The 70629-nt window shown below is 48.0% G+C and overlaps 1 protein-coding gene across 9 annotated transcripts; it reads left to right on the top strand.

The window, feature by feature from the left end:
• The first annotated feature begins 19202 nt into the window (after positions 1 to 19202).
• On the top strand, positions 19203 to 64045 carry TLE3 (TLE family member 3, transcriptional corepressor). Of its 9 annotated transcripts, none has more exons than XM_084641497.1 (21): positions 19203 to 19672; positions 20090 to 20190; positions 20831 to 20894; positions 22054 to 22098; positions 36882 to 36944; positions 37508 to 37582; positions 46858 to 47059; positions 47689 to 47778; positions 50034 to 50050; positions 52974 to 53093; positions 53396 to 53446; positions 54153 to 54305; positions 54756 to 54888; positions 55611 to 55780; positions 56774 to 56850; positions 57383 to 57632; positions 57855 to 58102; positions 58817 to 58964; positions 61837 to 61987; positions 62882 to 62958; positions 63436 to 64045. In XM_084641497.1, the coding sequence occupies exons 1-21, from the start codon at positions 19649 to 19651 to the stop codon at positions 63541 to 63543; spliced, it is 2367 nt and encodes a 788-aa protein (XP_084497623.1). In that variant the 5' UTR covers positions 19203 to 19648; the 3' UTR covers positions 63544 to 64045. The 9 variants fall into 9 exon arrangements, with proteins under 9 accessions (XP_084497623.1, XP_084497619.1, XP_084497618.1 ...); XM_084641493.1 differs by having other exon boundaries at positions 55611 to 55795; XM_084641492.1 differs by having other exon boundaries at positions 46855 to 47059; positions 55611 to 55795.
• The last annotated feature ends 6584 nt before the right edge of the window (positions 64046 to 70629 follow it).

Genomic DNA, 70629 nt, shown 5'->3' with positions numbered 1-70629 from the left:
TTTTTCACTGAAAGCAGTCTCTGGTCATGAAAAACGTCATTTTGTTGAGAACCCAGTTTTCTGAGGAAAAACATTCCCCAGGAATGGCTCTCGTATAAGGTTTGCTCGATGTAGCAAAGTGGGAACACTGCTCTCAGGCCTGGGCCTGGCTTGGGTTCTGTCTTGCCCCTCACCTGGGACAATGGGGCTGTATCTCTCCAGAGGGACATTCTCCCACCATGAGGGGATCACTGGGTGTCAGGCAGCTGCTGAAACTGTCTCCAACCATCCCCTTCTCAAATCCTCGGACCAGGGGGTGCTCCTGGGTGACAGATGGCATGACCAGAGCACTGCTGGTCCACCACTGGCCAGACGGTCCCAGGACTGGAGAGCGGCACATGGCTTCTTTGTAGGTTACACTCTGTTGTACCTGGCAGATGCTGGGCACATCTGAAAAGTGAGCCCAGTATCTCTTATTTCAGCCAGTTGGCCCTTCAGCTCTTCAGAGAGCTTTCTGGTAAATGTTAATGACCCCTCCAGTTCCCCTGTGTGGGAAGGTAGGTACTAGCCCCAAAACAAAGGCAGAGTATTGAAGTCAGTTGACCAGTGTCCCAGAGACGATGGACCTCAGGAGCTCCCTGCCCCGTTCTGTACTCAGCTCATGCCTCTCTTCCTCCTCCCTGTAAGAAGCCCCAGGGTTTGCTGTGGCAAGTGCAGTGAGAGGGGGAAAACTATCAGAAAATTAACATTTTTTTAAATTAGTTTTTTTTTTAAATAAGTTTGACTGTGTCCCTTCCACCTGTGCCCAAGCAATCCCTGCTTAATGCTGGAGGTGGGAAGAGAATGTATGTTAATGGTTTGTTTGCACATTGAATTCGTTAGTCCCCAAACTTTAGACTGGGCAAGGCAATTACAAATCCCCAACTAAACCCCTCTGTATAAATGTCAGCTGTCTGGTGGATGTCTGGCCTGACTAATTGGAGATCCTTTGCAGACATTGCTCAGGGTTGCTTTAGCATGGAGGAGAGAGAGAGTGGATCTCTTTGGCAAGTGAGGTTAGAGCCATTGGAAGAAGGTACAGCTGATCTGTAAACACAGATTGAGGCCCCATGCAGGTGGATCTCTGCCCTTAGGAATAGCTACGCTGATTTCAGTTCCACCATATGACCAGTTACAGGATTGAAGCCTTTAAATGTTTTTTCCTGCATAAGGAGGGAAGGATGAGAAACTAACCAGCAACTGACTGTTAGTTCATACTACCTCCTCTACCCTAAGGCCTTGTCTCTACTCTACGGTTTTGCCATCCAGACTTCTCGGAGAATTCCACTCCTTTGTTTAACCTTTCTGAGCAGAGTTTCCAATAATGCTAGCTGCCTGAGAGGGGCTTTCCTAATCCTTCGAGCCAACTTGGTGCCAGCTCATTCCGGGTGCAGAATCTTCAGAGGTTTACTTTTAAAGTCACTGATTCGTGGCACAGTAAAAAATAACGCTTGAATTATTGGAGCAGTCTGTGATTCCCCCCCAAACATTTAGCAATGCCCTCTAGTGTTCAGCATCAGCAGAGAGAGAATCCACGGTTGTCTGAGAAGAGAGAGAAGCCTTGGCTGTGGAAAAGCAACGACCTCGCTGCCAGAGATTTGAATAGTCATTGTTCCTATCAAAGGAGACTGCAAAATAGTTGTTACTGGACAAATACTTGTGGAGCTGCTCCCAATACCGAAATTACTGACACCAGTTCTGCAGTCATAAACCCAGACGACTGTGTGCTGCTCGCCTGTGTCAGTGGTAACTGTCTTCCTGTTTCAAAGCTCTCCAAATCACAAAGGTAAGGTGGTTTTGACATTTGATTAGCCACAGAGAACAACTTGTGCGTGCTTGACTAAGGGAGTGGGCAAGCTCAGAAGCAATCGTGGTGCTGAATACTTGAGCCTGTTGGAGATAGGGCCCTATCAGGGGAGAGTCGTGGTGGGCATGGCTCCAAAGGGACGATAAGTGGGCTGCTGGGAGAGATGAATATGAGGAAAGGAAGTGGTGAGTGAAGTCAACTGAAAACAGTTTCTTATGCTCTCCATGACTCATACATTTCATTAACACATGGGCTTGCAAATACTGTCTGGGGGCCGGAGGTGGGGAAACAATCCAGTATTCTTTAGCCTGAGCACCAACCTTCACAACAGCAGAGCACTGCCCCACGCAGCCTGAGCCACTCCGTTGTTACTCCCATGGATTCCCAATGCAGTGCTGGCGGGGGGCCATCACACTATGCCAGATGCCAGCGGGCGATATTCTGTGAAGTGGACGCATTAACCCAGATGGTGCAGCTGCTTTGCACTGAACCATCAGCACAGTCTGGGCTTAGTGCCAGCAACAGCCAGCTTCAGGGGAGTCTTTGGTGTAAGGCAATGTCAGGGCTCTCACGTAACTCCCCCTTGTGAGGCTGACACAGCGGGGAAAGACACATGGCCTGGATGCCCCTGCATGACGGTGAGGTCTGGCTGCAATATGGGTCCCTGGGGGCTGTTTGCAGCCGCCACACGTTAGAGCAGCCCTGCAGCTGCTCTAAGTTGGTTTAGTGGAACCAGCCCTGCACACAGCTATAGCTGAACTAGAGGAGTGTAAAGACAAGCTTTTGTATGCACTCTCCCCCCCCCCCCCCCCGAAACAATGCACCCTGTGTGATTTGACTGTAGCCAAGGCCCTGTCCCATCGTCTCCCAAGTCACAGAAATCCTTTCATCTTGGCCCGAAGGCCTGTGGGCAGAGAAGGGGAGCTCAATTCTCTCTCTGTGGGATACTTGTGTGTGAGATGTTACTGCTCCGGAATCCCAGATAACCATGGCTGAGCCTCCGCCCGCTTTCCAACAGAGCCAACCCCAAAGACAGGGACCAAGGGAAGAATCAGATCATCGGTGTTTCTTTGTGCTTCCCGCTCTAAAACCCCATTTGGCTGCTGGCTTTGCTACTCTGACGTAACTCCACCAGCATAAAACCTGCTGCACTACTGGTAGTGCTGTTGTTTCGAGTGCCACCTACCCCGTGAGCCACAAAGGTTTTCAGCAACCTGGGATCCCAGTTTCAAAACTTCTGTGTTCCTGTGCAACTAATGCAGATGCCACCTGACTTTAAAACCCGCCCGGGCGGGGAATCTCGCTCGTGTGCATGGGAGTGGTGGGGCGTCAGTGCTGGCCAGGGCCAGGAAGGCTTTGCTGGGGTGGGAGGTAGCGTTGCCAGGTTGCTAACTTAGGACCCGGTGGCCCAGGGCCTCTCCTGAACAGCCAGAGCATTTGACCACATGACAGGCCTTTCACGGGCAAGATTGAGGCCTCCACACCCTTTCCCTCTCTGCCTCGAGCCAGTCACTCGAACCTGGGTCCCATGAAGAGAAAAGCTAGTGCGGTCCCCACCCGCACTCTGCAGTCTCAACCCCCATGCTGTCAAGGGTGGATCTGAAACGGATCTGAAAGCATCTCTGAATTCAGGCAGCAAAGCAGCCACCCCAGTTCATCTTTACAGAGAGCGAGAGACTGATACGGAAAGTCCCTGGTGCAACATAACCAAACACCAGCCCAGACAGTCATGAACTCTGGCTCCCCCCCACCCAACCTGAAGCCTGCTGTGTCAGGCTGGTCAGGATACTGGAGGGTTGTTTTCTTTTCTCTTGCTATCGCTGCTATCAAGTAGGAGTGAACAGCTCTTGTTTATACAATGACTATCTGGCCAAAGGCTGATTTAATACCTCCCACTTCTTTTAAGTGCAAACAGACTCTAATGTGTGTATTAGGCTACTTGAATGGCTGTTCTGGTGAAATAGTAGGTTTCCAAATAATTTACTCCCAGTTAATACTTGGGCTGGGGAATCTATATAATGTACCTAAACAGCTCTACAAATCCACAGTCTGTGCACCCTGAAGAGGAGGGACCAGCATGCTAACAGATTGTTTATTATCTTTTATCAGAATGATAAACTCACCAAGTCAGCAGTACACCATGATCCCTCCCATTAGACATGCCTCAGGCTAATGCACTGGTTTCTCTATACACCCCACTCATTATTACTTCTATTCCACAATGCCCAACCAAGAACCTGGTCCCATTACACTGGGTCACAGACAGACCTATAGTTATAATATCTAGCTCCTGTATTGTGCTTTTCATCAATACCACCTCACAAAATCCCCATTTCACAGATGGGGAAACTGAGGCACAGGCCTTGTCTACACTGCCACTTACAGCACTGAAACTTTCTTTGCTCGGCTGGTTGCTATTCCGCTCGCAGAGGTGGCTTTCTTACAGTGCTGGGAGAGCTCTCTCCCAGTGCTGGAGCCGCGACTACCCAGCTACATTAAAGCGCTGCTGCGTAGACATACCCACAGAAGGGGAAGTGACTTGCCCAAGGTCACCCAGCAGAACAGGGACAGAACCAAGAATAGAACCAGGTCTCCTAAGTCCCAGTCTAGTTTTCTATCCACTGGGCCACGCTCTCTGTTTCCTAGTAGACAAGCCTTACCCTAAAGAGCTTAAAATGGAGACAGCCAACTGGTAGAGGAAAAGGATTGTAATATAAAAGCACGGTGAATAGCGTATGACCCGAGGTTGCAATATACCTATATAATAGATATATAGCTTATGTGATGCAAATAAAATATTTTGGACATTGACGCATAAGACCAAGGAAGGTCAGCAGAAGAGCACGATCCACTAAAGTCTTCCTCTGGTGTCCCACGTGACGTACATTATTACGCACAGCTGAACAACCCTGCAATAATGCCCTGGCACGGGTAAAAACGGTGCCGGGGTGGAGAGATGCAGGTCCATCGTGTATTCGCTGCTGCCTGGTGGTGTGATTCAGTCAAAGCGTATCTTTGCGTTAAGCTTCTAAAGCCTTTTTTATTTAAAGCAGAGATTGAGGTCAATGCAGAAAAATGTTCCTGCATTAAATTGCAGAACCTTACAGGGTTCCTAGTCCCCTCGGTAAGCTTTTTCTCATGTAGGGCATGATCTGGCCCTAAATAAAGTATCTCTAATTGCCAATAAAATGCAGGCAGAAGTGACAGATTTTCACTTAACACATGTTTTAAAAGGTATAATTTCTTTGCAAGGTACTTAGTTGAATTTTATATGTAAGAATTTTTCTTTCTGTTCAATCTAAAAAGACAAAACTGGGGGGGGGCAGGGGAATCCTTAGTAGAAGAGTGTAAACTCTCCTATCACTAACTTGTATGCAATTTGATGGACGATTATGGCTTCTTCAAGGTCACTTTGACCTATTATATGACTAGGAGGCTAGCATTAAAAAAAAGCAAAATCTGCTCTATGATTCATATATGATAAAGCTGGTGCCCAGTAAATATGTGTATTGAAAAGCCTGGTAATACAGGTATTATGTGTGTGCTGAACACACCTCTTAATCCTTCCATGCCTCAATCATTGTATTTAAGACATCCTATGCGTATGAAACAGCCTCCCAAACTGGAGTGTCAGAGGAAGTGGCTATGGCGTGGTTAATCAGCCCTGAGCTATTCTCAGAGTTGAAGAGGAATTTGCCATGCAATGTTTGTGGCTGACATCGCCACAGAAGGCCCCAGTAACCCAGTCCTTTCACAAGCAAACTCCCACTGACTTCACCTTGTCTGATGTGCTGGCGTAAAGACTGCCAGGGCCCAGCCCAATGTGTCTCTCTATCAGCAAGATCCCAGCCACAACTGACTGACCTTCATGAGTGGATGTGCAACAAACCCTGCCTGAAGGGACCACTCGAGGGACCGAGGAAATAGTGGGTGCTTAGTAAAGGTGGAACAGAAGGCCCCTTTCTTTGGCAGCATCAAATGGTCATAAAACAGGTATGAATGTGATTTATTCCAGCTTTCAGGCCCCTTGGTGGTGCCGCAGTGATGTAAAGGGGCCTTAGTATAAATAAGAATCAGACCCTAGAACTTACATTCCCTCTGCGCCTGCCCTTCCCCCTCTGGTACTTCCCTAGGGGGTGAATTTTTTTTTAAAGGCAAGGAAACCGACTGTCCCCTGAAATACTAGGAGAGGGGTGATTTCGCCTCTCTTTTTAAGAGAACTTGCTCATTCCATGGTCTCCATTTTGCATGCGTGTCCATGCTAATCCCTCATCCTCTCTCTGGGTGCAGCTCTGAGTTCCACTAGGATTTTGGAAAGGAGCCAGCTCTCCTGGCTCACACGAGATTGGTTATTTGTTGCAGTGCATCCCTTTAGAGCTCTGAACCTACTGGAAGCAGCAGCTCGAGCAAGGAAAACACTGTGTTGCAGCCTGGTCACCTTTTAAATGGGAGCTTTACACTCCTCTTTAGCAAAAGCCATTGCAGGGAGGGGAGGATTCTGCTGCCCTTGCTCAGGTGGCAATCAAGAGGACAACAGCCAGAAGCACGTACTACCCAATGGGAATGAAGGTGGTGGAACCTGAGGGTCAGAATGTGAACCCTTGACTCCCATGGGTGAGCAGTTATCACATGATTAGCCCCAATGGCTTCAGCGGGAGTACTCTTATGAGCAACATTAGGATCTGGGGTGGATGCTCGCTCTGCTGATGTCAACAGGAGCTTTGCCTTTGACTTCAAGCCCAGGATTTACCCCTTGTCAAAAAGTTCACGAGGAATGTGTCTCCTCTTGCAACCAACTCTGATGACTACTGGGGGGAGCAGAGGGGTGTTTTGATTTGTTATAACACAATAGGGACAGCATCTCACTTTCTTCCTGAATGCAGTTTCTTGCTGTGTACAGTCTAATGCCATTTCCTTAAGTGTGTGGGAATTAATTCAATTTCTGCCAGAAACAAAGGAAATCTAGCTCTGTGGGCCATCAAAATTGGGAGCACCAGGGTGTTTGTAGCGCCGGCTCCTGCCAGTTTTCTTTTCTTCTTTTCTCTCCCGTTGTTTGAGGAGGTTGCAGAAGGTTCTCTCAGTTTAAGGAGTTTAGTTTTTCAGCTCAAGGGAAGTCCAGCATCTTGAAGCATAAACATGGTTGGGCTCAGGATGGCTTTAAGCCTAGCTCCTCAGAGCCCTTTGTACCCACTGCTCTTTTGAAAGCCCACCGTAGTAGCTTATTTTGCTTGAATTTAAGTCCACCAAGATACTCCTCCCTGATAAAGTCTGGACCTTACCCACCAAAGCATCCAATCTGCCAGGGAGCATGCATGCTCCTGGGTGGAGAACGGCGTCCTTTTTTACCCTGGTGCTGCAGCCAAACTGAAAACGACGGGGCACATGACTCCAGGCTCAGAGAGGCGGGTAAAGCCAACAGGTGTGTGCACAACATTGCTAACTGACTGAAAAAATAAAGCTTGGGATCCGTGCCCTGAGAGTGGTGGAAAGGCCTGGGAATAGCAAGCACAGTGACACTGCAGAGGGCCCTCTCTGTCTCCATGGATCTTAACCTTGTTGCTGAGCCTCCACACACAGGTTCCTCACAAGGACAGCAGCTTACCTCATGTCCTGTGTACACATCGTGGGCCTTCCAGTGGATACTTCTCCCATTAAAGCCTTGCTCTTGCCAGACAACCCTGTAGGCTTACATTGGCTTGCCATGCAATGCCCCCCGAGAAGATTCAAACCCTCCACACGTCCCCACTCAATTCAGACCTTCCCTAGCCGGCTGCAGGAGAGAGGTTTGCTCTTACAAAAGTTCTCAAGGGGCTGAATTGAGTCATGTACTGACAAGATATCTCCAGACCCTGTTTAAAAACAAAACGTTAGTTTCATGCACTGTAGGAGGTGAGGGCTGGATTGTTTTTAATCAATTGCATCAAAACTATTTGTACATTTGAGAATTCTACATTGTTTTTTTAAAGCAACAACCACAACAAAAACCCAGCACGTGCAAGGCCTGGGCATAGCGACCAGTTTCAAATGTGTGTATGCAGCAGCCCCTCCCCATCCACCGAACCATTGTAAATACTCCAGTTTTTCACCTGGAATGGTGCCGCCCATCTGCAGATGCCGAGGCACTGTACAACACTAACAAAGCAAGCTTCCCAGCACCGGGGGAGGCTGGGGGATTTTGTTACCCCCCCTGGAGAGAATGGGCAGGTGAGACTTGTTCTGTTGGGTGTCTCAAGCTGGGCCCTAAAGAGAAGGGGCTGCTCTTGAAAAAGTTGGGCTAAGTGACTTGTCCAAGTCTCAGGCAGAACCAGGAGTGGAATCTAGATCTCTTGACTCACCTGCTTGTGCGCTCAGCATTCGATCCCGTGCCCCTTTCTTATGCTACCCATGACATTAAACAGTGGGCCTTCCGCCGAGCGTGACAGTGCACACCGGGCACCTTCAGATCGAGAGATCTAGGCACGGTTCAAAGACACAGTGAAGGACAAATGGAATTGTGCTGAGGACGTTCAAATGGAACCTCTCGGCACTGGCAGCCGCAGTGAGAGTAGAAAACTGGGTGCCAGGGTTCCTGGAGTGTGTCCCCAGCAGCTGCCACTGACTCACATGGGGATTCTGAACAAGTTATTTAACCCCTACCTCATTTTACGCATCTATGAAATGCCAGGTGTAATAATACATCCCCTCCCTCACAGCCGCCTTGTGAGGCTGAATTGTTTGGTAAGTACTTGGAAAGCCTCAGCTGAGAGGCATTACAGTACACATGTGAGTTCAAATATCATTACTACACCTCAAGTCCAAAGAGCAACGCTTCCTGGACAAAGCGTTCTCACAAATGTGTTTTGTCGTCATTGCTGCAGCTCTTGGAGTGCTGAGAAAGAGGAAAGTCTTGCTAGACTCCAAGAGGAGATCAGGTTCATTGGTGCTCATATCCTGCAAGGCTGCATCTGGAATTTGGATGCCCTAGATTTATTTTTCAGTCCCAATCAGAGCCTTCAGCATTCCCTAAAAGTAAAGAGGGAAGTTGACTGGTAAATCTCAGTGGTGTGGTACGCTGTGACTCGGATGCTGTCTGAAATTGATTTACTTCTGCTGGACTCTCAGTTGGGTCGGCTCTATATGGGACACGTGCGTTGGAGCATCGTTGTCTTGTTTTCAAACTGTTGACTGTGAAGTGTTAGATTTCGTTCACCCTTCTGGATCTCATTTATAGCTGCTGTGAACCTTCGGCCAAATGTTTGTGTGTGGTTCTGGAGTAACAATTGTTTGAGCTACATTCCATTAGCTCCTGCACAGCATGTAAACACGGCCAGACATTCAACCTGAGTGCTTCTCTAGGGACATGACTGGCTGCTCTTCAGAGGGCCAGCGATCACCTGCGGTTTGTTTCAGAGTGAATAGCTCAGCTCAGTCTTTGCTGTATGTTGTCTAATTATAGACATTATGTTGCAAATGGCTTTTGAAGCTGTTAATGGTATTACTGGTGTTATTCTTCTAGCTGTTAATTATAACAGATTTGTTTGGGATGCTTTCCCGGTTTTCAGCTGTAATTGCTCTCCTTGTTCCCTGATGTCTTGCAGTTCAGGGTAAGCCCTATAGTTTTCGTAGAGGATGTTCACCTCCCCTGCTGAAAATTATTGTATAGTGTTACTTGTGAAGAATGGCTGCCATGTTCCACCCCAGAGTTGGCTGCATTTCCATATTGGGCAAGTGCTGCAGCTCTAGAAATGGATTCAGCAAGATCCTTATGCATGGGGCTAACATTACCCAGGTAAGTCCCACTACATTTTAAGTGAGGCACATGCCTAAGTTCCTTGCTGAATCAGAGCTGTGGCCCATAAAGCAGTGTAGGATTCTTCCTGCTAAGTCAGCAATCTAAGGTATTATTACTAAAGTGCTACATAAGAGTGGGGCATTATTATTAGGTAGGAAAATGGGAAAATATGAGGTGGATTGCTTCTCTTTTATTGTCATTAAACTCTAAAGGGGTCTATTCACTCTGCACAGAAAACCCCAGATTTATACAGCAAGCTGGAGTGCTTTGGTTTTGTTTTCTTTTGTTTTGTTTCAGGCTTGTTCTTAAATTTTCAAAATACCAATAAAGCAAACACGGAAGAAAAGGCTTTTGGAAATTCTGGGCCCAGTCCTGCATGCAGAGCTTCTGCTGAGCTCTCACTGGGATTTTAGTGCAGGAAGAACTTACAGGATTGTACTTTCTCTGCTGTAAGAGGCTGTAAAGCTTTACTACCAAGAGCTGATAAAATTCAACTTCAAAACAAAGCAAAATAAACTTGCCTTGATTGATAGCTTTCTTAGCTCTCCTCCATTGTCGGTCATTAGTATGCTTTCCCCTGCCTTTCCAGCTCTGAAGTCCTTGTTTAGATAAACTTGAAAGCTAAAGGAAATTTGGCAGGCTGGGTCTTGCCCTATGGGAAGGGCAGATAGTGTCACCTTTAATGTAAATAGGTCCTATTGACTGGGGCTGGGAATTACTTGTCAACAATAAAGCTACCTTATGTGGTGGCTGTGTACACACAGTTGCATACAATGAACACGGCTTTTATGTTTGGTGAGCTAACCTATTAAAGCTGGTCAGGAAATGAGATGGGGAACAGAACTGACTCAGTAACTTGACTCAGATTAGTGTATGTGCACGCCCCCGTGCATGTGAGTGCGTTGTTTGCGGTGTTGTAGCAGTGTTTGTCCCAGGACAGTGGAGAGACAAGGTGGGTGAGGTAATATTTTTATTGGACCAACTTCTGTTGGTAAAAGAGACAAGCTCTTGAGCTCCGCAGAGAAGATATTACCTCACCCACCTTGTCTGTGTGTGTGTATAATAGATATTTGTGTATTGGGACTTCTATAGGGCTTTTAACAATGAGCGTAATTAACGATTGGAACAACTTACCAAGGGCCGTGGTGGATTCTCCATCACTGACCATTTTTAAATTAAGATGGGATGTTTCTCTAAAAGCTCTGCTCTAGGAATTAGTGTGGGGCACGTTACGTAGGAGGTCAGACTAGATGCTCACAATGGTCCCTTCTGGCCTTGGCATCTATGGATCTATTACACTGTTTCCCAGCCTCTCTTGGCTGCATCCTAACAAGCAAATCAACTTGATCTGATGGAGCTGTGGTTTGACTCTTACCTGGCTTATTTAGGGATGATGAGAAGAAACACGAATCTGAAGGCTAGTACAACTCGTGCAAAATAACAAAACTGTCAACACTATGCTTGAGTAAACCAGGAACTGGGCAATACAGCCAATGGAGTATCAGGTTTACACCAGAAGTACAGCGTCTGGGCCAGCCCCTCAGCTGGTGTAATTCAGCATGGCTCCAGCAGGGTCTGCATGGAGCTACGTTGCTATGTACGAGCTGAGGATCTGGCCTTACACTTTTGGTTCTCCATTCTTTGGTTGGAGGGCTTTCCAAACTCTCCCGCAGAAGCCTGGACCAGGGCCTTCGCTCCACACCAGGGGTGAATTTGAAATGTCCTGTTGCCATGACTCCGCCGCCTGAGGGAACGATTTCAGCAGGCCTTTGTGAAGGATCCTGAGTTGAGTAGGTGTCTTACCTACGAGGTGGTGGCTGGTGTCCCGTTTGGTAAAAGCACCTGCCTGTGCCGGAGCGGCTATTGCACTCCTGTTGCTGCAAATGTTTTCACGATGCAAAGGCCGCTTGCCAATGGGAAAAAATGCTCACGCTCTCTGTCTCAAAGGGTTATTTTGTCATGAGAACAGTGCACTGAGTGTTGCCTCGGCCCTTATTCAGTCTGCCCAGCGGCCCCTGCAAAAATCCCAAATACAAGGCTGCACATTGCTGCTCCAGAGAACAGAAGTAATAGGAGAGGATGGGGGTGCGCAGCAGCTGTGGATGGCTCTGGGTGTCAGCCCACTTGTTTGAGAGTAATCAAAGGCTTGGTCTACACTACGGACATGTGTGGGTGTATAACTATACCGCAGCTATACCGACCAAACTCCTGGTGTAGACAGTGCAGTATCAATGGGAGGGCTTCTCCCATCCACACAGCTACCGCCTCTCGGGGAGTTGGAGTTCCTACACTGATGGGAGAAGCTCTCCTGTTGGATGGAGTAGGTAGCATCTTCACTAAGTGCCGCAGTGGCGCTGTATGTGTAGACAAGACTGGTGCGGGCGCAAAGAACCCCTGGAGAGCATGATGTGTGAACTCTGCCCCCTTTGCCAGTATAGGGGCATAAATAAAAGCTCTTACCCATTGTCTGCTCCCGGCTCCTTTTCCCACGTGCCTGGAGGGGTCAGGCAGAACAGAGCTTGCTTTTCTGGGTTTAACATTAGGCCGTTGTACGACTGGAACATGCTGGCTTTTCCTTGATTGAAGTGACTCACTCCTGAAGGCTGCATGAGCGCAGGCAATTGGTTAGGTGCTTTTCTTCTGCAGTTATGCCTCTGATCCTGGCCCTCACGTTCGAACCACCATTTTTTCTGTCTTTGTTCCTCCCTGAGCTCTGTAAAGCTCTCTCTGGTGCACTGGTTGTAAGTCCAGGCTAGATGGGAGCTGAGCAAACACCCCCCCACAGCTCTCACAATGTGCTTCAATCCAAACTCGGAACACGGCTGAGCGTCAAGCACCAGACCAGCAATTATGCAAAATCACAGGCAGACTGTCACACGCCCTCTCCAGGTATGGACACAGCTCTCCAGAGACTAAAAGACACTGAGTGACCCCCCGTATCTCCATCTTCCGACACTGACATCTGCGGTGCGTGTAGGTTGTAACTGTTATGCCATTATTTTCCAAGTGCTGTGCCTTTACATTTCTACAGCATCTTTCTGGTTGCCATTTGGTGGCCGCCGTCCCATGTCGACTTCATGTTTGCTCTTCATTGTGCATTTGCAGTTTATTTAATCCAAAATAAGCCATTTGGGCTGGTTCTTCTCTGTCTGTGGAAAAGCGTAACAACCATCCCCTTGACCAGGTGGGAGTCAAACTCTGAGTCTTGGCATGCCATGGCCTTCAGCTACTTAAAGGCTGAATTTTTATCTCAGACATCTAGCCCCTGTGCCACATCCTGCCTGTTCACTCTCTCTACTGAGATCAATATCCAGCTGGAAGAGAATCGTCACCTACTTGTGCGCCCGGCAAGTCTTGCTCTTTCGTAAGCATTCTCCTTGGATACCCCTTCAACCTCCCTTTGCACTCTGCCTTGGCCTTCAGATGCCATTCTTACCTCTGTCAGTTCCCTGAGTATCTTCAGAACCTCATCCTGGCCAACATCCACTACCTCTTGCTTGACTCAACCAAAGAAAAACCTTTCCGAACCCTCCAGTAACAGTGAACTCTGCAGAGAGGTAGTTGGGGTTGTTTTATTTCTGGTTTTGTTTCTTCCTTCAGTGTCAGGAGTGCTTATACACTGTCGCAAAAGAAGGGGAACCTTTCGGATGCCTTACTCTTTTCCGGGTTCAGCCCTGTTTGTGTAGACTTAAGAACCGAAGATGCGACTTCCCATGCTCCAGTCACACTTGTGGGATAATCATGTCTGTTTCATATTGCAACCCTCAGAGCTTGACTTTGCAATAACCCAGGAGCTTTCAGGTTTAAGGGAAACAGTATGTTACTACTAAATCTGAAATGGAAGGAGTCTCATAGCCGAGAAGAAACTAGAAACAAGTTGACAGTACAATTCACATTGTCATCCTCTTATTTCCTGGGTGTAGGATTCCCTCCCAGAATCCATGTCACTTTGTTTGGCACAGGAGAGAAGGCTGGGGTGCCTTTAGGCAGAAAAAGTGAAAGTTAAAACTGTTATTTTTATTGTTATTGTTTTGAAAGCTGCCATCTGACGCACACAACACATTCAGTTAAAAATGTGAGATTTTCTTTTCATGCTAACTTTCTGTCTGGTCACATGAAAACACTACACAGAAAAAGAAAAATAATGTACAGGGAAAATGGTAGGGGGAAAGCCTGATTTCTAATGAGGATATGAAAGCACCCATTTAAATAGACTTTTAAATCCATGTGAATCAGAACACTTCCTTCCCTCTCCAATGGCTTTTTTTGAACCAGGTAAATTTTAATAACCTACAATCAAAAATCTGCTATTTCAGTATGGCCCTGGTGTGCTAAGTATCAATTAGCAACAGACATTCTTGGTCACTTTACCGCATCTCAACAGGACTGGAGCTAAGATGAAATGAGAAAGTGATGAAAATAATAATAATTTTCGGGAAATCATTAAATAGAAACCAGAATTGCTATGTAAATACCATGGAGCGGTTTGTGTAATGTGTTAAGCCAGTGATAACTAACTTTCAATGCAAAAACATCTTGTTTCCCACCCCTTCCCCCCACTTTTCCTAAAGAGACTAGCTCTTCAATCAGTGATGCTTCCCGATATCCCTAGGAGCTAGGGAAATAACATCCTTGTTTTACAGATTGGGTATTGAAGCACAGAGAGATTAAGGCCAAAACTTTCAATCCTGAGTTCCTAAAATCATCTGTCTAAATCCACATTTAGGACCCAATCCCACAAGCGGACCTTACAGCTACACTGAACCCCACTAAAGTCAACGGGTCCACTTTGCAAGATCAGGGCCTTACGCACCCATATGAAAGTGACCTGATGTCCAAGTACTATATATGATCTCCTGATGCTAGGACAGGGACACAGGGAAAGCTACTTAGCGTGTAACCTCTTTGGGGGCAGGGCCTGTCTTTTTGTTCTGTGTTTGTAGAGCACCCAGCACAATGGCGTCCTGGTCCAGGAGACAGTAATACAAATAATATTTATTATTATTGCATGTTAGGCCCTGATCCTGCAAGCACCTATCTGCTCACAGGGTTATACTGCTATATGCATAACTGTTTGTGGGATCCAGGCCTTCGTTTAGTAAGCTAGCTCTTCCTACTTCTAATACCCTTAGATTCTAGATGTTTGATTCGCAGCAAAGAGCCTGATCCTACTCCCACCAGTGTCAATAGCAAAAATCAAACTGTCTTCAGTCGAAGCAGAACCAGGCTCTGTGAAAGCACGATCACTTTACTGTATTTCACCTGTTTTCAGCAAGGTGCAGGATGCTCCCAACTCCCGTCAAAGTCAGTGGGAAGCGAGGCTGTTCAGCAAGCTCTCACTGACTCTGCTGGACCAAGCCCAAAGGGCTGAAACACGCTCAGTCCCACTGAGTTCAGCAAAACAAAGGGACCCTTCCGGAGGAGCTGCAGATACCATAAGCCTGCCTGCTGTAAGATCAATTAACCTTTCCTATTAGTGAAAAATTAACAAACATGTGCAAGCCCAAAGCAAGCACTGAGGACAAAGTGCAATTATTTGGGGATTTATCATAAATCATTACTTCCTTTGCTAGGCAGCAGGGAAGCTTCTCCAGCTTTGTGAAGCAAGCTGTTCTTGGTCAGTATCTTTTGCAGAAGTCTGGGGAATACTGAATGTGGCTAAGGGTAGTTTTTCCTCTGGGCTGATCTGAACACTTCAGGATAGCCCTCAGTACTCCTGCATTACCAATGACAAAATATGTCATTGCTGGGGGGGTGGGTTTCAACTCTTGTCATCTTTGCTTGGTAATATTCCCACCTAGCATTGATCAGACACTATTTCAAACCTAAAGGCACCTCGGTAAAAGGAGAGCGCGCTGATTTTCAGAGTTCCTGTGCAACACCGGCAAGGCAAAGTATCTTCCATGCTTCCCTCTGCTGCTTCCTCCCCTCCAGGGTAACACCCTACTACTGCTACCAGCCAGTGAAGTGGCTCCTTTTAGCTCAAGCCAGCAGGTGCTTGTGATGCTGAGGCCAGTCCCCAATACAAATCTTGCCCAGCCAAAGCCACCCAGGATGCCAGGGCAGCCAGAGTTCCTGGCTCCCCTGGGCCGGGCTTGGCGGCAGCTCCTCAGCTTGCGAGAGGCTGGAGGGACCACTGGGAGAGGAGGCGGCGGCAGGGAGACAAGCCGCAGGCAGCAGGTGGCGGCCTTGCAAGGGCTGCTGCCGCTCCGGCTCCCGGGCTCGGGGAGTCCAGCCCGGACTTTCCTTCCCGCTTTGGGGACCGGGTGGAGGGGTGGGGTGGGTTGTTTTTTTTTTTTTCCTTCTTCTGTTTGTTTGTTTAGCGTGGTGCCAGGAACTCGGCTCCCACGTGGGGCGGACTCCCAGGTGCTCCGCGGAGCGGCCAATGACAAGGCAGCGCTCCCGTAGCGACGGGCCCTGACACTTCTCGTAACATAGACAGGGGCGAGGCAGCCAATGGGAAGTGGAGGCCGAGGCGTCGGGACCTCACTGGGTTCAGGGCCCCCCCCCCGCCGCCGATGCATTCCCCCCCCACCCCCACCCGTGTCCGGGGCCCGCGGTGTCTCTGCAATTCGGGGGCTGCTGCGAGGCGAGGGTCTGGGGGGGGGGGCCCGTGCTGAGCCCCAGGCGACGGGGCGGGGAGGAAGGGGGCTCGCCCGGTCCCCTGGGATTCCCTGCTCCCCGGCAGGCTGGAAGGGACGAGCCGGCTTTCCCCGGGGCAACCGGGCGCTGGGAGGCCCAAATTGACACCTGCACGCGGGGGTGCGGGGGGGGGAATCTTCTACCCCCCCCCCCTTTCTGGGGCTGGGAAGTAGCAACCGGACCCTGTAACCGCCACAGGCCAACGGCCTCCCGCAGCGTCGGGGTCTCGCCCCCCCCTTTCAACCCCATCCCCCCAACCCCCAGCTTTTGCAAGGGGAGACATCTGCCTGGCGGGCGTGCGGGTGCGCGCGCGACTTTCCCTTTCGTGCGTTCCCCTTTTACTATTTAAATTGATACGTTTCATTACTAGGGAGAAAAATAAAATATTCCTTTGATACACAAAATCAAATTGATATTTAGCCTCTGCTTACTTTTTTATGCATGGCTCCTTTTCCCCGCACGGTAGTGACAGATTGTTTGAGCTGGAAGGAAAAGCCATTCCAAGCTAATTAAGCAGCCATTCCAAGCACTATTTGCAAGCGGGACGCTGAGAAGCGGCGGCGTTTGTCAGCGCTCGGCCCCCGCGTGGCTTTGACTGACAAGCCCGTCGCTGGAGTGGCAGCCCGGGCGGCCTCCGCCAATGGACAGAAGGCAGCCGGCGCTGCCCCTTGCCGATTGGTCGGATGGATCTGTTTGATGGACGGCTGCTTTTTTTTTTTTTTAAAGCGCGGGGGGCGGGGGCGCGCTGCGGTCCCCACGTGGGGGGAAGGCAGGGCGGGTTGGGTCTGTGACGTGGGGCGCGAGGAGCCATTTTGTGCTAATAGCGGCTGCCCGGGCGCGGAGCCGGGGGTGTCTCTGCGGAGCCCCGAGCCCGGTGCCGGGGCGGGCCGAGCGGCGCGGGCGAGCCCTGCCAGCGGGGGCTGCTGTGAGCCCTGCCCGGCTTGCACGCCTCCCTCCCACCCCCCTCCAGGGCAGGTGCAAGACCCCCACGCGCGCGCGCTCACTCTCGCGTGGGCGGAACCTCGCCCCGCGTGTGTCTCCCTGCGGGGCCTCAGCCGAAGCCCCCTGTTCCGCGCGTGGAAAGGGCCGGGCCGGGCTGCTGCGGGCGGAGCTCCCCCGGGGGGATGCCCCGCAATAGCCGCGGGGGCTGGGCCCGCAGCCTGCCCCACGGGCGAGGATTGTCCCGCGGGGGAGCCCGGGCCCCAGCAGGCCCGTGGGCCGGGCGTTTCCGAGGAGGGGCTGGGCAGCTGACCCGAGCCCGGAGCGCCTTGTTGCGGGCTTCGCACCCGCAGGCCGGGCCCCCCGACGGCCGGCCGGGCCCACGCGTGCCGGCTCCTCGTGTGTTTCCCCTGACTCAGGAGCGTTCCCATCTGCCGAGCGGACGGCATTGACCGTGTCCCTGCGGGACCTCGGAACCATCTTCCGGGAGGGGAAAACAAGGGTGGGCCCCAATCCCCGCTCCGGGCCGCCTGAGGCGCTTTCCTGCCTGCCTTTCTGGGTGTTGCACTTACTCGGCCTAGGCTCGAAAGCAGAAGTTTGCAAACACGGGGCGCGTAAAGGCGGCTGCAGATCAGCCCTCTGCCGGGGGGACCCTCTGCGGCTGGGCTCTTGTTTGATGTAAAGGCTCAACCCCTTCTCCCCCCCCCCCCCATTGGCCCCGCAGCAGTTACAATACACATCGCTTTGGAGGGCGTGTAAACCCCGGGATATTCCAGTCCGGTCGGGTGCGTGGGTAACTTGAACGACGTGACCCCAGTTCTTCACCACAGCGGCTCCGACTCGAGAGGCGCCCAGGGGAGGAAGAGGGGAAACGGGTCGTGACGGCAGAAAGGGCCGATCCCCTTTGGTAGGAGCAGCGGGCAGAAAGCATCCCAGGGGATGCGGGCCTGGCTGGTCGTTGCGGGGGGGGGAAGGAAAGCCATTCTGTGAGCCCCCCGCAGGCTTTCTCGGTGGGGAAGGCTATTCCCCCCCCCCCTCATTGTTCTTGCCCCATTTTATCGCTGCTAAGTCTTAAGAAGGGAAAACAGGCAAGCGGCGGGGCGCTCCTGGGCGCTTTCTAGTAGCTAATGGGCCTGCTAAGCTGCTGCCGGAGGAGGCGGGGGGAAGGTGCTCGTCCGCGGGGAAGGTGCTCGTCCCCCCCCCCCTCCCCGCCCGGAGGGACATTCCGAATTCGAGCCGTGCACACGGGGCGGCTTTGCAGCGGCCGAGCCGCTTTCCGAGGCCAAGCCGGCCCGGCGCCGTTTCCCCGCCTCCCCACTCGCGTCCCAGGGCTCCCGCGGCAGCCGAGCGGGGCGGGGCGCTCCCCGGCCGGCCGCAGCCCCCCCCAGCGGCGGGGCAGGGCCGGGCCGGGGGCGCCTTCCCCGACACAAGATGGCATTGTGACGTTCCCGCTGCCGGCGCCCATTCGCCGGCCGAGCCGCCCCGCCCCGCCCCACGTGGGCTCCCCGCGCTGCCATTGGCCCGGCCCGGGGACGCTGGGGCGGCTTTTTGTTACACTTCACTCCCTCTCCGGAGCGCTCTCGCGCGGCGGCGGCGGCTCGGCCCCTCGTGCGCTGCCTCCTGCCTGCGGAGTCTGTGGGTGGCACCGCCGGGGTCCCGGGGCGCGCGGCGAGAGGGGCAGGGCAGGGCAGGGCAGGGGGGATTCCAGCCGCCGCTCCCCGGGAGCATGCGTTCTCCGCCGGGCTCCGGCCCCCGGCGGCCGGGGGGCCCCGCGGCTTGACCCCGCCGGCGAGGAGCCCTCTTCGGAAGCGGACCCCGCCGCCGCCGGGCTGTGGAGCGATGCGGCCGGCGAGGAGCTGAACGGGCGCCCGGGAAGCGGGAGTTCGCAGCCGAGCCCGAGCGGCTGGCGGAGCCCGAGCGGCTGGCGGAGCCCGGCTCGCCCTTTGCCCGCACGCGTCGCCCGGGAAGTGGCCTGGCTTCGGCGCCCCCCCCCCCCCGCACCCCACCCCGACCCTTGTCTTCGGGCGGCGGCAGGATTTGGGGGTTTTCTCGGCGCCGAGCAGCGGGCGGCTGGATCGTGGAGAGCGGCGGGCGGCAGCCCCGCGGGCTGAGGAGCGGCGCAGCCTGGGTTGACTCTCCGCCTTCGGGGGCCGGAGCCCGCAGCGCCCCCGGGGGAAGGAAGGAGGGAGCGGGCAGCAGGATGCCGAGGAGCGGGCGCTGCCCCGCGCCCCCCGCCGTGTGCGCCTTTCGCCCGAGGGGAGCCCGGCTCCTGCGCCCGGGGCTGGCGAGCTTGCCCGCCTGCTAGGCGCCCCGAGCTCGCACCGCCCGGGACTCCGCTTCTTCCTTTGTTCCAGTTTTGGCCCCTCCGGGGCAGCTTCGTGGCCGAGCCGCGGCCCGGCCCGGGCTCGCCTGAGAGCAGCAGGCGCTTGGGGCCGGTGGGGGAGTGACTTGGGGGCCGGTGAACTCCTGCGATGTACCCCCAAGGCAGGCACCCGGTAAGTCCTCGCTGCCCCCGGGCGTTTCCCTTGCAACCTATTTCCCTCCCCCACCCTTGATCTTTGGGGCGGAGGGGGGGGGGGCAGAGGCGATGGGTGTGTCAATCTGTCCGTGCATCGCGGTGATGCTTGTGCACCCTTGAGACCGGAGTGTGCCCCCGGGCTCCGCGTCTCCAAACAAACAAGCCGGGGAGCCTCGCGGGGAAGCAGGGGCTCTCCCGGTGCCAGGAAGCGCCCCGACGCCCCTGCCACCCAGCCTGGGAAACTTCAGGGGTAGCGAGGGGATCTCGGACCCCTGTTGGAGCCTGTTTATTTGGGGGAGGGCTGGCTCCTGGGGAAGGGACTGGAGGGCCAGGCATCTCTCCCTGGTCTGTAAACGGCTTGTTTTCTTCCTTGTCTGCCTGTGTGTACCCCTAGGCTCCCCACCAGCCTGGGCAGCCGGGCTTCAAATTCACAGTGGCTGAGTCCTGCGATAGGATTAAGGATGAATTCCAGTTTTTGCAAGCCCAATATCACAGGTAACTCTCTCTGTCTGCCTGTCTCCCTCCCTGCTTAGCAAAGGTTAAATGTTTAATGACAGATTTTAAGTGCACACTAGAGCATGTATTAAAATGTCTTTAGAAGAGCAATTTATGGCTCTGTGTTGACTAGCATCAATCGCCAGCCAAGGCTCCTTTTGTTCCTCCCTGTTTGTCATTTCGGAACTGCCCCAGTTTTTAACCCTCTGCCTCCTGGGCTTATCGGAAAAGCTCTAGTAACCCCTCCAAATCCCTGCTGGATGGAACCTTTGTTTGTCACTAGGGTCCCCTCCCCCCTTTGATCCATTCTAAGAAACACCCCCCACCCCCAGCAAGGTTCCTGTTTTGCCACGAGGAATCCCCCAGAAAAAAAAAAATACCCTCTTGTTCTGCTGAAATTTCCCATCTTTCTAGCTTGCAAGACGTCTGCTAGCCTGCCATTGAGCAGAAACCTGGCAGTACTAAGGGGCTATTACAAAAACAAACAAACAAAAATCTACTGATCTGGGGTGATGTGCTTCTAAGAAGTGTTACTCAAGATGGTGTCTCTCTTTCCCCGCCCCCCCCCCGCCCCCACTTGACTTGTCACTTCATCACTGCGGGTTCTTAAACATATATTTATTCTGTTTTATCCTCTTAGTCTTAAAGTGGAATATGATAAGCTTGCTAACGAAAAGACAGAAATGCAGCGCCATTATGTTATGGTAAGAGACTTTAATCAGATTTTGTATCCGACTGCACATGGCATTCGCTGATGATGGAGCAGTGAAATGGGCCAGGGGATGGTGGTGATGCGGGACCCTTAAAATGAGTATTGCCCATTCAGAACAAGTTGTCTTTATTCTGTGCCTTGCTTGGGGCCGGATGGTTCCTATCTCTAAACATTACAGCTGTCCCTTCAGTGTTATCTGCCTGGCGGGTTGTGAACCATCCTCTAAGGAGAAAAACAATACTTTTGGTGACCAGTGTTCCTGCCCTGTTTTGACAGGCATTGATCCTCTTGTGTCCTCCCTTTATATTTACCAAATATCTGACTTGTGCCTGAGGACAGCAGACTTAAAAAGATTGGAAACCTAATACAAGTCTCCTGTTAACCCTCTTCCCCTGACACTCCCAAAGAGGATTTTGAAGCATTTAGAGGCAGGAGTTCTGCTGACTCTGTATCACAAGAATCCATGTTTGTATCGTTGCCTAGTTAAAACTTCAGCCCCCTGTAAGCACGCATTTTGCAACTTGCTGACCCTGGAGTGTTTGGACTAACTTCTGATGTTAGGAGACAGGGGTCAGACTGCTCCTTGTTTTGCCTGAGGCCAGAGAAGGCCTGTTACGACATCATCTCTCCCAGTTGCTTTGAGGAAAGTGGATTCTTTTGTTGCTACAGAAATCTTTTCACTCTAGTTGCATTACAGGGGCAGTAGGTGAGGTGATTCTTTTGATTTGTATTTCTAATCAATTTAGTGTGACCAGCGTTCATTTTCGAAGTACAGGCCCATTCCCTGACTGCAAAAGAAGACATGTAGGACACAGGGCAGAAATAACTTTTAAAGGAAAAATTACAAGATGTTTGCCAAATTGCAGTATATTAACTTTTCTATTCGAACTTATACATACTGGTCGCACACAGCTCTGGGGGAAGGGTAAGCTGCTGTCTTGTTTCTTCTAACTAACTTATAGGGAATAGATGAACGAGAAAAGTAGTATCCCCTTGTTACGTGTGTGTCTCTTAAACCCTACATGCATGTGGCTATTATGATTTAAAATTTCCTTGTTTAATATGCTTTGAGCACAGTTCTGTCCAGGAGGCTTTTCTGATAATGGTCTTATGCAAAATCAATGAAAAAATACTTTTTTTTTCCCCCCCAGTACTACGAAATGTCATATGGTTTGAATATTGAAATGCACAAACAGGTGAGTGATTCTCTTCCATATCCTGTCTCCTTTCCCTGAACCATGAAAATGAAGTCCTGGTTTTGATAAATAAAAGCTAACTGGTCAAATGGTTGGGGTTACACCTGTGTGGAGCTGTTGACCATGAGTAAATATGAAACTGAGTTGATGGAAGTCCAACACTTTTGCATATGTTAGGGAAGATTTCAGATTTTTTTAAATTGTTTACAAGGAGAGATGAAAGTAATGCTGTGAACTTTTCATACCGAGATGTGTACCCGGATTAGCACATCTTGTGTATATGATTAAACATGAAAAACACAGCTAATTAATACAGATTTGATTGTTGGTGCAACTCAGCATTCTTTAAGGTCATTCTTCTAATTAATACAGCACTGGAATGTATGACTTCAGAACAAATTGTCTTGTAGGATTTTAGCAGCCACTGCAGTGTGGCTCAATGCCATGTTTTACATCCTACATCTGGAAGGTGAAGAAATGTTTGCAACTTTTGTCTGCTCTAATGTATAATTTGCCTAAAGGGAAAACATGAAGGACTGTTGCAGAATGTGATGTGCTACCTTGATAAGATTAAAGCTAAAGAGCCTAAAGGCTGGGCACATGATGGTAAAACTTAAAGGAATGAAGTTATTATTGAGATTAGACCTGATTATTTGCGGTGCTGCTGCTTATTGGTTTTAAAAGTAGTTCTAAGAACTTCAGATAGATATAAGGTGACATCATCTTTGCAATTCATGAATCAAACCAGTTTGACTCAGTGTTTTTGTTAATAGCAATGTAAATCGTATTGACAGTCTCCTGAATAACAAGGTACTATAAGGTAACTAGGTAGTGGACTAGATTCAATACATGTTATTTAAATACACAGTGGTGCGGGCTTTATTTATCTTTTCTCCCCTTCAGTTCATACAGACTTGCTAGGTATATAGAATTATTTAAACAGTGACAAAAATAATTTACATTGGGTTTAGTCTTGCAAAATTTCTTCTGCCCATGCTGACTAGCCATACTTTTTTTTTTTTTGCTGCTTCCCTTCTGACAGGATCATTGCCTGGCAAAGATGCACTGTGATTTACAGACTTATTTTGATAGTTTTATATGCATTCATATAAAGAGGGAGCAGTAGATTAGCTAATATAGCTAAGTGTCCTCGTGTTTGGATAGTGACCTGTGTAGGGGGAAATGCAAAGACCTGTTCAGATGGACTTTGTGGTGCAGTGCTTTGGGGAGCCTGTAGCATTTTCTGGTTTTATGAAGCCGAAGAGACCTGTAAGGATAGAATTTCTACGTAGATCTCTTTGGGTGATGCGACCTTTTGATGCAGTTATATCCCATTGCTAATGGGAGTCTTATGTCTCTGTCAAGAGGACAACAGACCCTGAATGTTTTTATGAGAGTACATTTTGGGTCGTAGAACAAAACAAAACGTGCTGTTTTTATTACAGGATACGTTTTACCTCCACAACGTGTGCTGGAATTCTTTTCCTCTTTTTGGAAATCTGTGACGTATGCAGGGACATAAAATGAAATGTACCTTCTTTCGCAGCATTTAGTCTGGCAAACTGAATGAGGTGTTCATCCTGGCTAGTCTCTTTAAAATGCCTAGTGGCAGAGCTGTAGGGTAGAGTTAGGGTATGTTGCTAGATTGCCATTTTCTGTAACATTGCGAGCTGTGTTACAGTTTGTGTTTTTGTGAGAGAGTGAAAGGCCTTCTTCCCTTTGGTGGAATTTTGCATACTGATGTTATTACAGTGCAACAATGTTAGTTATGTACAAGTGTTTACATCTTGGGGCACTGTTCAAAAACAGCGAACCCTAACAGGGAAGCCTGGGTGGATCTGGTGTTCCCTGTCTTGTGTTCCTCCATTTTAAAGGTCTAAATAAGGATATTCGTCAAATGGTTCCTGAGTGGAACCTTTCTTGGCTGCTTTCATCATCGCGGGTGGCTGTATGTCCAGTACCTTATATTAGAATTGGACAGGGTCTCTGAGGAGAAGCTGTTTTTGTTGTTTGATCACCAATGGTGTGCTTGATGCTTCAGAAAAACAGAGCCACCATCCTTGCCTTAGCAGCTGAAATGACCGTATAGTCTGTTTCCTGAATCTCAGAATTGGGTGAAATGAGCAAAGAGGACAAGGGGGAGGGAGGGAGGGCGTGAGAACTCAGGAGAGAAGAGCAAGTATAATCTAAAAGGGTTTGTCACTCTTCCTGACTGCAAGGGCTTTACAAAATAAATCCTACCACTAATTGCAGTGTGGGTCCTGGGTGCATCTGGCTGAGGGTGGCTAGTCCTGAACAAACAAGTTTATCAGCTGACCTGTTTAGCGGTTGACTTGTGTTTATCTGCACACAATCAAGTAGACTGGAGTGCTTGAATTATTCATGCAGTGTCCTGCCCTCCAGACTTGACTGCTTGTGATTACATCTGCCTGAGACAAACACTGATGGATACTTCATCTTTAAGCAAAAGGGGATTGCCTGTCTGTAGGCTTATATAACAGATTATCTCTTCTACATTGAATATTAAAAGTGTGTGTGTTTTTTCTCTTTACCAAATCACAAAGAGAAATAAGAATAAAGGTGATTTCATGAATGACTCCATAGGCTACATGCAAGGAATTATGTATGAAGTGACAACTCACTCTATTGCATATGATTCAGGGAATTACTCCTAGTGTCTGCCACAGTCTCTTGTGGTAAGTGCTATGTTACCCAAATTCAATCTTCTTAAATACAAGTTTTACCTGCGTAGGATTTAAATATATAGTTGCTGCCCGGTAAGTTTTACTGAGGGTTTTTTTCTTTCCAATGTCAATTTTGCATTGCATCCACTTTATTGGTCCAATCTTGCTTTTTATCATCTAGAAAGATTTGGATGAAATAATCTAATTGAATAATCCAGAAAAGCAACTAATCATGTGTTGGGAGACAGAACGCCTGGTGGTAAATACCACTAGTTTCTAGTCTTGATGGCTAAGAGCTCAGCACATAAACATTTCTTGTTTTTAGAGTTCAACTAAGACTTTGGCCTTGGAACACATTTAAACCATATTGACACTTTCATGAGCGAATCCTGCTTCTTCTGGAATATTCCAAGAACACGATATACTTTATCATTCTTGTTAGCAAGGCGTGCCAGATAATAACTCGCTAAACACTTAAGAAGCCAAATAACTGCTTACTCTGAAACCTGCTTATTATGATACTTTCTGACATCTTAAGGTAGAAACAAATAGTTTCCAGCTATTTTAACCCTTAGTGACAGCTGGCTCATTAATTCCCACCTTTAACTCCTGTTGTTTTCGGTATTAGTGTCAGGAATCCTGGCAGCAGATCTAAAGATACCTGTTCTGAACTTTATTCCCTAAGGTAGCCTTGTTTGCCTTCTGCTGTTGTGGATTGTAGCTTGCCCCTCCACACCCCCTCCCTGAATTTAATTCTCATCAGTGAAGCTCTCCACTTTGCTAATAATGATAGCAGCCGCAAATAGCTTTCAACATGCCATTGACAGCCTGTTTGGAGAGAGCACTTGAAATAGTGCTAGACAGCTGAAAGTACCCATAATTGTGTACCAGAGTGAGAACCACACTGCTTAAGGACCTTATTTTCATGTGCTTAAAGAGACAATATCCTGGTTTCAACAAATGCTTCTAGTGCTTCACTGGCATTATTTATTCACCCCTCCCTTTTTGATTAAGGTTTCATGGGGTGGGAGGGCACAGATAGTAACAAAAAACCCCTGATTACTGACTAGCAAATGATATAAAATCAGACCAATCTGAATTGTCTGCTATGGGTAGTTGAGAATGTTTCTTAACCTAGACCTTTCCTTTCAACAAAGGTGAAAACGTGGCTTCACTTAAACCGGAGAACTTCCAAGTTTAGACGGGAGTTTGAAAGATCATTTAGGAAGACTTTTTTTCCTGTGGACATCTTTTTGTCTCCGTTTTTTCTTAGTCACTGAATAGCGTTGGTTCCACGTTACAGTGTGGCCAGCAGAGCATATCGCAAGAGACTACCCTAGTAATCCGTGGAGTTTACAGGGTTTAAACACCAGGCTGAAATCTGCTATGGAAAAAGCCAGTATTTTGGCAAAGCCTTCTTTAAATTGTGACTGGTGAAATAAAGTGGACTGAATTCTGCCCTCAGTTGTACATATGATGACGTCGCGCCCCCCCAGCCCCATTGAATTCAGTTAGGGACCTGATCCATGTGGGGATCAAAATTCTATGTGGCGTGCTCCTCCCCAGGGCAACTCCCCTGACATCAGCAGACATACTCACCCCAAGGATGAATTTGATCCAGTATTTATAGTATCCTAAATCCTATTCCTTTCCAGTCAGTTTTTGCTGTAAGATGCAAAGTGATGTCGTGTCTGTTCTGGAGGGGAGTCCGCTGTGATGTTGGAACAGTCTGGCTTGGGTGCCTTCACTGGCTGCGTGTTGCTAACCTGCTATATTCTTACAGAATATTCTGAGGCTAATTGACTTGGTGCTGTGACTGTTTCTATGCCAGGGGTACTAATTGCACTGGAATTGCTTGGGTTGTAGCCGTAGCTGGCTTTGAAGGTGTATCGGGGGGGGGGGGGTGCTCCGACGTTCTCTGTACTGACGCAGGCTGTGCTCCAAGATTTCAAGTGGGTATCTGTGGGTGGTCAAGCCAGTGCAAGGTTAGACCATTAGAAATGGAGCTTCACCTGCACTAAAGTGAAGACAAGGTTTGGGGAAAGGAACTGGCTGCGGACAAATGACGTCCTGGGCTGTGGAGTATTGCAATGTCTGTGCCGGCATCAATACAGTCTAAAAGGTTACCCTGTTTGTTTAATCCTCTCATTGCACTGGGTGCAGAACAATGACACTGACACAAGCAATGAGATTCCAGGTTGAAACGGTTGCTCTGCCTTGAACTTGCTGTGTAATGCAGAGTGGATCAGTGAGTACAGGACTTCGGCAGAACTGGCCGAGTTAGAAACCAAATGGCTTTTGAGTTTTTTTAGTTTGGGTGTTAAGTCGGTTTATGGGAGACCTTCAGTGTTTCAAATCCAATTCCACGTGTTTCGTATGATAAAAGGTGATTTGTGTATTTTAAACTTCACTCTGCCATGTCCATTTCTGAAGATGGAGCAATAGACGGGTGTGTCTGAAACCAAGAGAAATCACTACGGTGCAGGGTTAGTCCCTTAATGCAGTAACAGCCGATCCTGCTCTCTCCATATTGTTTGCATGAGAGCCCTCCGACTTCATTGTCTGTGCTCCAGTTGTGGCCTCTCTGTGTCCTAGAGTGTTGTGGGTTCTGGTAGCCCAGCTGGAACAGCTGTTTAGCCCATTTTCAGAGCGGGTGACTGTAACCGCCCCTGAGGCTAAAGCATACCGATCACGCGGCCAGCTGTGTGTTCTTGATGGGACAGGATTTATAACTTGTGCAAATGTTCTCTCTCCTTTCTTCGTGGCTCCAGCAACCTCCGCCCTGACTAGAACCTCAAGCCAGAGACGGGACTTGTGTAGCTGGTCACGTTCCTGGAAGGGCTGGGGAGAATTCATTGAGATTCAAGACTTGCCTGTCTCCTTGCCTTTTTTTAACAAGCTGTTTGGATTTTTCTCTGGCATTCTACAGTACAGCCCCATGTGAACATCCATATACACGTTTCCCCCTTCCTCTCCCACCCACGCTCCCAGCCCTTCCATTCTGCGGCATCTCCCTCAAGTCAGATGGGACGCTGCTGCTGGAGAGGAAGGAGCCCAGCCTCGGTGCTGTGAAGGACGGTGCTGTGAAGGACGTAGTGGCTCAGGGCCTGCTCTCCTCCTCTCTTGGGAACAGTGTATCTGCTTCAGCTTTTCCTTCCCTCTTCAGAAGCAACAGGTCGCTTCTGGGCAGCGTGGTGCCCCCTCCCTCGAGCTTCTGGCCCTGGAAGGGGACAGAGTAGATCCTGGGCCCCAGCCTTTCTGTGCAAGGGCAGCAATGATTTGCGGTGAACCTGGAGTCTGGATTGCACACTGAAAAACTCATCTCCCCAGGTAGCCGTGCCGGTGGCCTACCTCCCCCTGCTGCGGGCTCGTGGAGGATGCAATTCATGGTCAGCTGGATGGAGTTCCGTGTGGTTGCCGTGAATCTGTGTGCCAGTTCCCGGGGTGAGGCTTAAACTCACCTTTGCATTGCCCTGGTCCTTTTTGTAACTGGGCACCGTGTAAAAGCAGCCAATTACCTGCTTCACCGTAGCCCTGGCTGCAGGGTTGCAGAAGATGGCTGTAGCACAAGCATCTGACCGTGCCTCCCCCTCTCCGCCCCCCCCTCCAGTTGTCTGTCTCTCCTACACTGGCAAAGCAAAGTGCTTTGGAGCGTGGCTCAGACTTGCCACTGGCCAAAGCCGCAGTGGGGCTGTGCTTGTTTACCCCAGCAGCGACTTTGGCCCTGCACACGTAGTGATCGCTCATCTGTGGCTGAAACGCAGCTGTTGCTCCGCAGTGCTGAGCTGGTGTTCTCAGAAAAGAAGAATAACCGCGCCAGTCAAGACTGCAGAGGAAGGTGGCTTTTTATTTTTTTTTTTTATTTATTTTTTTTGGACAGAGTTTAACTACCCAAACTAGGATCTGGTCTGAATGGAAAATGCAGTGGGCTTTGGAACAACCACATGTGGTCAGGTCCTTGACTGATACCTCTCCTGGAAACTGCACAACCCACGCCACTTCGGCTGCACTGTCTGAGGTCTCCCAACCAAGATCAGATCAGACCCTCCAGAGCCTGTCTTCGCTAGTGAGACCACAGTCCAAGCTCATGTGGCTCCAGGCAAGTACTACTGTGGGTTGAAAATCAAGACCCTCTCTTTCTCTGTGAGTCCTGCTAACTTTGGTGGCACACTAGTTACCCACCCCCAACCATTTCTAACAAAAGGGCTGTATGGAAGGCCATGAAGCTGCAGTCAGGCGTGGAAGCCGGGGAGAGCTGCCCTGACAAAGTGTCTTAGACTTGCTGTGACTCAAGACTCTTTAGCAGCTGACATGTCTGTCTCTCTTTCCTCCCACACTGTCCTCCAACCACACCCACCTGCTCTGCAAAAATCCAGGTCCCTTTTTATCCAGTGTTAATTTGTGGAGCTGATCAGATTGGCAGCCCGAAAACTCAGCATAATGACTTGCCTTGGCATGGGTAATATGGTTTTACAGCCTGTTGCGGTCAAGCAAAGGCACAATTTGCATAATGTTCTGCGGGGATTAGGTTGTTGAGGTTGCCATGGCAATCTAACGGAGATGAATTGAGATTTTTCTTGGCAGGAATTGCCCGGTGGCACTCGGGGGAGGGCTCCGTTGCTTTGGAGGGGAGTTGATGAATGGGTAGTGATACTGGGAAGGTGTAATGCATGAAACCTTCCCCTGTTCTAGGCCAGCCAGTGATCCCCTTTAGAGCCCGATTCAACCTTAACGGGGACAAACAGCTTTTAATGTGCTTGGGAACTGCAAAATTAAAGTGAACAAATATTTAAAGATTATGGAATCTTATGTTAACAGGAAACCTAGCAGTCGTAAACATAACGTTTCTACAGATACTGGTTTTCTTTGTTTTCCTTTCTAAATTCCACAAGGAAAGTGTCCTTTTTTAAAAAACAGAACCTAAGTTTGGTTCCCAAATCCTTGCTGGAAGTTTAAGCAAAACTTGATTTTTAAAGTACTGGTAAAAGCAAAAACAAAACAAAGCCAAGTTCTGAAGTAGCTCTGAGTAAAAGCAAGTGTCCCCTTCTTTTTTCCTTATACAATGCCCTCTTTGAGAATTGAGTGAAACTGTGAAGGGTTCTTTATTTTGCACAGAGATGACCTTGCAGTAACAGTACAAGCTTATGACCAGAGGGGTGTCTCTTCCTGGCTGCAGTGAACAATTGGGTCCATGTCAAATGAGGACCCTGTGCTTATAGGATTTGTTAGAGCCAGGAAAAACAAAACTGAACCTGCCCCCGAGAAGTAATCACACCGAAAAGAGCAATACATTTAGTGCTCATTGCAGGAAGAGTTCAATAGGTTTCATTCGAAGGCGTAAATATTTAATGGAATTGTAGTTTATGTATAATTTGATCAATAAGCCAATGCAAAAAGGGTCTTTAAAGAGGCTTACCTATCACACAGCAATTTGTGATCTAAGCGGAAACCTTGCTGCAAGGCCCCACAGTTGTTATCCGCAGCACGACCGACGCGAAGTAAAACATTCGCTCCCTTTCTGATTGAACTCCGCGGAGTGCAAAGCAGGGCAATGGAGAGGCTGCCCAGAAGAACGTAAAATGTCAGTTGTTGATTTCACTCTTCCCCCTCCTGCGCTATACACCGCATACAGTAGCCCCTCAGCCTTACGAACACCAGAGTTACAAACTGACCACTCAACCACACACCTCCTTTGGAACCGGGAGTATGCAATCAGGCAGTAGTGGAGACCAAAAAAAAAAAAAAAATGTAAATATAGTACAGTGGTGGGTTAAACATAAACTAATAATAAAAGGGGAAAGCAGCATTTTTCTTCTGCATAGTAAAGTTTCGAAGCTGCATTAAGTCAATGTTCAGTTGTAAACTTTTGAAAGAACTTTTTGTTCAGAATTCCGAACATTTTACAGTTATGAGCAACCTCTATTCCTGAGGTCGTCATAACCCTGAGGTTGTACCGTATGTACCGTGTCGTGGCATCGCTTTTGTAACAAGAACAAAGATAACCCACAGCTAGGGAAGATGGGGCAGTTTAGTTATCTGTTGATTAGAGGAGAGTGGATGGAGACCCAAGACTTCTGAGTTCTAGTTTTAGCTCTGCCTTTGGATAAATTTGTTGCTTTGGGCTAATTGCTGACACTTCTGAGACTTCCTTTACCTTCTGTAAACTGGCCATAATCATCCCATTCCCACCCCCACCCCCTTGCAGGGGTGTTGTGAGGCTTAATGTTTGCAGAGTGCTGTGGAATCTTTGGGTGAAAGGTGCAAAGTGATTTCAGATTAGTCAACTGAAATCACCGGTGCTTACAGAACCTCTTTGAGGTATGACAATGTTGGAAAATTCAGTGGGCTGACTGCTAGACAATGTGTTGTCAAGCCATTGGTAATGTACTTGTATGTACAGGTTTCAGAATGTATTCACTTCAAGAGGTTTCTGATTCAAAACAAAGAGCCAAGGAGCAGTGAAGACCTCTGAAAGAGCTAGTAAAAGCATATGGTGCAATCTGATCAGTGAGGCTTTTCAGAAATAAGAAAAGGAGTACTTGTGGCACCATAGAGACTAATAAATTTATTTGTTAGTCCCTAAGGTGCCAGAAGTACTCCTTTTCTTTTTGTGGATACAGACTAACACGGCTGCTACTCTGAAGCTTTTCAGAAATGTCACTGTGGCTTTGGAAGTATACAATGGTGATGCCAAACAAAGGTTGGCTTTTTTGAATGTGGGGGGGGGGGGAGGAGAACAGGGTTAGTAAAATTATTTGCAGTGCTACTGTCACTGGGCGGAGGGAGGACAATGGTTCGTAAGAACTTTTCCTTGAGACAATCTCACCAGCTGTCATGGGGCATATAGTTACTTCCTGGCTCTTTGGAAAGGAAAGAGGGACCTGTGTTAAAATGATACGAATCTCTCTAAACATCTGCCCGCTGTAATAATCTTCACTGATTTTGCTCACTCTGGGTGCAGCAACATAACTAACAATAGCCTGTCCCAATGACTCCTGCAAACCATCACCTTCATCTGTAAAATTGTTGCCCAACTACTTTGTGCGTGTGGGTTGTTGTTTTTTTCCTAAGTAAATATTTTGGAAGTTGTTAAACTGAAATATCTGTGTGCAAAGTACATAAAAAATGAGGGAGCCCAGAATTCAAATATATGCCCCTTTAATGTTGTTGTGAAGCTATAAACTCTAATCACCAATCTATTAGAAGTCTTTGAGGATGCCAACAAGCATGTGGACAAGGGTGATCCAGGGGATCTAGTGTACTTAGATTTTCAGAAAGCCTTTGACAAGGTCCCTCACAAAAGGCTCTTAAGCAAAATAAGCAGTCATGGGATAAGAGGGAAGGTCCTGTCATGGACTGGGTAAAGGATAGGAAACAAAGGGTGAGAATAAATGGTCAGTTTTCACAATGGAAAGAAGTAAAGACTACTGGGACATGTGCTGTTCAACATATTCCTTAATGATCTGGAAAAGGGAATGAACAGTGAAATGGCGAAGTTTGCAGATGATACAAAATTACTCAAGATAGTTAAGTCCAAAGCTGATTGCGAAGACTTACAAAGGGATCTCACAAAACTGGGTGTCTGGGCAAGAATATGGCAGATGAAATTCAGCGTTAAGTGCAAAGTAATGCACGTTGGAAAACATCATCCCAACTATACATATATAATGATGGGGGTCTAAAGTAGCTGTTACCACTCAAGACAAAACTCTTGGTTTCATCCTGGGTAGTTCTCTGAAAACTTCAGCCCAGTGCACAGCAGCGATCAAAAAGGCTAATAAAGTGTTAGGAACTATTAGGAAAGGGGTAGAAAATAAGACAGAAAATATCATAATGTCTCTAAATAAATCTAGAGTGCACCCACACCTTGAATACTGTGTCCATTTCTGCTTGCCCAATCATAAAAAGGATATAGTGAAATTGGAAAAGGTTCAGAGAAGGGCAACAAATGAGCAAGGGTGTGGGACAGCTTCCACAGGAGGAGAGACTAAAAAGACATGGGCTGGTCAGTTTAGAAAAGAGACGATTAAGGGGCGATATGATAGAGGGCTATAAAATCATAAATGGTGTGGAGAAAGTGAAGAGAGAAGTTATTTACCCTTTCCCACAATACAAGAACCAGGGGTCACCCGATGCAATTAATAGGCAGCAAGTTTAATACAAACAAAAGGAAGTACGTACGCACACAGTGCACAACTAACCTGTGGAACTCATTGCCTTGGGATGTTATGATGGCACAAAGTATAACTGGGTTAAAAAGAGCTAGATAAGTTCCTGGAGGCTAGGTCCATCAATGGCTGTTAGCCAAGATGGTCAGGGATGTAACCCCATGCTTGGGATGACTGTCAGGAGCCGGAAGGGGAAAACTGGTGCTTCTCTCCAAAATTGCCCTGTTCCATGTACTCCTCCAGAAGCTCTGGTACTGGGCACTGTTGGAGACCAGATGCTGGGGCTAGATGGACTATTGGCCTGATCCACTCTCAACAGTTTTTATCTTCTTAAACTGCTATTTTAAGTGCTTAGATACCAGGTGGCTGAGTGCTCTAGAAAAGCCTTCGCTAGATGGAAGGTACATGAGCTGAGTCTGTGCAGTTTCAGGGGAGATGGTGAGTTTTCTGGAAAACCTGGGGGAAAGGTCCAGCGAGTCTAGAACATGCCTGTTTGCCTTCATATTGCTGTCTAACAGTGGAGGTATTTTCTGGCCATCTTGTTGCTAACGGAGCAGCTTCCTGAGGAGAGGGTGGTGGGGAGGGGGAGATGCAAGTTGACCTAATTAATCATTTCTGTTTTAGTGATAACAAGCGGCTCTGAATTATCAAAAGGAATTTTTAAATGTTTGATCGTGTTCCAGTGTGTACTTTCGACCTGCAGTATTGTTGAAGCAGTATTTCTTGAATTCTTCCTGATGGTCAGGCTGTGTTTAAGTTGGATCAAAAGCTGTTTTAACAGCTGTCTTAATGGGCAAGGCTGCTGATATTAACCCTTGGAACACAGGGCTTGCCCCCCCCCTCTGGGGGGGGGGGATGTGAGAACCTGGATTTGTGCTGGAAATGGCCCACCTTGATTATCATGCACATTGTAGGGAGAGTGATCACTTTGTTTGAGCTATTACCAGCAGGATAGTGAGTCTGTGTGTGTGGTTTTTGGGAGGGGGGTGAGAGAACCTGGATTTGTGCAGGAAATGGCCCAACTTGATTATCATGCACATTGTGTAAAGAGTTGTCACTTTGGATGGGCTATCACCAGCAGGAGAGTGAATTTGTGGGGGGGGGGGGGAGGGGGAGGGTGAGAGAACCTGGATTTGTGCTGGAAATGGCCCACCTGATGATCACTTTAGATAAGCTATTACCAGCAGGACAGTGGGGTGGGAGGAGGTATTTTTTCATATTCTCTGTGTATAAATAAAGTCTGCTGCAGTTTCCACGGCATGCATCCGATGAAGTGAGCTGTAGCTCACGAAAGCTCATGCTCAAATAAATTGGTTAGTCTCTAAGGTGCCACAAGTACTCCTTTTCTTTTTGCGAATACAGACTAACACGGCTGTTACTCTGAAACCAATCTTAAAAAGAGCAGTTGTTTGGAGACCTCTCATGCCCCCTTTAGATTTGAATGCTAATGTGTTTTGGCATAGTGATGCAATCGTATAATAGGTGACTGACTGACAGCCATTTGCATTACTGTAAGCTTTCTTGGTCAGCAGGAGCTGGGCTTGCTGCAGGGGTAGGCAGCCGGAGCAGGGAAAGCTGTCTCATGTCCATGCCCCTCCTGTGAATGGAATCCCATCCAGTCAACAGAAAGGATGGTGCCTTCAAGTGGAGGCCTTCAGCGGTGGGTGGACCAGGGAAAGGAGACCATGACGCTTCCTCAGGGCTTCGCTGTGGCTGGGGCAGAGCACTGGCTCTTCCCCGCTGTTTCAGAACAGGCCACGTGCCTGATGGGCGGGTCTGATGCCAATGTGTTTTCAGTGCCTAAATACTTGGGGGATCCTCTGTCTTGGCATTTATACTGTTCTCCTTCTCTTAGCATGTGAGCGCTTGACTGGCACTTCACAAATCCCTATGACTGGAAAGTTGCTCCTGAGTACAGTTTTCAAAAAGGACCAAGTCCCATTGGTTTTTCACTAAGAGCGAGGATCCCAAGGGTCTGAGTCGCTGTTGAAAATGGAAGTTAGACCTTTTTGAAAATTTTACCTGTAGCTTTTCCCCCTGGATTGGAGGTGTTGTGGCAAAACCCACTTTCTTGAAACATCTTCAATGTGACGCTGCAACTATTTCGATATAGGGGTTTGGCATCTCTTCCGTGCCGCCTTATGATCACACAAGGTCTGGTGGTAGTTAAATAGTCTATCGTTTCCCCCACACACCAGGGCCCTAAGCATAGCTTTGCTTGGAATAGGCACATAACTGCAGAAAGCTAATGCAACATTTGGTTTACTTTCTTTTCCAGAACTCCTTTGCTTGGTGTTGAACTGCCCTATAGCTAGGATTTCTCCTTTCTGGAGAGCTAAAAGTCTGTTATCTGTGTCTTAAACTGAGTCTATGGCCTACTTTTCAGCTGTTCTAAGACCCAGTGCTTAAGGCCCCTTACACTGCCACATATGGATGTGTTACATTAACTCTCCCTTTAAGTTCTTCTTTCAATGGCAGAGTGGTGTATAGGGATCTCAGTGAAGAGTCAGTTCTATAATATTTAAGTTTAAAATATGAACTGCTGACTCATATGAAATCTAGGTTTTCACTTATCCTAAAACATTTTACTCAACAGAGATGTTGCAAAAACCACAATTTGACAGTGGAGAACATTTATTAAACTTCTGAGTTATGTGGTCAGCTGACGGGTGCAAATGGGTTTGGGTTAAAGTTCTTGAATGTAATGTAAGTGCTGCAGAATTAACTAGAATGACTTAAAAAAAAAATTGCAGAGGAAAGTCGAGATCAGAGTAAGATGTTGGTTGTTCACAGCACTGCCTAAGATTCGCCAGGGACTAACCACCTGCACAGGGCTTGTATGTGAAGCTTTTCTTTCTGAAAGAAAGCCCTTAACTCTTGGAAATAAGTAGCGTGAATGCAGTATGATCTCAACAAGCTGTCACACGGAGATCTGAGCTGAGACTGCAGAATTCATTTTACATTTGAAAGAAATGAACTGTCGTAAGCAAATTTCTTCAAAAACAGCAGAAATGTTTAGATAAAGCTTCAGAATTATGTTAATCAGCATAGCTCAAAGCCACCTCCACTTTGGAATTGTATATAAGCTATCTGAACGCCACGGTGATCTTTTAAAGTTCCCTTTCAAATAAAGTAATAACCTAAAGTGAACTGATGAGTGGAGAACGTCGATTTATGAGTTGAGAAATGCTGTGGTGATTAGATGTTCTGTTAGATGCCTAGAAAAATGGACAAGGATCACAACTCCATGCTGGGATGAGGATTAATTGCTAAAGTGTGAATAAAACCAAGCTGGTCTTTGTGCTGCTTTACAGTCTAGCTTATTTAAGTGTCTGTGTGACTGGGTTCCATAAACCTGTGGATGTTGCTTTGGCTTAAGTGATCTGCTAGAGTAACCACAGTGTCCTTGCAACAGCTGCAGGGAGATTGATATGAAACTGACACATTAGGCTAATACATTTTTTCACATGCTCCCTTGCTGATTTGGATAACATCAATATTTTAACCATTTAGATTATTTTTTTCTTGAGACCATCATGGTAAAAAATACAGACAGACGTGAAACTGGTTCAGTTTATCCCAATCTTGTTTTGCATCATTTAGCTTTTGTCAGGAAAAGGAATTCAAAATTTGCCAGATCAATAAAACAGTTATTTCCTCCATGAACCTGGCATGAAGGATTTAGAGAAGGTATATTTGTGTGCTCTTGATGCCTCTTTAAAATTAGCTCCTTATTATGTGACATGATCAATGGAAGGAAGGGGGAAGGGGGGGGATGGTTGGTTTGGGGGTTTTTGTTTGTTTTTTATCTTTATTCCAAGAAAAGTCTGTCTGTCTGTCTTAATGCATTAATATTTCTGACATGTCCACCACAAGGTGATTTTAGACTAAACTAAATGCGGTCTTTTCTTTTTCTTTTCTTTTGTTTTAGACCGAGATTGCTAAAAGATTGAACACAATTCTAGCTCAAATCATGCCTTTTCTGTCACAAGAGGTAAGGGAATGGATGTGAATTGTTACCGTATGACCGTCTTCCATTCACATAGTGCTGATAGTGATGAGAACAATTTGGAAAGTCATGTTGGGCCAAGGGGAGGTTGTGCTAGACGCATCCTGCTCGTGCTACAAGTCTTTAGACTCAGGTTCAAATTCGGACTCGTGGCACAACGAAAAAGGTTTCGGACTGGCTTAACAGTCAGTTTTGCAATATGCACAATCACAATGTGGGAAGACTGTCCGCCTCTGTTTAACAGAGGCCATGGGTGCAGGCACGACAGACAATGCATGTGAGTTATCAGAGTGGTAAAAGGAAACTTGCATAGTGCCCAGCTCTGTTGCGTGCTGCTCAAAGCTTTCTGGGCCAGTGCAACTCCCAGTAGAGGAGGGAGCTGAAGCTAATCCCTAGCTCCTCATTTTCATGAGCAAACTCCCCAAGCAAAGTGATGGTAGGTTGCTGAGGCCTTTGCCCCTTGACTTGGGTATCCAGGCTTTCTTTGATCTTTCTTTACTTGGAAACATTCCTTATTCTAATGTGCCTTTGAAATTTTGTTCTCTTAGCACCAACAGCAGGTTGCCCAGGCTGTTGACCGTGCCAAGCAAGTGACAATGACAGAGCTGAATGCTATCATCGGGGTACGTGGACTTCCAAATCTGCCTCTCACCGTGTGTATACCCCTTTTATTCCTATCATTTACCATGACCAGAGACAATCCTGCACTTAGTTGGCTTTGAAGAATGGCAGCTTGCAAAGATACTGACAATCAGGAACGTTTCTCTGAACCTTAGTCTCTTCCAGAGGGCTGCACTTTACTAATTGAAATTCCCAGTTTGATCGAGTAGTCTTGGAATCAGAAAACTGATTCAGGGCTGGGACCAGGTCCCTGTAGCCCAGCGCGCAGTGAGGCCCTGATCCTGAATGAGGTCTTTGAGCATTCCTGCAGTGCAAATATGAGTGTCCTCATTAGCCTCTAAGTGCTCTAACTGATTTTAGAGGTGGGTTTAAACAGCATGAGGTGCTGCCAGTGTGATGAAAACACCTTTTCTTAGCGCTTTACTTTTTACTCTTCTTTTAAAGCCTCATCAGCCATGGGGAAAGGGACTGATTTCTCCTTTTAGCAGCTGGTGATGATGATGCTGCTACAGATCAAATCACTGAGATCAATCAAAATGCAAAATTTTTGTAAAAAAAATCTGTATTTAAGCCCAATATGGGAAACTAGCTAAACCTTTCTGAGATTTGGGGCTGTTCTTGATTGGTTGTTATTCTTTTAATTGGTCTGGATGTGTTAGCCCTTCTTCTGGCCACCTGAGATCAGATGTCTCTGTTGTATTGTTTTTGTGAAATGTGCCATAAATACGATTGACTTGGTGTTCCACGCATTAAGTTACTCATGTAAATGTTCCGGGTGTTTATCACTAAGATCCCAAAAGTTGAACACTGCAATGGTTTTAATTGTTTCTAGCAGTGATAGAATTACCTTTGCCAATTGTTCTGCTTGATCGGTCCTCAAAATAGGTCTTACATTTGATGTACTACAGGTATTTACTCAAAATCCCAACAGAATGTGCAGTAATTGAGTACTACTATTCCGCTCCCATCTGCAGACCGAGCCCTTTTGTCTGTCGGAGCTAGAACCATGGGGTCAGTTAGAAGTCTGATTTTCAAAGAATAAACTCTAATGCGTTAAAGTAATTTTTCATTTAGCTCTTAAGCTAAAAGAAACTTCCCCCGAACTACTTTGTCATGTCCATTGTGCCAGCACTTGGTTCTTTCCATTGTTCTTATCGGAGCAGAGGCAAACGTGGCTCCTCTTCCCTGGTAATAGCCTCATCATTGTCATCTTATGAACTGTTGTCAACGTGGGACTCTCAATAATTGTTGTGCCCCATGAAAACGGTGGCTCTCAAAACCGAGTCTGGATTGATGGTTTGAACTGGGTATTTGGCCCCAATAACCTCTAAGGTAGATCAAAGCTTTGGCTCGGACTCCTTGACGTTGCCTTTTAACACGTTCTTGTGGAAGCCAAGTTTGAATTACATGTGCAGGGACACATGGAAACGCTTTGATAGACTCAAGAATGTGTCTTGTTTGTTTGGCATGGGTGTCTAGTTCTCAAGTATGTTTAATGATTTGCAGTGGGTGTTTGTGCTTTGGCCTCCGATGGCACAGAGCAATGCAGGCAATTTGCCACATCGTTTGCAAACTTTCCTCATGACAGCCCCTCTTAAACTAGGGTTTTAAGATGACTTTTAAAGAGATGATCCTGCTGTGTCGTCGGCCTTGCTGCTGATTTCCCGTTCTTGGCATTTCTGGTGCCACCACGCTGGAGTTGTGCGCTCTTGCTCCTCTCTTTGGCTGGGGAGCAGGGTGATCCCGGGGCTCAATAGTGTAAGTGTGAAAATGGAGACGTTTCTTTGATTAGCTTCTTTTAAGTAGTATTTAGGAGGCTACACAGCAGGTCAAGACAGCTTGAGGCAGATATTGGAATTCAATTAAGGTAAATGAGTGGAGCCTGTGACCCCCATTTCCAAGGTAATTGCTTCCTCAGATCAGAGTGAATGCAACTGTCGTCCCATCGTTAAGCAGGCAGCCATTTAATCGTTTTGCCTGACACATTTTCACAAGGCAGGAATTATGGGCAGGCGCTCAGTGCGTTTGCTCGGGCGGCCATGCTTGACTGCACACTTGCAAAGGATAAAAGCTAATCCAGTCAAGCGTTTTTATCTTGTCAAGGAAGGAACCCAAAAGTGGCTGCTGTCAGAAAGACAGCAAGAGATCACCATGAGCTTTGATCGTGCGAGAGGAGAGAGGGTTCGACATTAATGCAGTGCGTGGCCCACCCCCGATGGCTTAGCGGATATGCGCTGCAATGTGGCAGATCTGCTTGGTGTTGACCTCTGGTTCACTAGGCATTGCAGAGGGGGGAGGGGATCACCCCAACCTCTGAGGGGCAGACTGGTTGTGTAATTCCCGCTGCTTTTTCATGCCCATAAACAGCGAGCCACAGAGCAATACTGCTTCTTTGGAAGGAACAAGAGCATGCCTCTCTGGGGGCGCTGACCATGACACTTGGAGGACTTGGGTGGTTCTGTAGGGCAATCGGCAGTCCGAGCGTGAAAGGCTGTCTGAACAGAGCACCCTGGCCTTTGTAACATGGGGCACTGCCCAGTGCGGCAGAGCCAGCCCTTCCCTGGAGAAGTCCCTGCTCTTGATTCCCTGGGACAAGGTTCTTGAACTGCTCAGCCGTTGAAAGGAGCCAGCTAGTGTCATTTGCAGCCTCAGAGCTCCTTCAGACACATGAAGCTGAGAGATGGGATCTTCGGCGAACTTCCTGTCTCTCCATTGTGTGCACACCCCCTGCTTATTGCTGTTGGGTTGTTTGTGTGGGGCATGGTTGCTTGTGCTGACTTTTGGGGGAAAGGATGTGTGTGCATGTACATAAAACCCCATACCTAGACAGTGACATGGGCTGTGTCAACAGAAGCGGGAAAGGTGGAGGAGATCTCGAATTTGATGCCTGCTAAACTTGACAATGACACTTTAAGGAAATTTTTTATGGGGAAACAGGTTTGTTATAGTATGCAAGTAGGACTTTCTTTATAAACACCAGGAACGTATCTTTATAAGCTAGTGAAGGAATCCGCCTTTTAGTTCAGATGCTGCAGACAAAATTGACAAGTATGAAAATGCAGCAGATCATTAAAACCTCTTCTTCCCTCCCCGCCCCCCTTTGAGGTCAAGAACTGTTAATTTTATGCGTCTAGGCCATTGTCTTACAGTTCTCCTGCTCCAGGCTTCTGTGAAATTGAGCCCTCGATTTGGTTCTAGCTCTGGAAATGATTAGACTACTTCACTAAATGTAACGCAAGTGGTGAACTCAAGTGGTGAACCATTAAATCGGTTAACAAAGGCATGAAGTATGATGTACATAATCCAATTAAAAACAGCTACATACAAGATACTCCTTGCCAGCCTCCCTTGTAAATTGTCACCTCCTCATATCTTAACCATATTTGTTAAGACCCCGGAAGGAAAACATCTTTGTGTCTGTGCATCTCCAGCAATTCCTTTTTGTGGGGGGTTAGGATGTAAGGGAGAGAAGTAGGAGCTCCAACAGCCATGCTAAATTCCAAACTTCTGCTTTTGGAAGTTTTCAGCCTAGGTGTTAATAGTCACCAGGGATAAAATCAGTAGCTTTTCCCGAAGGCGTCTCTTCGCCCTCTCCAAAGGCCCAGTATGCAAGAGAGGCCTCTGGCTTTACCTTCCTCATTACTCTCTGCTGTCTTTACCACTGGGTTTGGAAGACCTATCTCTCGATCACACTTTCCATCAGAGATTTAATTCTGAAGGGCTTCTTTCCAATGCCCACCTCACTGCAGTGACAGTCATTCCAGCCATTCTTTTTTAACCTCCCTGGCTGGGGTACCAAGCTGCACCGGTGCAGACTTCACAGTGTAGCGAAAGCCATGGTCCCACTAGTGGGGTGTCACCATCTCAACCGCAGCCCTGCTAATGCACACCAGCGGGGCTGTGCTGTCGCTGAAGGCGAAGGTGTGATCTCTCCTGCCCAGCACTCTCCACTCGCATCTAAGGTACTAATTTCAAAGCTTGGGTAGGGCCACGGAATGGCTAACCTCAGCGTGCACACTCGGATACTCCTTGCTGCTGTGCTAGGAGGTAGACTTTAACATGGCCTCTCTCTCCAGGCTCACGCCAGCCATGTGGGCAGGGACTTAACTCTCTTCAAACTTACTTTCAAGAGCATTTTTTAAAAAGTCATTTTTTTTCCCCCCAAAGCAAAAAAGCTTTGGGGACAATTTCAAATAAAACAGGAGGAAAAACCCCACATTTTATTCTCTTGTATACTACGTTTATCAGCAAGTCTTTAAAAAAAGAAAAGAGAAGAAAACCCCTTGCTAGTATAACAGAGAAACAAAACACGGTCAGATGGAGAGCTCATTAGAAATGTTTTCCCCTCTTTTGTCAGTAGTGGGCTGTGTTGGGCTTAATCTCTCTCTCTCTGAAAGGAAGTTGAGTCTTATAAATAATACAAGAAAATTTCATCTCACGAAGTGCCTAGATACTACAGAGATGGATGCTATCCAAAACCTCCAAGGCTCCAGCTTTGGAGCACCTACGGAAAACAAATTAGTACGTGCTTAGCACCCACCAGCTGCCAAGCTCCTCCTCTCCCCAGTACCTCCCCCTCCCCACCACACTGGCAGCCCCGCTGATCAACTTCTCCCCACCCCGCCCAGCGCCTCCCACCCACTGCAGATAAGCTGTTCCCTGGCATGCAGGAGGCAGAGCAGGGATGGGCATGCTCCGGGGAGGGGGTGGGTAGAGGCAGGGCTGGGGTGCGGCCTTGGGAGAAGGGGTAGACTGGGAGTGGGGTCTGGGGTGGGGAGTCGAGCATCTTCCCCTCCCTCCCCACCCCCCGGCTAGAGAGGAAGTTGGTGCCTACGGATTCACTTTCCTCATTCTTTAGAGGTGAGTGCTTAAAGATAACCCCCTAACCCCCAATACTCGCCACAAACAGGCCATGTTGGCCTGGCTCAAGAGGAGATGGGTTTGTGGGGAATGGAGGGCAAATGAAGGTTTGGGTTTAGAGAGCTTCATTGATTTCGGTAGCCAATTATGGTTCATCTTTGTCTGTCAGTCCCTCGTAAATCAAAACAAGGAAGTTAAATATACCCAGTGTGGCTGCGAGGGGGCCGGCCTGACGGCCTGCAGGAATCAAAGGGAGTGGATTTCTGCAAGCAGAGGAATGATTCAAGAGGGTGTAGCTAAGGATAATAGGATGATGCTAAGAACTGCTAGTTAGTGGGATAATCTGCCGAAGGAAGTGGTGGGGGTGCCATCGCTCAGCACATCTCCGACTCAATGGGACCAAACCCTGGGGAATGCCCAGCCGGGAGCCATGCTGCAGAGGCAGGAAGCTGTGCTCGGTGACAGACCACATCCCTCCCGTTTCCACAGGTGGTGATTCCGAAGGTGGCTGGTCTTTGGGTCACATTGCGATGAGTGAGTTTTGGCTAACGTCATGGGCAGCGTGAATGGTTGCAGCCACCTCATAAACTGCTGCTTGCTTTTCTCTCCTGAGAGGCAGAGTGGGAAGTTTCTTTCCTGTTTGCACAGCATGGTCCTCGTGCGTTATGCACAGACCACGGAGTCCTCTTGTCGACAATTCTGTGGTGCCAGCAACAGACGGGGCCATGGGCTATAAAATGCAGGTGTGTAGCTTCGTGGCTCTTGCAGCATAGGTTCAGGCCTGTCCCCTTTAAGACTGATGCCACTGAAGTCAATGGAGAGTATTTCCATTGGCTTCAGTGGATGTAGGATCAAGCCACCTGAAATCCCCACACCCTTTCGCCTCCCCTCCCCACTACCAAAGCGCGGAGGGAGGCGCGAGCTTTGGGAGTGAAACTGCTTTTGAAGGAATAGGTTGGCCTCTTGCATGGCTGAGAAGTGACGTTTCTGGAATAGGCCATGCTTCAAATGTGCAGTTCACTCTGAAGCAATAAATAGTGCCAGCTTTCAAATCGCAGCCCCGTGTGGGGATTTCCCCCTTTGTGAAATGTGCCCTGCTGAGAGTGCTAGAAACCGAAAGCTTTCTGTGGAGAACCCCATCAGGCACACTGGCACAGTCATGCTTCCCCTGGCCCACACCCTGCCCCTTCACTCTGCATCACCTCTGGGCTTCACCATTTCCACTGAGCTCTGGGCCTCTTGCAGCTGTTGAAGGATATGTCTGTCCATCAGTCCTAGCCTCCACTCCATGCTAATGCCACGCAGTGGCCTAGGCGAGCTAAGCTGCACACATTGGCAGGTCACTAGTTTTGGATATGCCTTAAAACAGATCTTCTTTATGGGAAATGACCAAGGGGACAGGGGCAGGAAGGGCACTTCCTCAGACAGGTGGGGCGAGGGGGAGAAGGTTAGTCAGTGTGGGGCTTTCCGAAGGGCTTTCCCTTGCCTCCTGCTAGCCTCAACGCCTGGTGGGATCAGGGCCTAACAATTCAACTCTCTGGGTTTCGGGGGAGTGGGGGTAGCGCAGATGCAAGCAAGACTGGGTTCGAGGAGCTTTCCCGCAGTCCCGCCCCAAGTATCTTTGTGCCCTTGTGCCCCGGCTCAGCAGAACCTCTGTCCTAGTGCTTCAGAAAGAGCAGGGGACTCTAGCCCAGATGGCAGGGTGAGGTCGTGCCTCTCAGAGCTGGGGACAGGATGGGGTGCACGTTGCACCCTGTAGAAGGCTGTAACAGGTATCTACAGCTCTGTGTGTTCCCTGAAGCCCCAAATGCAGGCAGCGTCTGGGGACAGGCTAACCCAGCATGTAACTCTGCCTTCAGTGAATTCTGGAGCCTCGAAGGAGAATACTTGCAACAGCTCAGATCCTTAGGGCTGCAAAGGGCCCTGACTCCCTTCCCTTTCAGCAGCCACTATCCCTCCACATACTTTCACTGTTGACACAACAGGCTCTAATGGCTCCTTTCAAGGAGTTACTGCCTTTGAGTAAATAACTTACTGCTTAAAATGACCCAAACAAATACGGGAGAGGGAAGCAGGTAATTCAGACTGCAGCCAAACCCCTGTAATTTCCCCTCTGTGAATGGACAATGTGGTGCAAGGATAAAACAACCCCATTGTTCCCAGGCCCCCAGCAGAGCTGAGCTCAGAACTGCACAACTAGGAGTCCCCCAGCTGTTGTTGGCCGAAACCAAATTCCTCTTGTTTTCTCATGTTCTGTAGTCCATGGTCCAGTGTAAACTCAAAGCAAGCCACTGCCTTCAGAGGAGTTTTTCCAGTTCTTTGCCTAGCCGCAGGGAGCAGAAATTGGCCCTGCAACTTCATCATTTCCAGCACTGGCCTATGGGTCCCTGGCCATGCAGCGGCCCCACAGCCATCCTCCGGAGGAAACGGTGTGTTAGGTTTTCATTCAACCGTACCTGGGATCTGTTTCTGAGAGAGGCCCAAGTCTGTGGCTGTTCTCCATACTGAAACTGGGACCTCCTGCAAGGGTAGGAGGTGGACACCCTCTCTCTGCCCCCTGTTTTCAGGTATACCTGAATATTCAGGTCCTTCTTTCATTGGGTACCTTGTGTCCAGATCCATCAGGCCTGACTGTCTCTGCTGCACTGAAATCCTTGTGTGCTCTGAGCCATTCTGGGAAGCCTTGGCTGGAACAGGCCCCAGCAGAAAGCCTGATCGATTAGACCTTGCAGTGGGTTCTGCCTCAGTTGGGTGCAGGATGTCGCAGCAGGGAATTGTGGCTTTTCTGATGTAGCAAAGGGAGGGTCAAAGGGAGGTACTTGGCTGAGGAAGTGGTAGCTTCAAAGGGATTCGGATAAACATCAAAAGCCTTGAATGCTTCTTCACAATCACCCCACCCTGTCACCAGTGCTAGTATTCACCCGCCCCTCAGGGCTTTTAACTTGGGTCGCAGGGCAAGTTTATAGGCACAGCATGGTGCTGATGCAAGGCAGCACTCTCCACAGACCCAGCAGCAGGTTCATGCTGAGGGTCCAAGCTCAGGCAGCTCGTGTCCTTGTGACAGGCACTGGCAAAAGTCTGCTTGGTGTGCTTTAAAATAAAACACCACTCACCTGGCTGGCTTTTCCTTTCTCTTCTGTACTCCTCTTATCGGGCGGGAACTGATACCTTGTCAGCAGAGCTGCTTAACAAGCTGCAGAGGTACAGCCTGCCGGGCGTTATTCCCGGGGGTGCGACGCTTCCAGTGAGAAGTAACGTGTTCTCCTTTCTATTGCTAAACAGAGTTAGAAAAAAACAGATCCGTAACCCGCCCCCAAGCCGGCTTCCCTGTGTGCTGCCACGGTGGAGGCAGCATTAGCCAGGGCGGAATTGGCCTCTTTGTTTTAGGGAATGGGTAGAGTTGCAATGAATCTGGACACTAGAAATGTCGCTGTTTTGTGGGGGCCTGGGGCGTTTAGGGGAACGGTGGCTCTTCCTTGCTAGATGCAAAGCTCGTAACAATGGTCCTGTTCCATTTGGAAGTCTGGGCGCTTGGTTAATAGGCTAGCTCAGAGATACTCAGACCTCAGGGTTTCAGGAGCCAAATTAGTAATCAGCATTACCCAAAAGAGCAGCAGATGTGGGAATTAGTTTCATTTACTATAGAACTATCTAGTCCTATTTAAACAGTATGACATGTATATAAATAAATAAAACACAGGCACCCTGATCGGTTAATATTTAAATCATGCAGTGTTTTGCAGCAGATGATACTAAAGAGCTGCAGGAGACAACATTAAAGAGCCACTTGTGGCTCGCGCCCCTCAGTCTGAGTATCACTGCGCTGGCTAGAATACTCTAGTAGAAGTGCAAATAGACTTAACCACCTGTTTTTCTTTTTACTGCCAAATACCTTAAAATTACTCCCCAGCAAACAAGCAGGAACTGCCTTCTGAGGCAGCATAAAAGGATAGCTGGACCCTTTTCCTTTCTTCCCAGATCATATCAGTTTTAACATCTGGCAAAAACAAGCCTCAGAGTTGTTGTGCTGGGTGTATTTCCCCCCCTTGTTCTGCTTACATCTCAGAAATGCCAGATTCTCTCGGTAATGTGGATTGCCGGGAATGAAATGGAACCCCCCAAGTGATGTCTTTCAAACACCTATGCTATTTATCCCTGGCTCAGAGGGCTGCAGTTATAAGCTCTGCCCTGTGTCTGTGCCTCCCTCCCTTCAGTCTGACTCTTCCTAGCATGGATTCTCCTTGCAGACAGAAGAATATGGAGTTTTAATCCAGTTTAATATTCCCCCATAATGTTCTGAGTGCGTGAAGCAGGCTCTGCCCCTTCCAGAGACTCCTCCCAATGTCACATGACCATTTAATATCTGCATAACATGCCGTTTCCCATCAATTGCTTACCGCTGATTTTATTGCAGCAGCAGCAGCTCCAGGCCCAACACCTCTCCCATGCTGCTCACGGCCCCCCGGTACAGCTGCCTCCTCACCCTTCAGGCCTTCAGCCGCCAGGAATCCCTCCCGTCACGGGGAGTAGCTCAGGACTGCTGGCTCTTGGGGCCCTTGGGAGCCAAGCCCACTTGACCGTTAAAGATGAGAAAAACCATCATGACCTGGATCACCGAGGTGAGAACAAAAGGCCTTACAGATACATATTCTTGTCTCCCTCTCTCTTCGTCTCTGCGCCTCGGGGCTCTTCAGAAACGCTCCTAAGCCTCTGACGGGCAATGCTACAGCAAAAGCATTGATGGGCTTCTGTGACTCCTCTAACAACCAGGGACCGAACCCTGGGGCACCCTCTGCTCCTGCAGGAGGCGCCAGACCCTCCTAGCACAGAGACCGCTCATCTCACGGCACCCTCTAGAGATCTCCACAGCTTCCCACCCTAGGGGACTTGCTTGGCTTCTGCAGTGCAGCCGGTTGGTCTTTGCACTGATGGGATCCCGCTGCATAGGGGAAGCCGTGGACCGTCTCTTCTGTTCCATCTGTGCCTTGTAGTGGCGGCTCTGGCCTGGCTATCTAGGTGGTAGGGGCTGAGGGTTTGTTCATTAACCCTCTGATGTGCTTGTATGGAGCAAAGCTCCTTCCAGGTGGTCCCTAGTCCTTTCCCCCCAGGGGTTGGCCCAGCTGACTATAATGGATCTGGGCAGAAAAAATAGAACCGAGCAAGGCAGCGCTTAAAAAATGTGTTGGAGGAGAACATGCACTGGGATGCACTAATTCCTTTTCCCGACCATTGAACATTTCTGATGCAGAACTGGATCGGCAGCGTGTGCAGACTAAGGGTGAATTGCAGAGAGCGTGTCCGCTCCCCAGAGTTCAGCGGCAGGCGCTAGGCTCTCCCGGTGAGTGGGTTGGGTGGAGACGTTTAACGCCAATTAAAAATAGACTGGCATCCACAATGGGTCGTGCTGCAGATGTCAGAGCAACCACTTGCCACATAGGGAGTTTGCTACATCCCGTATGTGTATTTTAAACAAAAAACAAAACAAAAAAATCACTGCAAAGGTGTTTTATTTTTGTCTCCCTAAGGATAATGGGAAAAGAAACTACAGCACTGCAGTTATATTAAACAGGTACTTACCTGGCGAACTCAGAGTTGGCTCTAGTATAGCTTCACGGTAGCTCTGGCATCATGTACCCCGAAGTTTCGTAGCGGAGTAACAGGTTGGAAAAGTCAGTCTTTTATTTTTATTTTGACTGTATGCCTTACGCTGGAAAATAAAAGTGAGGGTAAGTTTTATATGGTGACTAATACCCCTTGGGGATAAGCCAACCCAGCCCCTGAAATTTTTGGCTGGGCCATCAGGGCTACCCCATTTGTTACACAAAGGGCCATGGGCTTGGTCCTCTGCCCTGAGCAGGAGACTCTGTTCCTGAGGTCTTGTCCCAAAGGCGCTAAGCCAGGGGGCAATAATTATGTTTTGTCAAGGTCCAGACTCCAGAGAACATTCAGAAAACAGCAAAACAATAATAAGTAAATAAAAAGATTTTGGGGTCTGTTCCAAAGCATCTGGCGATCCAGATTTGGCCCATGGGCCACCTATTGACTACCCCTGCACTAAGCCAATGTCAAGTTGACTCTGTGGGGACTAGAGTTTTCAGGGAGTCTGGGTATTTCCAGTGTGAGCCCCCAAGTCAGCCTGGCTGGCTGGTGTAGAACATTCTCTGCAATTCACCTGTTGTCAATGACAATGACAGCATATTTCAGAGACCTCAATTGCTCGAAGGTGCCTTTCTCCTCTTACTAGCCAAATCCTGAGTTCATGTTTGGAGCAACTTATTTCCAATGGGGAAAAAAAAAGTTTAATTTTCTTGGGCCCTGAGGTGTTTTCTTTGCCCGTGTGTAATAGTGAGCATGGTTTGGTGACACACTTTTGTAGCAATTTGACCTTATGCTGCCTGATTTTCCCCTGCTAATAGTCTGATTTGTGTCCATAAGTTTATATGCAGGCCTATTCTTGGAGGCTTAGTTGATGCCTTTCCTAAAATCAGGGCCCCTCGCTCCATTTGTGGGACCTAGTCCTAATTGTGTAATCTATTTGAGGATCCAAAATAGCTATACTGTACACACTCAGATGCTTTGCAAGTGTCGTCCTTACGAGCTCCTTACAGGTGGCAGTGAGAACACTCCAACCAGCTTTATATCTAGATATGGACACAGCAAGAGTTATTGCTTAAAAATGGCTGCCAGGGCTTAATGAATCATATGAAACTGCACAGTCTCTCTCTAATTGCAAGAAATCTGCTTGGAAACTTGCACTCGTCTGGAAATAAACAATGCTCCCTGCCAAAGTCATTTTTTTTAATCACTAGAGATAATAAGAGAATCTTTGTAGAACAAAAAATGGTGGCATCAAGTCAATTACAAACCAGTACAGTGCTGGAGGAGTTCCACACTTCTCTGCTCTCTATTAATATATCAAGATCTCACGTCTCTTCCCCCTAGACATATCAACTTTTAGAGTAGTTATCTTGTGCTTCTACTAACCTAGGAGGTTCTATTGTCGTGGGTATTTTTTCCCTGTGAAAGCTTCAGGAAAAAATTATTGGAAGTTATTATCAAATTACATTCATTTTTTTTCTACATGAGTTTAAATTGTCAGGCAAACTAGTGGGAGAATGGGTCTATTTATGTATAAATTAATGACTAAACCTCTGACCACATCCCGTTAAAGTGGCAACACTTATCTTTGTAATTCTACAAAGAGGATGAGTCTGGATGTTCAGTATCTTCGCCTCCTGGATTTATGACTTAACATGTGTAAATAGTTTAGTTCCTGCCATTTCTCTTTGTATTTCAATGCATTTCCCCTTAGACACTGTTTATTTTGCCATATAATTCACTTAGACAAAAAAAAAACAAACAAAAATAAACGGGGGGGTGGGGGAATATTGGGGGTGTGTGATTGAGCAAGGGAAGCTAATTTAAAATGAAAAGAGCCAGAAACGCTTTGATTGAATTAAGCCAGAAGTCGCATGTGATGAGGAACTGCGGGGTTTATTTTCTGTTAAGACTTATTTGAACTTGTTTTATTTTTCTGTCTTCTCTTTATCTTGGCTGGGACCTTACCTCTGACACGGGCCTCATTCCTAACAGAGCGAGACTCAAATGCAGTAAGTTCTGTTATGTTCTTTTTCTTTTTTCTTTTTTATCTTGGTTTCTGATCACTGTGCTCTTTTAATTTATCTATTGTTTTTAAAAGCAGACTTCCGGGGTTAGACTCTCTAGTGATCTCTGTTGGACCCAAAAAAAAAAAAAATCCTACGGGTGGAGCTAACTAAAATAGTTTGGTTTTTTTTGACTTTGACTATGTTCCGCTTCGGTTCTGCTGAAGTAAACATTAAGCAAATGCACATTGTCTTGCCGGTACACTCCTGTATGCCAGTTATGAGATTTGGTTTAAATCTTTTTGATTGCTGCACAGCTTTAAGATTCTGTTTCAATTGAATAAGCTTTGTGAATGAGTGCAGTCAAGTCTGTAGGGATAAAACTCCTTCAGCGATTAGGAAAGCTATTTTATTCCTGATCACTGTTCTATTATCTTGGGTCATCTAATCTGTTGGGATGGCTTTGGCTATTACATTGTGTTAAGTAGGACTTGGAAGGTCAAGCAGTTAACTAACCATCTAAATAGCAATGGTTGTGGGCAATTGTTGCCTCGAGCAGCTTTTTGTTAATTCTTGTTTTGACTTGGTTGCATCTTAGAAGACAGTCTTGGTGTTTGGCAAGAAAAGGGGAGGATGATTCCAGAGAGACATTTTTGCATGGGCAGAAACTAACACAAACCTGCTGCCGCACTTAGTTATTTTTTTCTTTAATATTTTTTTTGTTAAAGAACAGTCCACCCTCCTCCTCAGCCCTCTTTAATTCTATCCCCTTCCTCACCCCCCCCCCCGGCCCTTGCTTTGGGCCTTATCCCAAGGTACACAATGCTTTCTGTTTAAAAGAAAAGCTGGCAGGACAAAAAACAGTTGAGTCTTCACTTTGCACTGATTTCCTGTCATCCGTGCATAGCCGACTTTCACAGTGCAGAGACCACAAATGGGCCTTTTGAGAGTCAAATGCAGATGGAAATAAAAGTGCCATTTAAGGGGGGGCTGACGGGAGGGATTGGCCATCATTAAGTTGCTTGTTAAGGTTGTAGGGAACGGTGAGGGCGGGTTTTGTACGAAATATACAAATGTTTGGGCTCCTTTTTCTTTGGAGTTGGGAAAATGTTCCCGTTGGGGGTTTAATGTGAAGTATAAGCAAAACTAGATTCATTCATATTTCCTAGCCTGAGCAATAAAAAATATTTAGTTTCTTGGCTGTGCGCCAAGAAACAGCTGAATGGATCAATGCCTCTAAATGCTTGACATGATTCTCTGGTAGCTGCGAGCTTTTTCAGCATGACTGCCTGAGAAGAAAGGCCCTGGTGTTATCCAAAGCTGCTTATTGGGTACTGAGGAGAAACATGAACTGCTTTAGTTCTCCTTTTCAGACACCAAAGAAAAGGAAGCAGAGGAGCTTAAAAACATTTCTATGTAGCATGGGGTGGCAGGCACTCCTATAAGAAATGAAATGATGGTAATTTCTGCTGCAGCTTGTAGAAACTAATTGAATTGCGTCTGTCTGAGAACATCCCCAGTTTGCACTGCTGTAGTTAAAGGCCAAGTAACTGGTTTTTTTTCCATGCTAAATTCCGTTCTCAGAAGGCGGCTTCGCTCTGCCATTTTTGCTCTTAGCTAACGCTTGGCATGCAAGAGGCCTTGTTGGAGGAGCAAACGTATCGAATGATGTTTTCTGAGATCGGATGCTGTTGCTTAGAGGAAAAACAAAACAAAGCCCACCAACCTGACTACGTGACCATACTGACATCATGTCAATGTTTATTTTTAAAATCTTTTCTGCATGTCTTGTGGCTTGGCAGAGATCGGTTCCCAACGTGGTCCAGTTGCAATTGATGTAAAACAGTTCCAGTGTAGCATGTTGAGTCTTTTGCAGTTTGCCTTCTAATAAACCCAGCAGATGAAATCCTGGCTCCATTGAAGTCTATGAGAATTCTGCCACTGACTTAATGGGAACCAGAGTTTCATCCAGAATGCATAACTTCATCAGTATGACACTGCGGACCCTTTAGCAAGTCAGTAACCTTACTTGTGCACATAATTAAGGACTTCAGTGAGGCTCCTGGCCAGAGGAAAGTTATTCAGGTACTTGTGTGGTAGAGGAAATGAGTTCCCAAGAACTGGCTAGTTTTGGTGAGCTTTTTTTCAATGCACTCGAAACTCAGCAAGTTGTGCCACAAAGCTGTGGGCTGCTCTGCACCGACAGACCCCCGTGCCCCTCACAAAGCCCTGCTCATGTCCGACGGGCTCCATGCAGGCTCAGGGTCTGCCCACGTGGTGCTGTTTGCAGGATCAGGGCCCTGGTCATTGGAAGCTGAAGACAACTGTCCACAGTCCTACCCTACAGCATGTCAGGGCGCAGCTTCAGGTGTCCTTGTCTTTGTCTCTGTGTAGAGCTCAGTAGTGCAGGGTTGTCGGGGCTAGCCGGGCTGCTCACCTGCCAAAGTCTGTGTCGTGTCAGAGCCAGAGTGGGCTCCCAAGTGGAGAAAGCTGTCTTCTGACCTGGGGGGAGGAGGAGGCCAGGAGCAAGCCCCTCTGTTGGTGCCACATGGCCTGAAGAGAGGGGCACTCAAACAGGCAGGTCCCTGGCCCTGGAGGGCATGACCCCTTTAATTAGGCATTCGACATCCTTCTGTGTGATTGTAAAGAAAGCCATTGGATGGTGCCCTGAGCTCTCTTCTGGCTCCCATCATAGTTCAGCTGCTTGCATTTTGCAGGGCTATAAGAATTACATAAAAATAGCGTGTGTGTGTGCGTGCGTTCGTTCGTTCGTTTTGAGAGGGTCAGGGGTCTGCGTGTAAGAATCAGCCCTGTTCAGAGACCGTTTTAGCTGCTTTAAAAGCTGCCACTTCTGAAATCACTTGAAACTGCGATAACCCACTTAATGGGGAGCTGAACACCTTCTTGGATTTTTTTTCTGTGATTCCAGAATAATTCTGTCTCACCATCAGACAGCCTGAGAGCTAGTGAGAAACACAGGAGTTCTACAGACTACAGCATCGACGCCAAAAAGCGGAAAGCAGAGGAGAAGGACAGCATGAGCCGCTATGTAAGTCACAAGAGCTTTCTTGATGTTCCCTTAGCTCTTGTGCGTGTCTGAAAACTAGGTGTTCCAGCCAGATGGTGTAACATGGGGGAACGATCTCGTAGTGCAGGATAAGAGAGCTCCTTCTGTGACGGGTTTCTTTATAGTCATCTTGGCTACAGTTTTCAAAAGCACTGAAGTCCAGTTGCCTTTGAATGAGCTCTAGGCTCCAGAATCCCATGGGTGCTTTTGAAAATGCTACCCCTGACTGCTGGATTGGCGGAGTCGGCTCTTCTCGCAGTAGGGTGACTTTCTGTTTGTTTCAGGACAGCGATGGTGACAAGAGCGATGACCTGGTGGTTGACGTCTCCAATGAGGTGAGCATGGGTGTCGTTTTTCAAGGCTGCTGCTTTCGCTCTGGTTTAATGCTGACTTGCGGGGGGAACTGAGGCACCAGACCTGGTGTGCAGGCCTTAAATCTCCATCACAAAGCATGGTCTAGTGCTAGGAGGCCTTGCCTTGCCTTTCTCCGCTTCCTTGTTCTTTCCAAGAGCGGCCATATTGAGACCCATGTACTGTGTCCCCACAGGAAAGGGATCGCTCAGGCAGTGGCAGGCCCAATCCTGAGCTGGAGAAGGCTGTCCTGTTCCCAGGCCTGTCCTTCCCTTGGCCTCTCCTGGCTTAGCCCCGACAAGGCGTTGATCAGTGAGACTTGTCCATGCTTCTGTGGTGCGGACACAGAGTTGCTACGCGTTGTATTGAGGCCTGTCCTGCTGTAGCTCTCTTCACACAGGCCACTGCTTTGATACCGGCTTTGAACTGAAGCCCAGAAGTGAAAGGAGCTGTGTCCCCTCCCACAGCCAGTCCCTTTCCCCCCTTAGTTTAAACGTTCTCTCTTTGGGCTACCTTAAACTCAGGCCCTTCCCGCTGTATCTGAATGTGAGGACAGCATGTGAAACAAAGAATTGCGTGGTCAGCATGGCCATGACCCTCCTGCGCTTTAAAAACCCTGACAAGTGGGCACTTGAAAGCTTTCCCCCACCTCTGCCACTGGCCGGGTGCTAAATGGCGTCCTGTCTTTAGGATCCAGCTACACCCCGCGTCAGCCCAGCCCACTCGCCGCCTGAGAACGGGATAGACAAAACCCGAGGGCTGAAGAAGGATGCTCCGAACAGCCCTGCTTCGGTCGCCTCGTCCAGCAGTACGCCTTCCTCGAAGACTAAAGACCTGGGCCATGTAGGTGGATTGGCGCCAAGTACACGGCAGCCAGGCGCTGGGGGGAGGGCTGGGGCTGTCCCGACCTCTGGAAGGAGGCTGGTTCATGTGGTGTGCAGAGTTGGTGTCTAAACCTCTCAGCCACGTCTTCCCAAGGGAAAGGTGCGTTCTTAGCTCAAGCTTGCTGGCTTGAGGCGATACCCCAGTGAGGACAAGGCAGCATGTTGTCGTCCCGAGAGACCGGCTTTTAATGTGACCCTGTGAACTCAGTGACAATGACACACTGCCTTGTCCTCACGGGGATTTCACCTCCAGTCCGTGAGCTCGAGCCAGGCATGCACCTTTCCTTGAGTTGCTCCTCAGCGCTGCCGGGGCCTGAGGCAGGGCAGCAAGGCGCAGTGAAAGGAGAGGGGTCTCTTCGTGCTGATCACTAAGCCACATCTCTTCTTGGGTTTTCTTCTTTCTGGCCAGAACGACAAATCGTCAACGCCTGGGCTCAAGTCAAACACTCCTACGCCAAGGAACGAAGCCCCAACTCCCGGGACGAGTACCACTCCAGGCCTTCGGCCTATGCCGGGCAAACCAGCGGGCATGGACCCACTGGGTATGTGCTTTTGGGGGAGAGGCCTAGATTTGCTATGTGATAGCGAGCACAGTGCGGCCCTGATTCTGACCGGGGCCTCCTACGCTCTAAATGCCAGAGGGTTTGATGGTTTATGGCATTGGCCGCTGCAGAGCTGTATAACCACCTTTGTGGTGCTGGGCGCAGAGCTCTGGAGGAGTTTGCAGACCTAACGTGGCAAATTGGCCAGGGCCGCCCCAATTTCCAGCGAGCCAAAGGGAAGGACACAGCATGTGCACGCTCCTTCCTGCTGCCGCGGGGAGGAGGAGAGCTTGGACCAAATTCAGAGCTGCTACAGCTCCCCCTGAAACCAGCGACATCCGCACCCGCGTACGCCGGGGCTGAACGCCGAGAGCCGCACTGCAGTCTCCGTTGCCGTGGTGTCAGAATGGCGGCAGTGTGCTGCCACGTCACCAAAACGTGCCGGGGAGGTTGGAGGCCAGCGTGTCAGGGCCTGTCCCGGGCTTTGCTCCTCCGGCATGTGGAGCTCCCCAGCTCTTCACCCACCACACGCTGCTAGTTTGTGCCTTAACGGTCATCCCGTTAGAGCCGCCCCGTCCCTGCCCATTTCCAGGGAGACAGGAGCATGGGGCGGGGGTGGGATGCCCCAAGGAGTCAGGTATTGTGGATTTAGTTTAGCAGGCTAGAACTTTCCCAGGTTTCTGGTAAGTGAATCTAGTGGTGACCAATTTCCTCCTCTCCAGCGTCTGCCCTGAGGAACCCCCTATCCATCGCTGGCTCCTATGCGGCTCCCTTCGCCATGATGGGACACCATGAAATGAACGGCTCTCTGACGAGCCCGGGGGCCTACGCGGGGCTCCACAACATCCCGCCCCAGATGAGTGCCGCGGCCGCTTATGGCCGATCGCCAATGGTGAGCTTCGGAGCTGTACGTAGACCTTTTAGCTCCTTCTCTGGTCACGCCGGGGCCGGGCGCGTCGCGGCGGGGTGGGGGACTTCCCAGCCCAGGCAGTCTAGAGTGCAGCAGGCAGCTGCCAGCGTGCTGAACTCTGGGCTCTCCCCCGTGGGGAGCGAACAGTCAGCTCTGGGCTCTCACCCAGTCGGCGTCTTACAAGCGGGGAGGGCGGTGGAGTGAGTCACTGCTATAAAGCCAGGTGCTTGCAGACAGCTGCTTTTGGTTCTGCTCCTCTGATGGGCTTTCGGAGAACAGCCTGGCTTCAGTGCCAACTCCTGCAGTGTAAACCCAGCAAACCTCAACACGGGGACTGCGGGAGCCGGGAGAGCCGCCTCTGTCTGAACCGAGAGCTGCTGAGCACTGGCCTGGAGTTAGCGGAAGCTGCCATGGCACCGCGCCGCTGGGGACCAGCCCCGGCACCTGTTTGCAGGGGCGTGTAAATCCGAGCACAGGCCTTGATCTCAGCTGTTTTCGTGGGGCCATATTCTGGGGTCCCTGCCCGTTATAACCAGTCCAGACCCAGGCTCTCCTGTAGGTTTGTCGAGAGCTTGCCTGAGTATGGGCTGATTAGCACATGGAGAAAGGACCTTGGCATTGGCCATAGGGTTCCTTGCCCATCTGGAAGCAGCGGGACATTGGGGAACACCTGTTCCCACTGGATTTCCACTCCAGTCCTGCAGATCCCCAGACCCTGGGTAATCCTGGCAGTAGCTTCCCATTTCTGGGGAGATGAACAATAATAATTGCACACTGATTTGTCATCAGCTGTCCTAGGGGCATGAGGAGTGATGTGAAATGCAAAAAGCCAGGGAAAGCCCGTACTCATCTGTTCCCCTCTGCACACTCCGATGCCATGTGGGAGTTGGCTCAGTCTCGCTGCTGGTGTGTGTCAGAAGCGGGGACTTTTCATTCAGCAGCCAGCATCTGAGGCTGTTTCTGTCTGTCTTACAGGTCGGCTTTGACCCCCATCCGCCCATGAGGGGCCCCGGTCTCCCCACAAGTCTTGCGTCCATACCCGGCGGGAAGCCGTAAGCCACCCTTTCTGTTCCTGTGCTGTTATGGTTAGGTGACATGGGGCGTTTGCTTCCTCCTCCTGCCACCACTTCCATGCTGCTTTACTCCTCTACGTGCCCCTTGCCCCGTTCCCGCACCCCACCTCCCAGCCCCAGCCAGAAACAGCGCAGGCAAGTGGGTGCTGCCCAGCCTTAGTGCGAAAGATACGTGGCTTCTTCCAGAATGCTCGATGCCTTGTCCCCGGGTTTGCAGACAGTCCCGCCCCTGGGAGCACAGAGTGCACAGCTGAACATTTTCAGAGCTGCAGGGACCATCAGAGATTCCCAGGCCAGAAGGGACCATTGTGATTGTCTAGTCTGGCCTCCTTAGCGTCCTCAACATCCCCATGGAAGTCAGTGACTGGCAGATGTGCTCCCTGTGAAAGGGAGCACACAGCCCAGACATCAGAGCAGTCAAGCAACTACATGATGACTGCAGGTTCTGTGCCATGTGTGTAAACCTCTCTCCTGGCCTAATTCCCCCCCTGCCTTCGTCCTCCTCCTACAGAGCCTACTCATTTCACGTAAGCGCTGATGGGCAGATGCAGCCGGTCCCGTTCCCCCACGATGCCCTTGCTGGCCCTGGCATCCCAAGGCACGCTCGGCAGATCAATACGCTGAGTCACGGGGAGGTGGTATGTGCTGTGACTATTAGCAACCCAACCAGACACGTGTACACCGGAGGAAAGGGATGTGTGAAGATCTGGGATATCAGCCAGCCGGGCAGTAAGAGTCCCATTTCACAGCTGGATTGCTTGGTAAGTTGCAGGCGGAATATGCATATGGGTGCTAGTGTCTACCGATGCTTTGCTGTGTGTGTTCTTGCTAACCTGATCCGTTCTGACTAGTTTCAGAACCATAGTGAGCTTGCTCATGCTGACCATGCAGAAAGAATGTCACTTACTTTCCCCTGTGCCTGTTACAAGACGAGTTGGACAAGAACCTCCCGGTAACTCTAGCACTGTTGCTTATTCCTGCAGAACAGAGACAACTACATCCGTTCCTGCAAACTCCTCCCTGACGGCCGCACGCTTATTGTGGGAGGGGAAGCGAGTACGCTTACAATCTGGGACCTGGCTTCCCCGACACCAAGGATCAAGGCTGAATTGACCTCCTCTGCCCCAGCATGCTATGCTCTGGCAATCAGCCCTGATGCAAAAGTCTGCTTCTCCTGTTGCAGCGACGGCAATATTGCTGTGTGGGATCTCCACAACCAGACACTGGTCAGGTGAGTCTTTAGAAATGGATGTTGCGAAGACACCAGTGTGAAGGTATGTAAGGTCGGTGTCTGGAATTGTGTGCTTTTCATACCAAAACGTTAATTTTGAACAACATTCTTGGGTTGTTCAAGACGACAAATGGCAGAAAGACTGGCAATAAGTGAAAGGAAATAGTGTTAGTTTAGGTTAGGGGTGCAATATATAAATTGTGATCAGAGCTCAAACTGGGCCAGTGTCCACTGGCATCTCTCTCAAGCTTCCTTCTTGTTCTCACGTCTCAGCTTTCATTGAGAAAGGAAAGTGAGTTTCTAGCTGCTACGAAACCTTGAAAATGGGAACTGAGTGCAAACCGGTGGAGGTGTCAGAGCCTGAAATGTTAGCTCTGAGAGATGGGAGAGGTTGATTTTGTGGGAAGAGCTCAGGAAAGCACGACTACTTCTTTCCCCAGTTAAGTCCCTGCCAGTACTCGGCCTGCAGAACAGACTGGAACTGGTGCAACTTCATTTGTTGGATTGCATTGTCTCACACACAGAATTTTCTTCTATATAAACATGGCATCCAGGTTCCTTATCAGTGACTGTCTCGACCTTGGAGTGACTGTACAGATACCGATGAGCTGTTGTTGATCCCTGAATGTAACACAAATGTTGAGAGAGAGACAAATGTGTGTGTTTGAGATTTCTAAAGCCCTTCCTCTTGCGTGTTGGATTTTGGCTTCTCAGGCAATTCCAAGGCCACACAGATGGCGCAAGCTGCATAGATATCTCGCATGATGGTACAAAATTATGGACAGGTGGTCTGGACAACACAGTGCGTTCCTGGGACCTTAGGGAAGGAAGACAGCTCCAGCAACATGACTTCACTTCCCAGGTAAGCGCTGGGTTTCTCTTGCCTCTGGAGGAGGGAAGACTGCCCGATTCCGGGCTGTTGCAAATTTCATAGTCTTGTGACTTTTGACGAATGGGGTGTTTCCTTTGGCACTGAGGTGGGCTGTTCTCTCGTCAGTGGGTTTAAAGTTATCTGGTATCACCAGTAGTTGGCTGGAGTTTGTGGCTGATTCTCTTATGTGTGTTGAAATGTCATTCCAGGATCTCCATGGCAACTGGCAGGATGCGTCTTAATATTCTTAGCAATCTAAAGGGGAGAGTGCCACAACCCTGGGACTTTGGGTGTCTTACACAGGTGGGGCAGAGGGGCAGACCCGACTGCCCTGCTGGAAGGTTTGCGTCCCTAGCAGGTTATGGGTGGTAGGGGAATGATGCTTTTCCTTGTTAGTGTACGGACTTGCAATGTCTTAATTAAACACCGTGGTTGTTCCTTTGTCAAGAAGTCAGTGACATGAGCGGTGGTTGCTATTAAGAAGCCAGCATTTGTCAACAGGTGCCACACAGTTGCCATAGGTAGGAACATGAGACTGGCCACACTGGGTCAGACCAGTAGTCTATCTAGCGTGGTACCCTGTTTATGACAATGTCAGGTGCCAAATGCTTCGGGGGAATGAACAGAACCAGGCAATTTATTGAGTGATCCATTCCCTGCCATCCAGTCCCAGCTTCTGGCAGTCGGAGGTTTAGGGACACCTAGAGCATGGGGTTGTGTCCCTGACCATCTTGGCTAATAGCCGTTGATGGACCTGTCCTCCATGAACTTATCTAATTCTTTTTTGAACCCAGTTATACTTTTGGCCTTCACAACATCCCCTGGCAGTAAGTTCCACAGGTTGGCTGCGCGTTGTGTGAAGAAGCACTTCGTTTTGTTTGCCTTAAACATGCTGCCTGTTAATTTCATTGGATTACCATCTTTAGGGGTAAACTAGTACCTCAGATCTTACTGTTGGTAAATGCTGTTGTCTTAATGGTGAGCAAACCCATGCTGGATTAACCTGGTCTGCTGCTGCTGTAATGATACGAATTCCCAACTTCCTATGGGATTTCCAGTTTCTATTTAACTGCACACCGAGTACCCTGAGGCTTACTCCAAATACCTGAGCCTGGGCCATTGTCGCTGCGCATCCGTTTCCACAGCCCCCATATCGCTAGTTACATGTGTAAATAAGTGCCTGATAAGGGAATAGAAATGGTGCGTTTCTGACGGCTCTGCTGAACACACGGCCTGTCAGGAGTTCCCACTGTGTTGACGCTTGGCAGAGGGAATCTGGCTGGCCTGATGCCATGCAGTCAGTGCCATCGTGGCTTCTAGGCCAGGAACGGGCAGGACTTAAAGCCCAGTTAATCTTGCAGCTTTCCAGGCAGAGTTTTCCTATGCTGGGAAATGTTGGAAAGACGCATTCTGTCCATCTCTGTAAATGCTCTGGCTAGAAACTCGTCCCTGGAGGAGGCTGCATTTGAGGCTACAGTGCTGGATTCAAAAGAAGAAAATCCCTTGTATCTTGTTCATGTGGGTCCTGGTTTTGTTGGACTCAAAATGTCAGTAGTTTAGGAGATTGAAGCAGACTCCTTCCAAACTCAGCAAATCACTTTTGTTCTGAGTTGTCGATCTTGCTGTCAGTTGTGGTAGCAAGGACACCCATTTAATATCAACCCAGGGCATGTGTGCCCCCCAGGACACGAGAGAGCAGAGGCCTTAATTTTTATTCAGTTCTACTGGAACTTGGAATAGCATAAGACTATAAATGAAGAGCAGGGAATTTTCTGCCATTCCAGGAAAACAATGCTCCTGACCCACTCCAGCTCCATCAATAGAAGGACCAGAATATCTCTCTGAACAAATCTGTGTGTGTTTAAATAAAAAGTTCCTGTTCCATGATGTGCCTTTTGTATTGATCCTCTGCTTTCAACAGAGCTGGAGTCAGTAATGCCTGGCTGCAGAAGCCATGGAAAATCCAGCAGTGCAGAAGCTTAGTCTTGTATTTAATTGCACTGAAGCTTACATTAGGAAAAACAGGATAATCAGTGTTTAGTTCCTGGTTACTAAGATTCTGAGTGTGCATAGGAGAAAGGGCCTGCAGTTTCCGGGATAATTCTCCATTGATTTTTTTTTCCCCCCTTTCATTTAAGTAGATCAATTCATATGTTATGTAAACAGTTTTCTTCAGCAAGTACTGCTACTGGACTCCCTGTCACCAGGGTTTGAAGAATTTGTAGCTTTGGGTGGCGATGTAAATGTGTACTCTTCTCGGGTGGGGGAAATTCATTGTATGAAACCGGGCTTGTGTTTCGGCCAGCCCCAAAGTGTGCAGTTATTTCTGTTGCTGTTAGGTTAGGACTAGTCGTATACCGGGCAGTACTCAGTCAGGAGGAAAATACTTACACTTCAGCAACCTAGGAGAGGCATTTTTAGGGGACTGGGTAGTTCTGGCTACAGAAATCTTCGCCACTAGGTTGCTTGTTTAAATCTGGGTAAGGTCTGCAGTGACTAAAAATGGGACAGTTGATGGTGTGAGTTTGGGCCCTAGCTGATGGGTGCCCACATCACAACTGGCATCGGAGTAACTGTCTCAGCTGCTTCCTTGTTGTGGCAGTGACCCCAGCGTGGTCGCGGCCTGCTGCATGGGCAGGGTGGAGAAGCATGGCATGCACATGAGCAGACCATGGCTGCTCTCTGGGTAAAGGAGCACCCTGGTGGTCTCCAGCACAGCCTGGGGGGTCTGTTACCTTTGCTCTTTACAAAACCCAGGTCTGTAGCAAGGTGGGTTGCAGAAGGTTTGGCAAATCCAGGAAACTGATTGGCTGGCGAGGGGATGAACGACTTGAGTTTTGAGACTGTTTGAATATCCCTTTAGATCTTCTCGCTCGGTTACTGCCCCACTGGGGAGTGGCTTGCAGTGGGCATGGAGAGCAGCAACGTTGAGGTGTTGCACCACACCAAGCCGGATAAATACCAGCTTCACCTGCACGAGAGCTGCGTCCTTTCACTCAAATTTGCCTACTGTGGTAAGTTACCTCTGGGTTAGTTAAGAGCTCTGGTCCCATTGACTTTAGCAGGGCTGCTTGTGTGTTTAAAGTTGGGCATATGGGTAAGTCCGGCTGAATTGGGACCTCTCTGAACCACCATCCTGAGCGTTTCCATAAGAGATTGTATATGTTTGGTCCATGGTATATTCACATGTGTAGACGACTTCCAGTAGGATTTGTAAGGAGGATGGTTAAATTGTAGGTTCCAGTTGTAAAACAACCTCCCTGCTCAATCAAATTGAAGGTGTGAAGTGCTAAGCAATATCACTGAAAACTGTGTTAATCAAAGTCCTGCCCACATGTTAACTCGCTAACCAAAGCAGAGGGAAAATGCACTGATTGGCAGCCAAGGCTTAGGTGTGGTGAATCGTCTTATTAAAAATTTCACATTTTGAGCTACCCCAGTTTGCTGCTATCCTCAAAGCAAAGCCAGTTGCCTTCTGAAGTGACAAGGCAAGCAAATGGTGATGGTAACTTTATCAAAGCGGTTGATTAAAAGGTACTAACAATAATAAAATGGCCTTTTCTGTTCTATAATCCTACGCTGGTACATATGTAGATAGCAAATACAAGGAAACGTGGTGTCACTTGCCAGGGTTCTGCCAGACCTTTTCATTGGTAGGTATTGTTAGTATATGTGGGCTCAGCTCAGAAATGGAGAGGGGCAATGCGTGACCTTCCCTATGGTGCATGCATTGATTTCACAGTCACTAATAATCTCCTGCTTGGGAGCTGACAGAGGCTTGGCTCAGAAAAGCCCCACCGTTGGAATAATGTTCCCATTGTGAAACTAACCTACACAATAGAAGTTGCAGCTTTTGTGTCTGACCTGCCCTGGTGTGGGGGAACTGACACCGTGCTTTGTGTGTTTAGGTAAATGGTTTGTGAGCACAGGAAAGGATAATCTTCTCAACGCCTGGAGAACGCCATATGGAGCAAGCATATTCCAGGTAAGAGGCTGCTCTTGCTTGGGCCTTTCAAACATCTGTCCCTCTTGTATGCAGCGAGCAGGGTTTGAGAGTGACCTCGGGTCTCCAAGCAAGGGGCTAACACCATTGTCTGTGCAGAAACTAAAATCTGGGCTCACCTACTGCGTGAACGGGGCAGATGTAACATCCCACTCTTCTGCAGTGAGGATAGGGATGTCTGCAAGCCGTCGGGTCAGTGTCTCACAGAAAACGTGTGGAGCTGAGAGGAGAACTCACTGGCTAAAAATGACTGGTAGTAAATATAAGTGAATGTGGCTGAAAGAACTTGACAGAAAAGCGCGTACTTTGGTGCCTCTGAAACTTTTAATGTATCACTGTTTTGCATGTAAATAACAGTAACTGTCTCATCACAAAGAAGCTTTTCTGCTTAGTCAAATGCAGTTGAAAGTGGAAGATCTAGAATCTGAGCTGAGTTTTTTCTTTTTTTCCCTTTTCCAGTCAAAAGAATCCTCGTCCGTCTTAAGTTGTGACATTTCAGCAGATGACAAATACATTGTAACAGGCTCTGGTGACAAGAAGGCCACAGTCTATGAGGTCATCTATTAAACAAGGATTTTAACAGGGCTGTCAACTCTGAATATTAGGCTCGAGTCTGACAAGACAATGGCAAAGTCCTTTCATTTTCCTACATCCTTCAGAAGAGCAGCCATGCATTGAGAGAGTGTTTCCTGCCAGGCTGTGTAATGTGGATCTTCATGGACTCAGAGTAATGTGCATGGACTGATGTATTTCAGCAATTTTTATTTTAAGCCGTGGCATATATGGATTTATTTGGCGGTCTGCAAATATGGCGCACAGTGAAACCCTCAACAAGTTTCATTTTGGTTTTAGGGTTTTCGTTGTTCTTTTGTCTGCGCTTTGGTGGCACTATAAAGGACTTATTTTTTATTGTGACTTTTTTTTTGCGCTCTATATAAGACTTGTGAAAAATGTAAATAACGGACTAGTAAATAGAATTGAAAGGGTGAGGTTAATCCTCCTGGTACACTAGTTGTGTATTTTTTATTTTTATTTTTTTTTTAATTTTTTTTGTCTGCTGTAATTGTATTCCACTGATGGGTTTGGTGGTGGCAATCCCCCCCCCGCCCCCCCCCCCCGCCCCCCAAAGTATCCATTTGAGATACTACTTTGACCTGCAGCTTGTAACCAGATTGAGCAGAGATGTCCACTGGTGAAAGTTGTTCCTACTGTCATACATGTGAATTGTTCAGTGTATTAGTCAAATGTTTGAACACTGTATGGACTGAAGTTCAATTGGTCAGATCTTCAGCTACTGATGTGACATCAGCAAAACAATCAAATTTTTATATGGATTTTTGTGCTCATATGTTTGAAGAAAACAGGAAGTCCATGTTCTAAGAAACTTCTGCTCAAGCCCTTCTTGATCTTCGGACATAAATGATGAGGAATAATTTCAAAGAAAGCATAGTAAAATTCAGCTCAGGGAGCCACAAAAGATAATAGCAACTTATGTGTTTTGTATTCAAATGAAAGTAAAGAATTAGAATTGATAACCTTTTAAAATACAATTCTTTTTTTAAAACAAAGTTTACTAACAAGTAGGGTTTGTGTGAGGTGGGGGCGAGGCGCTGTCTCTGGTAGGGGTCTGTGGCTTTATGGTCTTGTCACTTTTGGTATATTGGTTCCAACGGAGCAAAACCCATCCCCACACAGGCCAGTGTGTCAACATTTTGTACTAAAAGGTTAAATAAATAAATGGGAAATAAAAGTATTTGTGTAGCAGAAGTGCTCACCCTGTATTGTAGCATATGGAAGAGAATTTTTATACTACATTTTTATGGATTATTTTTTAATTTTTGATTTTAATCTGGTCAAAAGTAATTAGGGTTATGGTGAAAACTACCTGTTCGAAAGCGATAGTACAAAAGAAGAAACGGACGATGAAGTTGGAGATGTTCTTTAACATTCTGTTCTTGGACGTACATTCAGCATCATGTCTGAATTGCAAGTCATCAGCAGTACCCTCCAGCAGTAGCTATTGGTTTGGGGTGGGGGAGAACGTAGATTTGGGGGTGAAAGTAAACTTCATAGGAATTTTTTCCCCAAAGTCTCACATTTTAAGGTTGGACTTTTTCCCCCCAGAACAAAAACAAGGGAAATTTCAAAGGCAAAAGTGTGTACCCCATGAGACTTTAGTGGTGATGCACCTCTGATTCCAAGAAACTTGCCTGTCGTGCAAAAAGTGTGAATTTTGATTTGTTATGCACTGTCACAAAAAGCTCTTAAGTAAAAAAAAGCATCTTTTTAAAGAAAAGAGTGTTTTTGAAGTGCAGTTATGTTTAGAAAAATGACTATGTAAAGATGGCACCGTGTTCAGTGGATCTGCTTTCTATGCATAGGAGAGTCAGATCTGCTTATTTTGAATGACTGCACACTTTTACTTTTTTCTGTTCACTGTATTGTTCCTCGGTGTGATAGCAGAAGGAGATGGATTCTTTTATGGCCTGCTCATCATCCGCGGAATGATTTTAGTAAGTTCCAGTTGCAGGATCATTATTACCGGTGATAATGTGAGAGTGCTAATGAACCCAGCTTGTCTCTCAGACCCCCATGTGAATTAATCCATTCAGAATCAATGAACACAGAGCCAGAGAGTGCCATGTTTAGAGTCACTTTTCAGTGTACAAGCCACACTTTACAACTAACTTGGAATGAGTTGGAAAGGCTTAGAGGGTTTTGACTTTGAGTGAAAATTCCCACTTTAAACACCACAAGCTAATGTCCTAAAATGGTTATTTGCAAGTTGGTGCTTTTTAAATAATAAAAAAAAAGATAGTGGGTGTAGCTAAGTAGGCGGAGGGTTACTAAGTCATACTGTCTCTACTTTACACCAAAGGATGTAGCAGAATATGTACAGCTGTTAATAACTACAACCGGTTTTGTAAAAAAAAAAAAAAGAAAGTAAAGAGAGAATAAAAACTAAATGTAATGAAGCTCAAATGAATACCAAGTGTCTATAAACCATTTGCTCTCTGAAAACCTGCACTGAGTTGTTAATAAAAACAAACAAACAAAATGGCCTTTGTTATTCTTACCGGCGGTGAGAGCCTGGCAGGTCAGCTGATGGAGGAGAAACCTAAGTTCAGGATCTCGGTTTCCTACTCACCATAGTCACGGGCTGGGCCGCTGCTGCTAAGGTCGGGCCTGATCCAGAGTCCCTTGAAGTCAATGGGAGTCTCTGCATTGATGTTGAAGAACTCTGGATCAGACCCATAGTGCTGGGGGACCCCCAGATGAATGTGCACTGTTTTTCTGTTGTGTGAAGGAGTAACTAAAACTTCCCATTTAGGTCATGAGCACAGTGGCTGGGAAGCAGGACTTGCTGGGAAAGTGAGGAAGCAGAGATCAAAGGACCAATCCCCCAGGCCAGCTCCTGCTCTTGATGCTGTATCCCTGTTGCCACCGTAGAGTAGCAGTTCAGAGCATGTGGCTCATGTTGCCTGCTCCCAAGGGGACTGGTGGGTAATGGGTGTGACTGTTCAGTATTACCAGATGTAAATGACTGCTGAAGTCAGCTGTGAAAGACAAACCAACAGCAAAATATATTAGAGCTGCTAAATGAGACTTCGAAGTACCTCTGCCAGCATTTTACTTTTTCCTTTTCCTGTGACAGATGTTTCTAAAATACATTTGGAATCAAGCACAAGTCATGAGAGCACTATAGCCAGGCCTCGAAGCTGGCTGCGTGCTCTAATCCAATAGATTTGGTGATGGGATTTCCTCCTCCACATTATTCTTTTTTTAAAAATTCAGTCTTATTTTCGAAAATATCTGTTCTGTACAGAGCTCCCACGCCCCTGGATGAAGAGACTACAGAAGTAACCTGGGAGGATGATTGCAACTGCTTCTAGTATTGGCAATACGGTGGTACCTGCTTCAAGAGACAGACGGAGAATTGGCTACCTACTAGTTTGCCTTTAATTAAAGGTTGAACAAAAATTAATACAGAAAATTTGGATACTTCAGAGTTCTTGGTGTGAGTTTCTCCTTAGAACCATCTTGCCCCAGTTCTGCACCGATCAATCCCGAGTCGATCTTGGTCTTCACAATCCTATGGATGTAGAATTAAGTTGGCAATTTAATTTTGGTTGATTGGTTCTGTGGCCTTGCACATGGGCAAACAGACACTACTCTGCCCCTTTGATACATAAATACCTGCTGCACTCCATGTGTTCTGTCCGGGTGGTGAACGAGGCGGCTGTTTCCATTGACAAATGGAGTAATGAAATGCTCAGGGCCATTTGCAGGGAGGGATCAGTCTTCGGGTTCTGTAGGCATGCAACCAAATCCTTATTTCTCAGAGGGGTGGGGATACGTTCTCCTCTGTGGAAATTATTTGATGCAAATGTCTAGTGTTCCATTGCTTTCAGAACAGGCCACCCCTGACCGAGATAAAGTACTTTTCTTGAACTAGGACATATGTAACATCCTACAGGGGTTTCCCCAGTGATGTATTGAACATGACAGAGCCTGCTGGGAGGGAGAAATAAAAAGCAGGAACAGCACTCTAACGGCTTGGGTTTCCGATAATGTACAGCAGTAAATGGTTATGAGTGCATTAAATCTGATTTTAAGCTGAATGGAATGAGGCACTTACACAGGGGGCCATTAAATGACACAAAAATCACAAGAAATTCTTTGTTGTAAACTTTGGAAGAATTTAACACACAGGCATAAAAATGTGCTTGTACTAGGCCCGTGAATGGGGTAGCTACTAAAGAACCAAGCTGCTGTTGCACTATTGATGATGTTGTATGCATATCGTGGTGTTCTCCTTTCAACAACTTCCAGCAATCTGTTGGCCTTTGTAATTAATTTAGCTTGACTGTAACCTTTCAAAAAGCACTGACTAGAGGGGATACATTTTTGAATAAGGTAATTCCGTCCTGTCTATACCAGCAAGGCCCTCTTCACAAACCGGGCTTTCTCCTGGCTTTCCAAGCTGTGTGCACACATTTATTATCTTGCATATTAATAAGGGCTTGTAAAGATGCTTTTAGTTCAGCTTTGCCCTGATGTTGCTATAAAATGCCATAGAGTAAAGGGAAGACATCACTGCTTCCCTTGGCAGCTTAGCAAGTGGTCTGACCATGTGGAAGCCCAGCATGTCCTGGACGTCAGCTACTCCAGTCTGGGCGTTGCTGGGAATACCTGAGTTTCAAAGAACAGCTTGTTTCAGGTTAGAGCCGTCCCAGGCTGCTGAATTCGACTTGCAGCACTTTTGGTCTTTGTTTTGATGAGGTGCTTCACTGGGGAGGCTTTATGCTTTGATGGCAACGGTCAGCTGTGGCACCTGCTGTTTGTTGAACACTCTCTGGTTCAAGCAGCCCCCGTGTAGGAAGCAAAGTAAATAATTGTCAGAAAAGCCTCACGTTTCCAGGGGAATGGACCTGAAAACACTCGGGGGGGGGACAGCGAGGAATCTCTGTTCCTCAGGATCACTGGACTCTGCCTTTTGTTTCTATTTCAGCTCCTCTTTGCACTTTGATTTGTGCCCGAGGATTTATCAGGAGAAAGCTTGCGTCCATGGCTTCTTGACTAACGTAGTAAATTGGCCTGATGGATTTAGCTGCGTCCTGTTATGTTCCCTGTGTGGTGTGGTTGTGTTCCCTGGCAGGGAGGGAACTGTGCCTTCCCGCTGGAGAGATGGCATGCAGCTTGCTTTTCCACAGGTTTCCTGCACTGTTGCTTGATGAGATGCTGCAAAGTCATCTGTTCTGTCTTTCAGAAGTCCCACACCGGCTTCTGGCTGTTAACTAAGCTAAGCAAGTGCTTGCTGGAGCAGTGGGAAAAGCCAGGCCCAATGCTACCAGGTTTAAGCACGCGCAGGCTGTGTTTGGTGAACCATAATTGTTTTCGCTATCTTCATCTGCTCTCCAGCCGTGCCATCCTCTCATGAAAGCAGCAGCAGCCGCAGCAGTGAGAGACACATGCGCAGAAGGGCTCCGCAAAGAGTAGAGAACATACGAGCGGCCAGACTGGGTCAGACCAAAGGTCCATCTAGCCCAGTGTCCTGTCTACCGACAGTGGCCAATGCCAGGTGCCCCAGAAGGAATGAACAGAACAGGGAATCATCAAGTGATCCATCCCCTGTCGCCTATTTCCCAGCTTCTGGCTAACAGAGGCTAGGGCCGCCATCCCTGCCTATCCTGGCTAATAGCCACTTATCCTCCATGAATTTATAACAGGGTTCAAAAAAGAACTAGATAGTCTTGGCCTTCCCAATATCCTCTGGCAATGAGTTCCACAGATTGATTATGCATTGTGTGAAGAAATACTTCCTTTTGTTTTAAACCTGCTGCCTGTTAATGTCATTTGGTGACCCCTAGTTCTTGTGTTATGAGACAGTCAGATGTGTGATGCTGGCAGCTTCTAGACATTAAAACTGCCATTAACCTTTTGAGCATGGTATGGATTGGCACTCGCCCATTTCCTGCAATAGCCCTGCTACAGGAAACTATTGTAGGCAGTGGGTAATGACGCATGCTGCATCAGTGAGGTTGCAGCGATTCAGAGAGCAGGTCAACGTTCATACATGGATAGGAGTAAGTGCTGTCTGCCACCCAGCCTTTGCATTCCAGCTAGCAAAGCCTGGACGTCTGTTGAAATTGCACTCCAAATAACCAGTCATTAGCAAGCTATAGTATTTAAGTCCTGGAGCCAAGACAAAGGTCATTAGATTAGTTTAAAATAAAAACATAACCAAGGCTCAGGGTGGCTGTTTAATACTTGAGCCACGAAGATGCCCTCAAATCATTGCCCAGAAGCACAGCCTGTTTGTTTAGCGCCAGCCATTGAGGAACAAGATAGAGCCCTGGCCCTTTGGCATTTTCTGTGCAGTTTCCTGTGCCCAGTGAGGCGGGGACAGGTGGAGGAGCAGCGGCCAGGGGTCCATGGGAATTCCCAGCCCAACACTAGATTCCCTGTCTGCGGTCCAAGCTGCTTCCCCTTCCCTCCCCAAAATAGCAGCCCCTCCATGTGCTTCCACTAGGCCCTGAGTTGAGGCTCCCTTCGGTGTGGGATTGAGTGTGCGATGGTCTGATTAACGCAGCTGATACCAGCTGCACGTTCTAAGTGAGTTTTAGTCTGTACTGAAGGGTAGGGCATGGAGGACTGTGTTCTGGGTCTGTGTTTGTCCATGCTGGGGCTCCTAGGTGCTATGGTAATAGACTAAATAATAACAAAAACTTAGAACAACCGTTTCTGAGCTCCTCCCTTTCTCTTTCTGCGAACAGCTTCCAGAGGAGAACAGGCTCCTACAGCTGTTCTTGGAGACGAGATCCCACAAAAACCCGTGAAGCAAAGTTGTGTCCAAGGAGTTCCTAGCTTCAAAGCACTGGCTCACGCAACAGAGAAGAACATAACCGTGGGTTTGACTAAAATAAATCCACATTGTATTGGTGTGCACCGGCCCGAGGAATTCAATTCCCCAGGCGCCTTGTCCCAACGTGCAGGGTGATCAGTGTAAAGTCTGAGAGAGACTTTGGGTGGCTTTGTCATAGGTAGCTCTGCCTTGTGGTCAAGACTCGGGAGGGGTTTTGCCCAGGTGGCTCCATCTCTCAAGAGCCTGGAGCCGTGAGGAAACCAGACAATAAACAGGTTCAAGTAGGT

Source organism: Lepidochelys olivacea, assembly GCF_965140295.1.
Source record: "Lepidochelys olivacea isolate rLepOli2 genome assembly, chromosome: 10".
Classification (NCBI taxonomy): domain Eukaryota; kingdom Metazoa; phylum Chordata; order Testudines; family Cheloniidae; genus Lepidochelys; species Lepidochelys olivacea.
This window is presented reverse-complemented; position numbering and strand designations above follow the sequence as displayed.

Bases quoted from the DNA above. Each gene is read 5' to 3' on its own strand.
- TLE3 (XM_084641489.1), top strand. From the start codon at position 19,649: ATGTACCCCCAAGGCAGGCACCCG. The intron at 22,099-36,881 runs GTGAGTGATTCT...CTTTTGTTTTAG, and splicing joins ATATTGAAATGCACAAACAG to ACCGAGATTGCTAAAAGATT. The intron at 37,613-46,854 runs GTGTGTATACCC...ATTTTATTGCAG, and splicing joins TTCCAAATCTGCCTCTCACC to CAGCAGCAGCTCCAGGCCCA.